At 47.2% G+C, this 60948-nt stretch overlaps 1 protein-coding gene and 1 non-coding gene across 2 annotated transcripts; both read left to right on the forward strand.

Moving 5' to 3' along the window:
- The first annotated feature begins 5421 nt into the window (after positions 1–5421).
- E2f7 (E2F transcription factor 7) lies at positions 5422–49650 on the forward strand. The gene is made up of 13 exons (XM_006974449.4): positions 5422–5708; positions 6357–6449; positions 13370–13648; positions 20541–20709; positions 25359–25649; positions 27242–27400; positions 28776–28910; positions 38088–38273; positions 38844–38913; positions 39878–40376; positions 41986–42250; positions 45201–45625; positions 46987–49650. The coding sequence occupies exons 2-13, from the start codon at positions 6357–6359 to the stop codon at positions 47155–47157; spliced, it is 2742 nt and encodes a 913-aa protein (XP_006974511.3). The 5' UTR covers positions 5422–5708; the 3' UTR covers positions 47158–49650.
- Positions 43179–43286, forward strand: LOC121823848 (U6 spliceosomal RNA). Its single transcript, XR_006065490.1, has one exon. It is a non-coding gene; the product is annotated as a U6 spliceosomal RNA (small nuclear RNA).
- Positions 49651–60948: the final 11298 nt, after the last annotated feature.

Consider the following 60948-nt stretch of genomic DNA (forward strand, 5'->3'; position numbering starts at 1 on the left):
AAAGTGCAATCTATATTACTCAGAAAACTGGTCTTGCTCCATTGTGCTAATGATCCCAGGAGTCTGCGGATGACCAGGAATGAATTCCTCTATTCCCTACAGGAGTTGTACTCACAGTTGGAACTCCTCCCTTGGAACAGCTGCATGTCTAGAAATTATTAGGATTGGAGCCATAAATGCCCTTTGCTATTATTTTCTTTGTATTGTCAGGGACTCATGCCCCTTACATTGCTCACAATCAGTCAAAAACAAATGTCTGCCTCCTCTGACCTGCTTCTAGTTAGAGAAGCTAATGCACCAGGTTCTCAGATCCATGGATGGCTGATGAGAAAGGCCTTTATTATTTTTTTTTTTTAAAGACAGGTTCTCACTGCATAGCCCCAGCTGGCCTGGAACTTGATATGTAGATCAGGCTTGTGTCTGCCTCCCAAGTGCTGGGATTAAAGACATGAGCCACTACTGCCCAGCTCAAAGTTATTTTAAACAGCCATGTTCAGTTTAAGAAGAACAATTAGCCAGGTCTGGTGATGAAGGTCTATAACTCGGCTACCACAGAGGGTAAAACAAGGAGGCCACACTTTCAAGGCTGCCAGGCCTATAGGATGAGTTCATGTCCAACTTGGGCAAGTTAGCAAGACCCTGTCTTGAAATTAAAATGTTGGGCCTGGAGAGCTCATTCAGTGATTAAGAGCACCGGCAACTTGTCCAGAGGACCTAGGTTCAATTCCCAGCACCCATATGGTGGCTCATAACTGTCTGTAACTCTAGTTCCAACAAGTCCAATGCCTCTTCGGGACCTTGCAAGGCACCAGGCACACAAGTGGTCCATAAACATACATGCAAGCAAAACACCCCCACACACAAACTTTTTAAAAAAAATGAATATTAAATGTCAAAAGTGAAGGGCTGGTGGTGTAGCTCAGTGGTGGAGGATTTGTCCAGCACATAAGGCCCTGGGTTTAGTCTCTCAATCTAGAGCAGTGTGGGAAAGTGGAGAGCTGTTATACAGATCCATTAAGTGAGGCTGGAGAATTGCCAGGATGCAAAGCCAACACCCCTCTGTTACTTGAAACCTGAAGCTGCTCTTTGGAGCACAGATGCATTAAGAGCTGTTCCTTTCCATCGCTCATGGCAGGGAGAGAAGAGGAACATCATCGGAGGAAGCTCATGCATTGACAGGACAACCTGGGCCATCTTGCTCCAGAGTAGACCCTCCTGGATTCCATTTCCACTACAGTTATTCTTTCCATGAATTAATACCGTGTCTCTGAAAAATCTTGATGTTCAGAATCCAAAAACGGTAAAAGATGATTTGCAAGTTTGGAAAAGAATGCAGTGGTTCTCAACCAGTGGGGTCGAGACCCCTTTGGGGTGGGGGGATTGAACAACCCTTTCACAGGGGTCGCCCAAGACCATCGGAAAATACAGATATTTACATTACGATTCATAATAGTAGCAAAATTACAGTTATGAAGTAGCAACAAAAATAATTTTATGGTTGGGGGTCACCACAACAAGGGGACAGTATTAAAGGGTGGGAACCACTGGAATAGAGTATGTTGTGTGACAGGGGAATGTCAGGCATCGTCTACAGAACTCTGCTGTGCGCGGCTCTTCAAGCACTCTCCTCCTCTCTCTTTGATCTTCTCACCCATCACAGTTTTTCCTCCACAACCAGGCTCTTTCAGCCATGAAAGAGAAAGACCCAGTCCTCAACACTTCTGCATCTGCTTCAGAGAGCAGCACATCAACCTATCTCTCATTGCCACTGGTGGGCTCTGTGGGTCGACTTCTGAACGGCAGAGTCCAAACAACCCACAGGAACTGAAGAAGAAGCATCTAGCTGGTGTGGTGTGGACCCAAGCACGAGCATTTTTAAATACTCCATACTCAAGTCCAGTACAGAGTCAACTGAATGGAGGATATTTGGGCGTGAGATTCAAGTGCTGAAACGATTAGGCATCTCCTGAAGCTCAGCCTAGCACGTCATGGATATCTGGAGACTGATGCCAGACATGTGACATGATCCTAGGCCATTCTAGTCAGTGACTTTTCAAATCTGATGCAGCAGTTTTTCAAATGGTCCCAGGTTCCTCAACACTTCTTCCGTTGCGAGGAAGAGTGTGTGTCCTCTCTCCTGGAATATGGATGAACTTTGGCCTACTGCATCTAAAAAAGTATTACAACATCCGTGTTCCCTTCCTTCTTGTGTGTAGCTATCCACTGCCTTGCTAGCTGAGGCTCATTTTGGATCCCTGAGGCTACCACAGAAGTCCAACTTCCTGGAGCTCCCAGGCTGTAAAGAAGTTCAGGACACATGCAGAAGCCGTATGTAAGGGCTATCACAGCCTATTTCCCGTCTGAACATCCGAGACACTGGGAGAGTGAGAATTCTAGAACTTAAAAAAGCATCCATTTTAATAAGTGTTCAGTGTCTTTGAACTATCAAGTTATGATTTTTCCAATTTTTTTCTCCAAATCTAAGATCCTTTTTAACTTAAAAATAAAAAGTGTCTAAAACTACACATCGAGTTTTTCTTAAGTCAGTAGAGGCCACTCTTGAATTGGAACTGATAGAGGACTTTCTTTAAAGGTCTATGACACAAAACTGTAATCTCAATAAAACAAGCATATATGTTTTGAAACATCAGAAAAACGAATGGATTTGTTTTAATTTTGTATGGGTTTTGGGTGTATGGGCTTTGAACAATGCCCCCTCAAAATGTATATTCATATCATAAAGTCTGGAACCCATGGGCATTACCTTATTTAGATGACTTTTTTATTTATATAATAAATAAAAAAAATTTATAATTATGTTTTATATATATATATGAACTTCTGTTCTTTTAAGTCAGTCATTTTGAGGTTAATTTATTATAGCAGCCACAGAAAACTACTACAGTCATAAATAATGTATTTCCTCATCTAAATTCTCTGCATCTACATGAGGAAAAAAAAAATGTAGTAAATTCCAGTTTGACTCCTTACATTTCCCTATGCTTCTCTATTGGTCTACAAGATAGATTTCACTTCATATTTTTATTTCTTGTGTGTGTGTGTGTGTGTGTGTGTGTGTGTGTGTGTGTTCCCGAAACACACATATGCACAGTTAGGCACTTGTGTGGGGGTCAGAGGACAACCTAAGTGCCCTTCCTTAGAAGTCATTCACCTTTTTTTAAGATTTATTTTTAATGCATATGTGGAGAGGGGTGTTATGTGCGCGCGTGAATGCAGGTGCCCAAGGAGTCTTGAAAAGAACAGCCAGTCCCCTAGAGCTGGAGTGATAGAGTGATAGAGTAAGCTGCCTAGCTTGGATGCTGGGAACCGAACTCTTCTCTTCTGCAAAAGCGGCAAATGCTCTTAACTCCTGAATCATCTCTCCAGCCACTGTGTGTGTGTGTGTGTGTGTGTGTGTGTGTGTGTGTGTGTGTGTGTGTGTGTGTGTGTGTGTGTGTTTGGGAGATGTACATGTAAATGCCAGTGTGAAGACCTGAGGTAGGCACTGGATGTCTTTTTTTTCAATAGCTCTCCTCATTTTATGTACTTTTCCATGAACTCATTCCTTTCAGACAGGGGCTGTCACTCATCAACGAGGAGAGCTTGACTGGCCAATGAGCATCTGGAATCAGCTGCTCTCCGCAGCCTAGGTTACAGAACTCCCCACCCCCAGCTTTTTAAATAGGTGATGGACTGGGGTCCTCGGGCTTGCTGAGGCAGCACTTTGCGGATTAAGCCTTTCCCCAACCCCCCACCTTGTTTTGGACACAGGGTCTTTCCTTTATCTGAAGCTCACTGATGAGACTAGACAGGCCAGCCCGCAAGCCCCGGGGATCGGTTCCTGTCTACCTGATGCTGGGATTGCAAACAGGCGCCACCACACCCAGCTTTGTGCTATGCCTACTGGGGAGCAAACTCAGACCGCTCTTTGCATGACAAGCACTTTATTGGCTGAGCCATCCCTTCTAGTCCTCAAATTGTTATTTGCCGTAGAAATACTTTTGCTGCTGTTGTTTATTTGTTTGTGCGGATTGTTTTACAAGCTTTCTGGTCTTTTCGGAAGGTATGGCCTGGTGGCCATTTTCAGGCTGTGTTTACCAGCAGCCTGGAGCAAAAAGTGAAGGACATGACGGAACATTTTGAACTCTGCTGATGGCTCACTGTACATATTTGAGAGCAAAGGCTAAGGAGGGACAATGAGAAAGATAGCTTTGCAGTCAAGTTACGGGGGAGGGGAGAAGCTGGTAGGCTTGTGTTCAAGAGGGCCACTCTAAATCTCAGTTGAGAGTGCCCTACGAAATACCAGGATTGGTGGAAAGCACCACCGGGATCATAATAAGAAACTGTCAACCAAGAGCTTAGGAGACATGAGCAAAAACGATGTCCTCGAGCAGGAAAACAAGCATTAGGAAAAATGAAAACCTGAAGAAACAAGTGACTTTAAGAAACGCTCTGTATTTACGTAAGTGGTCGAAACTGGATACTAGATGTGGGAACTCTTTAAAGGATCTTATCCATTTTTCCTGCAAACCCAAAACAGTTCTTAAAGATGAGTTTCTCAAGGGGGTGTGTGTGGTTGAAACAGCCACCTTTCCTTATGTTCGTATTTTAAATAAGAAACCAGGGAAGTGAAACATCTTCATACAGATCAGCAGTATTCCAAAGCTATCCTTGACCGTTTTCCCCTCCCCAAAAGCTAGTCTTGACAAGAAACTAATAACACTCCCTGGACCATGTGTCCGTTAAATGCTCTGAGAAAGAAACACCACGAAACCTTTTCCAAACGCCCTTTATGGGGGTTGGCTTCCAGGGTTGTTCCCAGGGCTAACGGGCGTACCATCTGCTCCCAGCCCAGGTGGTTAGCCAGGGTTCACGTGTCACCACCGGGCCCCGGGGTGCTAGGTGGGGAGCCGCCCTGGCAGGTCCGGGCAACTCCTCTGCCGCAGGTTGCCGGGGGCAGGGCGGCGGCCCCAGCATCCAAGCGGGTGCGGATCGTTTCTCCCACCCCCACGAGCTCCCCGCGCTCCCACATGCCCAGACCCCCCTCCTCCACCCCGGGGGCTCCATCTGCTAACGCGGGAGGACCGACCGGGCACCGATCGGGTCGGTCGGTGTCCCACAACAAAAGGACGCCCCGCGGAGAGCGCGCCTGGCCCGCGCCGCCCCGCCCCGGGTTCCCGCGTCCGCGCCCGCGTCCCCGCGGGAACCGCTCCCGCGCCACCGCCTCCAGGTACCCGGAAGGGGGAGGGGGCCGAGGCGACAACAATCCGGCGGCGGGCGGCGGGCGGGCGGGCCCGAAGCCGGGGCGGGGCGGGGGGGAAAGGCGCGGCGCCGAGCGCCAAGACAGCGAGGGGCGGGGCTCCGGGCCGGTGCCGCCGCGCCATTGGTCGGCGCCGCCCCTCCGGCCGCCGCTCATTGGCCAGTGCTCAAATTCAGTCTCAAGGCGCCAGAGGAGGTGTTTTAGCGGGGAGACGGCGATCCCGGGCTAGAGCTTCGCGAAGGCGGGGGAGGAGACGCTGTCGCCCTGCGGACCGACGGACGGACGGACGGCCGGGCGGGGCGGTCGCTGCTGGCTGGAGGAGCCCCGGGGATCTGCGAGCCTGCCCCATGCCGCCAGCCCGCCGCTGAGATCTACACGCCCTGCCCGCGCACCGGTGCGGCTGCGGGTGTCCCCCCGGGAGACGGAAAGCCTCCATCGCGCGGCGGCAGTAAGGAAGCGTGCAGCGCCCCCGGATAAGGGAGGCGGGAATAGGGGAGAAGGGTTACCCGCCGCGGCTCCCATCCCACCGTCCCCGGGTCCGAGTGCCCTGGCGGTTATGCGGGCTACAGCCCTGGGTGAAAGAGACCGGTCCCCTCCCCAAGATTGGAGCTGGGGAGGGGTTCCATGGGAAGATTTCAGCTCGGGGTGTGCTTTAGACGCCTGGGGAGAGGCTGCGTGTGCATCCCAGACGGGTTGGTCTTGAGATCGGGTTTCAGCCTACCCCCTAGCTCAAACCCACTCAAAGCTGAATTCCTCCCACTTTGCGCCAAAATTAACTGACCTGGGAGACCCTGTAACTTTCTGACATTTGCCTAACACCCCCCCTTGCTCGGTAACAATCCTTGCCTGTTGGTTTTTGTAAAGAGTTAGTGGTTTGTTTGGTGAGTTTTTCTTCTTCCCAGATTTTCAGTGACTCCTAAGTATATTTTAAGTGTTTGTGCATGTGAGTTTTAATGAGGATCGGAGGATGTCTGCGTTCCTGGAAGTTCCCAGGAATGCTCCAGGGAAGGGGAAGTTGATGTTCGCAAGTGGCATTTTTGTTGTTGGAGGGGGGAATCGATGTAACGTCGTTTGCTGATGTAATTGTGTGTTCCAGATGGAGGTGAATTGTTTAACACTAAAAGACTTGATCAGCCCCAGGCAGGCCAGACTAGATTTTGCCGTTGAAGATGCAGAAAATGCACAAAAGGTAAGCACATATACATACCTAAATCTCTAACGTATTTTACATGGTGATGCTTAGCTTTCATCTTATATACAGCAAAGTTTTGGTGACCATTATAGAAGGAGGTTTCAAAGAACCATTGTCTCAGTCCTACTCCTAGCCATTAGTGTTGGAACCAGCTCCCGAAGTCAAAGACACACCAGATGAAGCCATCAGTTTGTAATGCTTAGTGTTGTCAAGGGCAGTTTAGCTAATGCTTCGCAGAAATTAGAAATATTAGTTCCCTGGAACAGACTTTTGTAGTTACAAATACCAGATTTAATGTCAAAATGCTGAGAAATGCCGAGTTCGTCCTATTGAATCCAATACAGAGGTTCTCCCAAGAGTACAGTCTCTGACTAACATACAAGGCCAACGTGACTGACCCTCCCCAGCTGCTCTGAATAGTTTACAGCCCTTCTGCTTCTTGTATGCTGAGCCACGCTCTTCCTTTATGTTCTTCTGTGTGTTTTCAACACGTTCCCAACTAAAGGGGCCATAGCAATGTCGACACTGTCACCTTGGCCTGCACCAGCACAGGTGTGCAAATCAGTGGGTGTCCTGCTGAAAAGATATAGCAGTGCAATCTGAGCACTGTGTAGGCAAAAGCAAATAGCTACAACAAGCCAGTTTTAGAAACCTCAAATATAAATATATAGTAGCAACTTCCTTGGGCATTGAACCTCTCTGGACTCCAGGTGTTAGTTTCAGGCTAGTGTCAACAATGAACCTGCCTGGTGGCAAAGAACATGCCTTTATATGATATTTTTTGTTAGAGGGGAGAGATACATACCAAAACATGGTTTTAAAATTACCTAAGAATATGACCTTATGAGTATATTCAAAATTTTGGTTTGGGGAGTTTTCTGTTTTCCTTTGAAATTTGGATGGTTCTGCCTAGAAAGAGTGTGTGTGTGTGTGTGTGTGTGTGTGTGTGTGTGTGTGTGTGTGTGTGTGTGATGTATAAAGTCTGCCAAGTCAGTACTCCATTTCTCTTTCTGGTCAATGATTTACCAATTATCTTCCCCAAAGGTTGATCATTCCCTCCCTCCCTCCCTCCATCCCCGTTTGCCTTAATCAGTGTTGTTGAGGTTTCTCAGGGGGGTGCAGAGAAACCCAAATGACTCAATAGATTGGGACAGTGGTTAAGATATTTGAACTAGAATGAATAAGCAGGGGGCTGGCTCAGAGAGGGGGCAAGAGATGAGAACAGAGTGGTTTTGTGGGGACATGGGGGGAGGAGCGGCCCTTTGTCCTCTCCCCATGGTAAACCCAGGGTAAAGAGGTTTCCTAAGGATGGTGGGAACATGGGGTTTATAGTCACAGAGACCCGAGTTCGATTTCCTGCTCCGACATTAACTAGCTATATAACCCCAAATAAACATATTTTTAAGGTTTTTCAGCAAATATTTGTGTTCCAAAGGCTAGAGATGGGGAGGTTAATATCCCCTAACCTTTCTTAGTCCATTGGTTGCCTCTGTAAAGTGGAGCCGTGAATAACACCTCACCCATTGGGTTTTTGTGAAGTGCCTAGCTGTATACATTCTTCATGTTGTACTGAATCAAAATGACAGTCCAATCATAACTTGCCCTTTGGTTACCTGAGAGGCTTTCAGAGACCCAGATGGAAAAGTAGCCAACTATATTACACTCTCAGAATAGAGGAAGAAATACATGACAGACATTGGAAAGCTTCCGGGGGAGGTAGGATTTGGGTTAAGCCTTACTGGGTAAGGAAAGTCAACCTACACCAAAAGATTCAGTGAAAGGAACATTCCAGACAAAAGCAACAAGATTTGGGCCTCTGAGAACTCCAGAGTGGCCAGAAGCCAGGGAGGCAAAGCTATTCCTTCTGAAGATGCCTCTGGAGGAGAATCACTGGATCCCACGTCCTTTAGAGGACCTCTTTCTTGACGCACATCGGTCCAGAGCTGCATGTACTGTATGATGCATGCATGTACTGTATGATGCACGCATCTCCTGAGCACCCTCAGAGAAACTTATTTTGAAAAAAAAAAAAGAAGAACTTTTTAACATTACCACCCAACCTTACTGTTCTTGGTTATGGTGTAATAAACAGACTGACCAATCCTGATTGATATCAAAAGTAGGAAATGGACAGTTTGGGGCAGAGAGGTGAGTGCTTAGGATGGAGCTGTTAAGAGGACTTGATGAAATTGCTGGTGCATGCATTGGGCTTGGAGGGAATGCACGCTACTGCTCTGGAATGTGAGAGGAGGGGAAGCCAGTAGGGAAGCAGAAGCATGCTGGACCTGATGGTGCATGCCTGTAATTCAGCACTCTAGAGGCTGAGGCAGGAGAATTGTGAGGCTAGATTAACAGGCTGATACCACCCTGAGTTTCCATGTGTGTTCTTTGGGAAGTCGCCAAGGAAGCCGGTGGGTTCAGCTTGGCATATGCCTGTGCCCTTGTGATATGCAGACAGTTAGCAGCTGGCAGCGGGCAGCTGATTGGCTGGTTTTAGAATTCTTGACAGGTGATGGATGATGGCCTTGGAACCAAGCTTGGAACCGTGAGCATATAGTTCGACTTTGAAGCCGTGTATATGAGATTGGGTGAACCCGTCCAGAGAGTGAAGAGAGCTGGGGGTCTGGATATGGACTCTTGCGGTTTGTAAGAGTAGAAACAGGAACCCAATGAAGGAGACTGAGAAGGTGAAGTCAGAAGTAAAGAGAGCTAAGACATAATAGTGTCTCGGAAGCTCATGTCCAGATTTTATGGCGCCAAGAATCACTGCCAACCTTACCACCTTGATGGGGGAAGCAAGATGGGCAACCAAGAGGTGACCCGAGGGAACATCATGGATTGGGACAGACTAATGGTTGGGGAACCTCCTGGAAGGTGACCAGAGGAAGGTCTCAATGTGGCTTGCTCTTTCTAGAAAGTGTGTTCTGGCAGAAAAGAGAGTTGATGGCCAGGAGCCAGGGGACACTTCCTAACATGGAGTCTTTGCAGTGAGCCTTTAACAGTAGGCGGGTTTCCACAGACGGAGCTCTGTTTACGGTGTTAGAGAGAAGGCGATGTTCCGTGGAAGGCCTTGGGTGTAACGGAGGGCAGGTTTGAAGAAAGCCAATGGGACAATGTGTGAGCTGTGTATGAAGAGGCGGTAGAGACAAGATAAGTCAGACACCATAAGGGTCTTACAAAGCTGGTGGTCATATATGTGACATAAGGTTGCATAATCAAAGCTATATCGAGACATAAGCAAGTTGAGAACCAAGGCCTTTTAGCTTCCAAGCCTTTTCTATGGCAATATATAGATAGCATGCTCCCCCATGGCCCTAGTACTGGTCCTTATTAATTATAATGGTGAACACTTTGCAAAGCATTTCCCAGATGGCAGGGTTTTGCTTTATTGTCTGAGCTGATACTCAGCGCGGCGCGGTGGCAGATAAACCCAGGTTTGTTCCCTCCTTTATATCTGAGGGCTGTGAGACCATTTTATGACTCGCGTTTCTCTGGATTCTCTGACCGAAGTGGTGTCCAAGATGTTGCAGATCCGATTTCCTTGCAAGCGGATCTCACGTGAGTGTGGTGTGCAGGAGACTTGTGGGTGCCTAGGATTGTAGCAGAGGAAGGAAGAGAGTGGAAAGGAGCGGAATTAGACAGAGGAAGAAACGGAGCTGCCCTTGAGTCTCGATGGAATCCTGAGGTTACACAGTAAGGAATTCAAGGTGGCCCTGTTGAGTTGTCCTGAGCCGGTGAGGAGACCAGAGCTTTGCCTGCTGGTGGGACTTTCACCAGTCACTGGGTTCGGTGTTGGCCTCCCAGGAAGGGGTGTGGTTTCGGGGTTCATGGTCCCTCTGGAGCCAAAGCGATCCAGCCAAGGGCGTGTACTGTTGGCATGGCTTCCAACAGCTGGGAGATTGACTCATTCATTCCTGAAGAGACCTGGGCGCATCGAGTGTCTGCTATGCCAATGGGCACATTACTAGAAAGTCTTGGCGATTAGTCCGGACCCTGTGTTTTGTGTATGTATGGAAACATGGAACCAAGCGGAAGGAATAACCGGGTCTGTACCTATTCCAGTCCCTTTTGCTCTGCCTCTCACACAGTCTCTGGGAGGCAGTACAGACAGGTGGCACCGTGGGTGAAGAGATCATAGCTGACTTTCTTGCCTATCCTGGGACCTCACCGCGCAATTTGTGCGCCATTTTAAATTTTGACGTAAAGGTGTTGTCTGAGTTAGGGTTTCTATTGCTGCGACAAAACCATAACCAAGAAGCAAGTCAGGGGAGAAAGGGTTTGCTTGGTTTACACTTTACCATCGCTGTTCCTTATTGCAGGAAGTCAGGACAGGAACTCAAACAGAGCAGGATCCTGGAGGCAGAAGCTGATGCTGAGGCCATGGAGGAATGCCGCTTACTGGCTTGTTTCCTCATGGCTTGTTCAGCCTGCCTTGTTATAGAACCCAGGACCATCAGCCCAGGGATGAGACAACCCACAATGGGCTGGGCCCTCCCATGTCAATCATTAATTAAGAAAACGCCTTACAGCTAGATCTTGTGGGAGCATTTTCTCAGTTGAGGTTTCCGCCTTTCAATTGACTAGTTCAAGTTGACGTGAGACCATCCAGCACAGGTGTCCTATAGTCCTAACCCAACCACATTTCCTAACTTCGCTCTCACTCTCTCAAATAAACCATACATTTTTTTTTAAAACGTATCTAACTGAAGAAATGATTCATTCTGAATTGCTCCCTCACCACAGAGAAACTTAAGAGACTCATTCCTGTGTGGACATGTACCCTGGGAACAGAAGGGAGAGAGAGTCTGTCTGCTCAGAAGCCTGGGACACACCTTGTGCCTTGAGGGTACCTTTTGGCAAGACATCATGTTCATTCAACACCTGTAATGGGCAAGGCATCAAGTGAATATGACACGTGGAACTGGCCTCCACAAGGGCAGGCTCATTGTAGAGACAAGACATCCATCCAGGAAGCTGAAGACCTTGTAATCTAATACAGCGCAGCATGCTGTATTGTATTAGCGCTAAGAGCCAGGGCAAATGGGAGAGAATGGGAAAGGGGAAAAGGTAATAGCTAAGTTATATCGGGTGTTCACCATGCACTCGTGAACTAGTCTGGACCCTTGAGGTTGGCGTTTTCATGAGCTTCGTTTTTTCAGTTGAGTAAATGGGAATACAGTAAGGGGAGGAGGAACTTGCCCGCTGGCCTGAGATCCTGCATGTTCAACCACTCCCTCATACTGCCTTTTCCAGTTCTACTGGGTCCCTCCCCCGGAACTTAGGAAAAGGTAGTTTCCTTCGACTTGGCGCCCAGAACGATGCACTCAGCTGCCTTTGGCGTGCTCTGGGGCTGCTGTGTGTGACGTCAGGCCACTGACTTCACCTCTATACCCGAGGTTATATAAACTGGAACAAACAACATTAGCACTGCCCAAGAATTAGCTTAGGGATCGAGACGAGTCCAGGAAACAGGGTGTGACGTGTATCAAGCAATCCTTTCCCTGGAGGCTTCACCTGTAGTCATCGTCAGGATGGCTCCCCAGCGGGGGCTTGTTACCAGACCTGAGCAACGCTCTCCCAGGATTGTTGCTTCCTGGTGCTGAGGTGTGAGACCTCATCACCTCCACCACTCCACCACATTACAGAACAATGGAGTGTCACCGTAGCTAGCTAGCTGGCGGCTTCTGCTGACCCAGCGGACAGACGTTGGTTGGCCTGTGACCACAAACACTCATTACTCCTGGTTGTGGGCCTCCTTACAGAACGGGACTGTTTTAACCACTGATCAGCCAGGACTGGAGCTTACAGTAGCTGTAGGGGAATAAATACACGTGCAGGAAAAGTGTGAGATGTCGAACCTTCCTCCTTTGTCATCCCGTGAGTCTCTGTTGACAGGAAGAGAATCCTACCAGAGGAAGAGAAAGCTCTTTCTGGTTTTCAATGGGAGAACACTTGAACCCTTTCTAATAGTTGTCTGAGGCAGGATACGTGAAGTATATGGTGTGGGAACTGGTGCCGCTTCACAAACTATTTCAAGACTGCAAAAGTTGAAAAGCAAAACCTTGACCCTTAAAAACCTTTCTTAGCAATTGGATCCCTCCTTTGGGGTGTCTAAGCTACTGACCTGTTGGAGGTCTCACTTGTGGCAGAGGCGGTAGGCTGATTTAAGTAACGAGCTCAAATGGTAAATCATGTCTGCTGGAATTCCGGGCGTGGCGACGCACACCTTTAATCCCAGCACTCGGGAGGCAGAGCCAGGCAGATCTCTGTGAGTTTGAAGCCAGCCTGGTCTACAGAGTGAGTTCCAGGACAGGCTCCAAAGCTACACAGAGAAACCCTGTCTCAAAAACCATTTAAAAAAAAAGTCCTATGAGGTAAAGGTGGCTTAGCAATGTGCAGAACTCAGGAAACACAAAACAAGCAAATAACTAGTCCCTCGCTGTGAATGGTTAGAGAACATACAGCTCTCGGGTTAGCTGACGCTGGTATTTTGCTGGCTTCTGTCCCTTTAACCTGTCCCGTTGCTGGTGGCTTTTGAACACTGAACTACACAGGGGTAGCTAGCTGTTCTCGACTGGGCTTTGAAAAACATGGCGCTGAGGAGCAAAAAAAGTCTCAACTGGCCTTCCTCGTTCCCAACTATTATGAGCGTCTGTTGGTGACAGATAGATTTGTGACTTCTCATACCGACACTTCATGAAAAATTTGTGTAAAAGGAGCAGCAGATATAATGGAATGTCTCCATGGAGGCACTGTTCCATGCTCATGGAGCTCTCCAGTTTTCGTTTATCCAGTCCGGATTCTTTCCACCCTTGAACGTATGTTTTGGATTTCCAAGTCCGGGTGGAACGAACTCTACCCTTAGCTGGCGCCTGCCCTTTCCTAACCTCGCTCACAGTTCTCTTTTCTTTAAATAGGAAAATATATTTGTTGATCGATCCAGGATGACCCCAAAGACTCCGATGAAAAACGAACCGATTGATCTGTCCAAGCAGAGAATCTTTACCCCAGAAAGAAGTCCCATTACTCCAGTGAAGCCGGTCGACCGGCAACAGCAGGTGGAACCATGGACGCCCACGGCCAACCTCAAGATGCTCATCAGCGCCGCCAGCCCAGACATAAGAGACCGGGAGAAGAAAAAGGAGCTGTTCAGACCCATTGAGAATAAAGAGGATGCGTTTGTGAGCTCCCTGCAGGTAACTAGCCATGCTCGTAGGACTTTCTGAGACTTCAAAGATTTACCAGATTATTAAAAAGAAATAGGATGCCTGTCCAGTCAAACCCAGTGCTAATTAAACATGGCATCATTTTGTTAACAGCTGAATTTTCACTTAGATTCTTATTTTTCATAATTAATTTCTTTCCTCCCTTAACCAGACCTCATTTTAAAAATAATGTATTAGTAATTTGATTCAATAAAGAAACTTGGTTTTTTTGTTTTTTGTTTTAAGCACTGCTGTGAATTTTTAATTTCAATAATTTTGACTGGGGAAGTTTTATTATTCTGTTTGATAGTTTGTGACTTTATCAAGTTAGGCCAATTTAATGTAAAATTCTTTAATTTTATCTGCTTGGGTTTTTTGTTGGGAGAATTCTTTTTTATTTTATTGTTGGTTGATTGGTTGGGTGTGGGGTTTTTGTTGGGGGAGAGTGTGTGTGTGTGTGTGTGTGTGTGTGTGTGTGTGTGTGTGTGTGTGTGTGTGTACAAGTGTATGTGTGCGTGTGCATATGTATTTCTGCTGTTGTAGCCACTTTTCTGTGGCTGTGAAGAGACATCATGACCAAGGTAACTTTTATAGAAGAAAGCATGTGATTGGAGGCTCGCTCACAGTTTCAGAGATTCAGTCCATTATCATCATGGTGGGGGACATGGCAGTGTACTCGACTCGGGAGAAGTAACTGAGAGCTACTGGCCTGCTGATTTGCTGGCCTAGAGGGAGACACTGGACCTGGCGTGGGCTTCTGAAGCCTCAGAACCTACCCGCAGAGACACACAACAAGGCCACACCTCCTAATCCTTTTCAAACAGTGCCACTCCCTGATGACTAAGCATTCAGGTATATGAGGCTGTGTCCGTTCTTACTTCAAACCACCGCAGCTGCTAGTGATTCAACCCGGGGCTTTATACACAGTAGGCAAGCCCTCTGCCACCAAGCCACATGCCTAGTTCCCAATCAACGTGGAAGGCTCTTAGGCCGCCCTTAAATTGCATGCCGCACAAAGATGTGGAGCTGCTCAATAAACAGCGTATTCATACTGTTTTTAAAAGACTTAACCGTCAGTTGTTTTCCCTCCCACCAACCTTTTTCTGGGACCTCCCAAGAAAAATCACTTCCAGATTAGAGTCTTCTTAACTATTTTTTCCCCTTTTTGGAGTATTTTTTTTAAGCTGTAAAATTTGCCAAAATATAGAAATTGGGAAAAAAGAGAGAGAGAGAGAGAGAGAGAGAGAGAGAGAGAGAGAGAGAGAGAGAGAGAGAGAGAGGTCACAACTTACAACTTGAAGCTAACAGAGCAAAATGAATTTAATCTATCACATGTGCCACCACCCACCACACATGCCACTGTCTACCACACATGCCACTACCATGGTAGAGATCCCTCTGTGTAGCTAAATGCAAATCCTGCAGTTAGAGAGCCGTTCCTTTGCGCTTAATGCCAGAAAGTCTCCATCACTCCTCTTATATGTCTGGTCTTTTCCTTGGCCTCCTTTCCATATTTTATTTGGTTTGGAAACCACAGGAGGCCCGGCTTCAGCGACCATGAACTCAGATCGCAAGTGAGTGTGGCTAAGTGCATTAGCTTCCGGGTCCAGAAAGTGGGGGTCATGATGCTCCCTGCTCTGGTTTCCCTGGGGTCTGCTCTTGGTCTGTTTCAGGCATACCCAAATATTTGTTGTTCCTTTTTTTTTTTTCTATTGATTAAAATACAGAAAGTGAAAGTCACCCAATGAGAGATGTTAATAATCTGTAACAAAGTATTGATACCTTCCTCTGGTAGGACTACTTATTTTAGATGTCCCTAAAACAGTTTTATTTCTGGTTTCCTAACCAGACTTCATAAGATTTTAACTGATCCATTACTATAAAGGTTCATGACTTTAAGTGCCTAAAATGTGAATGGCCATAAATGCAGGCTTTTTAGTATCATTGATAAGACTGTCTTATCACATAACATACCTTTAGTATATGATACCTTTAAGACTCAGGAGGCTTCCTCCCTTCCCTAAGCACAGGGCAGTATGAATTTATATCAAATAATGATGCTGAATTTACCATCCTCTTGCCATTTTTAAGTCACTCTATTATATATGTATAAGTATGTGCTCTTATAGATTGTTGTTTGGGCTGTTCCTGTTCTGTTGGGGTTTCAAGCTTTGTAAAGTTGAAGCTATTATAGTTATTCGCTCATCTTGGGTTTGTTTTTTGTTTTTGTTTGTTTATTTTTAAAGACGGGGTCTCACTATATAGCTCTGGTTGTCCTGGAACTCACTCTGTAGACCAGGCTAGCTTCCAGCTCATAGAGATCCGTCTGCCTCTGCCTCCCAAGTGCTGAGATTAAAGTCATGTGTTACTACTCCTGGCTGGGTTTGCTGTCTCCGCCAGCACAGTCTCAAGAATCAGTCATGGTTTTTCACAGTTACAGCTCTGCTTTCATTACAATGCAGTGAACACCGTGACTAACTCATCTCTCCTGGCTGTAGCCACTGAGGTGGTTTGCAGCTTGGGCACGATACAAATATACAGCTTTGTTCGTATCTCCTAGTGTGCATGACTAGCATTTCCTACAGCCGTGGTTCTCAAACTACTATCTGGCAACCTCTTTGTTCCTAACGGATCTTTTCAGAGGGCTTTTTTTTTTTTTAATGTGTATCTGCTTGTCTCTATGTGTATCACATTCATGCAGTACCCACGGGGGCCAGAAGAGGCATCAGATCCCCTGGATAATACTAAGATGTCTGCCTATTAAACTCCCATTCTCTTCTACACTGAAACTTGAGTGATTAAAAGTTGTGGACATTGAGCCGGGCGGTGGTGGCGCATGCCTTTAATCCCAGCACTCGGGAGGCAGAGCCAGGCGGATCGCTGTGAGTTCAAGGCCAGCCTGGGCTACCAAGTGAGCTCCAGGAAAGGCGCAAAACTACGCAGAGAAACCCTGTCTCGAAAAACCAAAAAAAAAAAAAAAAGTTGTGGACATTGTAACACATTAATACAAAAACGAGCATAGACTCCAGTTTTCTGTGACTCCAGTGCTAAAGAGATTTGAAACAATATGTAAGCCCTGACCTTCTCTCAACAGTGTAGCTATCTCGGTTTATTTTCTACTGTGTTAAATATAGACAATAGATAGCTAGATAAAACTCACACCAGCCACTGCCTTGAATCCCAGCACTTGGGAGGCAGAGGCAGGCAGATCTCTGTGAGTTCAAGGCCAGCCTGTCTACAGAGCAAGTTCCAGGAAAGCCAGGATTACAGAGGAAAAAAAAAAAAAATGTGTCTCAAACAGAAAAAAAAAAAAAAAAAGACTCAGAAAGCTCTCTGGGGTCCTCAGTAATTTTAGGAACATAAAGTGATCTTGTGGGTGCAAAGTTTGAGGATGACTGTGTTCACCATTAGCAGAGGTGCTGTCCTTGGCTGTGCACACAGTCACAGGCTGGTGGGTGCCATCTTGCTTCCCAAGCACCTGCCTGTCTCCACTAGGCATGTGAAACCCTGATGACCCATGTCTCTGAAACTTGTCCCTTGTCCCTCTGTCAAGTTACTGGGTGCCTTGTGTCTTTCTGTGGCTCCTAAGAGTAAGCTTCTTTGCATGTGACTGCTGGCCGCCCTGGTTTTTCCTCTTCTCTTCCATGCCTGTCTGTGTGTGTCGGTTTGTAGTGGGTTGTCTTTTTCTCTCTCATAGTGATTTCTAGGAGATGGTTGTATATTCCTGACACTAAACTGTCATCAATGACTTGTGCTACTTATATTACATATATCTTGGTTCAGCTGGTATTTGTTTTTTTTTCCCCCTTTCTGTTGGTTCTCAGCTCACAAAGCTCGTAAGTTTAAGACGGTTCTGTGGATAAACCTTTTCTTCTTTTTTTAAGATTTTTTTTTTTTTTTTTTGGTTTTTTCGAGACACGGTTTCTCTGTGTAGCTTTGCGCCTTTCCTGGAACTCACTTGGTAGCCCAGGCTGGCCTCGAACTCACAGAGATCCACCTGGCCGGCTTTTTTTAAGATTTTTTTCATTCTAATTTTTTTTTTTTTCACTTATATGTGTGCCTGCTTCTCTGTTCATGCACCACGTGCGAGCAGATGCCCATGGAGACCAGAAGGGGGCCTCGCATCCCCTGGAAGTGAAGTTAAAATGGTTCTGAGCTGCCCCGTGGATGCTAGGAACCAAATCTGGGTCCTCTGCAAAATTAGCCAATGCTCTTAACCACTGATTCCCATCTCTCTGATCCCTAAAATCTCCCTTTTGCGGGCGGTCTTTTGGGGACTGGAGAGATGATTCAGTGCTTAAGGACACTTGCTCTTGCCAATGATATGAGTTCCCAGCATCCACATGGTGGCTCACAACCCTCTGGAACTCTTAGTTCCAGAAGGTTCCAGGGCCCTCTCCTGGCCTCTGTGGGCAATGCACATGTACACATAAGAAAATAAATAACTATGGATGATCTTTTTGTATCTCTTTAATCTTTCTCTAGTGTAAGGTTAGAATCTTATTCTCCTACATTTTCTTTACTATAATTTGCTTTCTATAAGTCTTGAGTCCAGCCGGGCAGTGGTGGCGCACGCCTTTAATCCCAGCACTCTGGGAGGCAGAGGCAGGTAGATCTCTGTGAGTTCGAGGCCAGCCTGGTCTACAAAGCGAGTTCCAGGAAAGGCGCAAAGCTACACAGAGAAACCCTGTCTCGAAAAAAAAAAAAAAAAAAAAGTCTTCAGTCCTTTTGGGATTGTTTTTCAAATGTAATGTAAGTTAAGAACACAGCTTTTGGTGTCTATATGTTTTGTTGTGTGTACATTTTTCAGGAGCTCTCTCTCTTCCAGTTGGCAATGTGGTATCTGTCTTGTCAAAGTTCCATGTATGTGCGAGCCTTTGCCCATTTGCCTGCTTGAGACCAGCAGGCAAAGTCCAGCTTCACCATATTCTTAAGATGTGTAAACTGTTCCTGACCTTTTCTTCCGTGTATGCTTCCGATTGGCTGTTTGCTTTTGCTTTTCAGACAAAGTGTCACTAGGTAAACCCGGCTGGCCTGGACCTCTCTGTAGACCAGGCTGGCCTCAAACTCAAGGTGATCTGCCTGACTGCCTCCTGAGTGCTAGGGTTAAAGACCTGCGCCACCACCGCCTGGCTCTAGATTTGGGTTTTAATAGGAATCATTTGACTGTTTTGATTGGAAAAGTATTAACCTCTCTATGGTGCCGAGCCTCCTATCCATGAAAATGGCACGCGTCACCAATTGTAAGTGCTCTCTAAGACAGTCCTTTTCAACTTTCCTAAAGGCTGTGGCCCTCATGTTATGGTGACCCCCAACCATAAAATGATTTTTGTTATGTGGGGTGTTTACCCACCAGCCCCACAGCTCCCCAGAGTTTTCTTGAGTTCGAGCAGCAGGAAATATTAGATAGAAGGATTTAGATTGTGGAGATAAACAGATAGAAAATACAGGATAGTCTCGAAAGGGCCTGGAACCTATTCCAACAGGCCCTGACTGTCTCTGCCCCAAGAGTATTTATAGAGACGCCAGGGGGTGGAGCAAAAGACTTCCTCCCCCAGCACAGTCAAGTGCAGACCATCTCAGACACCTGCACTCAGGCCCGTGGTCCTGATCATCCTCTATGGGGACCTGCTGGGTAAAGCCACGAGGGACCTGAAAACAAGCTCCCACACTCCTAAAAACCATATCATTCTCATTGCTTCTATAAATATTGTCTTTTCCACTTATTTCTCTTGCTGTATAGGCATACAGCTTGGGTTTAAAATATCACTTCTTGTATTCAACTGTCTTGCTAATTCCTCTTATTTTTGTAAAATTTTTTTTGAGTGAACCCTCATATCCTTTTCAGAACGAAAAGGTTTTGTTTGTGCTTTTCAGTCCTTGCTTCAATTTCTTCTTTCTTTTTTTTTTTTTTTTTTTTTTTTTTTGAGACAGGGTTTCTCTGTGTAGCTTTGCGCCTTTCCTGGAGCTCACTTGGTAGCCCAGGCTGGCCTCGAACTCACAGAGATCCGCCTGGCTCTGCCTCCCGAGTGCTGGGATTAAAGGCGTGCGCCACCAACGCCCGGCCTCAATTTCTTCTTTCTTGTCCCAACATATGACTAGGATTTCCTGCATAACACAGAAGAGGGCCAGTGACAAGGGCATCCTGGTCTTAAGGGAATACTTCCAAGGTTTCTCAGCTAGCCAGACATTAGCTTTTGTATTTTCATGAATGTGCAACATGCGATTTACCAACAGCTTTTTCTCGATCTATTGAGATAATCTTACCACCCTTCTCCTTTGGGTCTGTCTATTGAAAAGCCTTTGCTTTCCCCTGGAGACCTGTTTAAATGTGGGTAGAGACAAGAACGCTACCTGAAATATACTCAGAACAAAAAGTTCTGAACAAAAAAAGAATTTGACTCATTGGCCTTGGTGGGGTTTCACCAAGATTTGGTCCATCTTGGAATATGTGACAGTTTAACAGGTCACTGTAGCTCATGTTCACAGTCACCCAGAATCTGGAAAAGCAGATTTTGATGCAGCGGGTCCAGGATGAGACCTGAGATGTGACTACATTTCCAGCAATTGCCTGCCGCTGCCGCCGCTACTGCCTGGTCCACTCACCTATGAGGGGCAAGGGTGGAACGACCTGCCCAGGACGGACGTTAACTGTTTTACGTAACCATGAGTTGTAACCATGAGCCTGGTGTTGTGAGCAAAAAACCAGCTTAGTCCAGAGAAGATAATAGGGAAAGCGTTAAGAAAATAAGACTAGAAGTTGTTTGCTCTGGCATCTTGAATGGTGTGGATTGGGACCACTTTGCCAACAGCTTCCTAACATCCGAAACTAAGGTGGTAACCATGGCATCTTCCCCCCTCCCTTCTGTCGGCCCCTCTGTAGCTCGATGTCGTTGGTGATGGTACTGTGGACGACTACGAAAAGCAAAGGCCAAGCAGAAAACAGAAGAGTTTAGGACTGCTGTGCCAGAAGTTTCTAGCTCGCTATCCAAGTTACCCGCTGTCGACTGAGAAAACCACCATCTCCCTAGATGAAGTCGCCGTCAGCCTCGGTATGTGTCGTCCGATTAACCGGAGACCTGCCGTCTGTGACGGTGGGACGCGGGGCCACCTTGGGTGGGCCAGAGGCATCCGGTAAACGTCCTTTATTAACAGAGGGCGGGGGCAGGGGAGCGGGCAGAGCTGCCTCCATCACCACCAAATCTCCCTTCCTTGTGCACAGAGTTCAAGGAAGCCTAGACCCACAGGGCCAGACGGGAACTCCAGGGGTTTCAATCCTAATATTGCTGGGTGGGCCTGTAGCTCAGGGTAGAGAATTTGTTGCGCATGTACAAAGTGGGTTTAACCACGAATACCATGCATAACACCATACCCAAAGAAAATGTGTTTAATTGCAAAAGGTAATAAGTTTATACGTACATTACAGATTAATCTCATTTTAAATTCGTATGTGGAATCTAAAAATCTAAGCTGGGTCTGATGGCGCATACCTATAATCCCATTACTTGTGACATGTGAGTGGGAGGACTGTAAATTTGGGGCCAGCCTAGGGTACACAGTGAGACCCTGTCTCATAAAGAAAATTGCAGCTATCTTGCTCCTTATTTTTAATAATGCTTCGAAGAGTTTGGAGCTAGTGTTCTTTCCTGTGTAAAGCAAAAAAAAAAAAATGGAGAGCAAGAGCATGATGCCTGAAGTCCTGTGCCATCTTCGCAGCGAGCCCTGTCAGAACAGAAAACGCACATCTGGACAGAACTCACACAGCTAAGCTCCCTAACAAAGAAGAATGCATATGTTCACGTGGCAGGAGCGTGTATAATGTATGATACCCGCACAGCTGCAAATTCGCCTACAGTTGCTTTGGATGAGAGACCCCTAGTGGTCAGGGGCTGTATTTCAGGATAATTCAATTGTTGACAGTCCTTTTAAATAGAAATCCACGCTAATCTGGAGGTATACAGGGGTACATGTATCCACTTATATAAAGGGACACGTTCCATGTGGGGGAGTATTTGAAGGGATAAGCTAAATGAATGTTAATAGTTTGTGTTTCATAGCTGTCTGTCTTCCATAACCCAGAGAAACATGCCAGAATAGTGGGCCATCAGTCTGAGTTACTTGAGCTGATAGCTGAAAATGTTCTGGCTGTTGGAAACTGAGGCAGTGGGTTCTGATGGACAGAATATGGGCGAGGCTTTGGGTCAGACAGGGCCCAGCTCTGAACTTCCCCAGCTTGTAAGGACTTTGAGAAGTTACGAACCTTTCTTGTCTGTAACATAAACGGCAGAGACAACACAGAGTTGAGCTGATGCCACTAATGTGCTTAACTTGGTCCTGGCAGGGATCATGAAAACAGTCCTGCAGAAAATGAGGGTTAACTACCAGATCATCCGGTGTCCTCATTAGGGTCCATGAAGTCTCCCCCCGGCCCCCACGCCCCTGCCATGTATTCAGCTTCCATATGGAGGTTCAGAACTGGTGTTAGAGCAGAATACAAAGATGCAATGTTTGGGGGGAACTTACAGTCCCAGGGAGGACGAAAGAGGGGATGACCCGCAAATCACGCCACGTTATAGCTTCTTGGAGCCGAACTCCAGAGATTTTCACTCACAGCAGCCTCCCAATGCCCCATGACGACACAGACCTGCTAAGTAAAATGTGTTACCATCTCTTCTCATGTGAGGTTGACAGTGTCTCTCCCTAGAAGCTGTTTTCCTCGGTGATCATCTCCTGGCCTTGAATCCGAAACCCTTGCTCCCTAATTAAAAGACCGCCATTTATGCAAAGATGTGCAGAGTTTCAAAGTGTTTTTTCCAGAGTCTGCGTGATGCAGATTTGACTCTGGTGTTAATGAGTAAGCATTAAAGACTTGGGAGTAACTTCAGTAAATAGAAAACAGAACCGCTTTTGATTCTTTTTTTCCCCCTTTGGTTTTTTTCAAGACAGGGTTTTTTGTTTTTCTGTGTAGCGTTGGTGCCTTTTCTGGATCTCGCTCTGTAGACCAGGATGACCTTGAATTCACAGAGTTCTGACTGGCTCTGCCTCCCAAGTGCTGGGATTAAAGGCGTGCGCCACCGCCGCGCGGCGCAGCATTTGATTCTTATTCTGAGCTGTGTGTGGTTCTCACTCCTAGGGAAGGAGACTTAAGAAAAAAATAGTAATCATTAAGTCCTTGTGTGGACAACTAGGACCATGAGGAGAATTAATAAGACCACTACTTCCATACAAAAACAAAAGAAGGCAGGATGCCCTGGAAAACCTTCCCCCTCAGCAAGCCCCAGAGGAGCCTAGAGGTCTTGAGACCTGTGAATGGGACTTTAGGAGCCCCGCCCCCTAAACAGCAAAACTTGGGCATGATTGAAATGATGAGTGGTTAAGCCGGCCAGGGGCCGCCACATTTTGGTGTTTACCAGAACAGCCTATCAAGTGCTCATTGGCACATCCTGTCTTCCCCTTCAGCGCAGTCCGGATCTCCGATCCTTTTCCCTCGCGACGCCTGGCCACTAGGTGGAGACTCGACAACTTACAATAACACAGCGGGCAGGCATATGGCCGGCCCCCGGGGTGCCTCAGTTGAGTTCCCATGACATTTCTAACGGGAAGGTTTATGAGATGGTGCGGGGCGTGTTAATATGTGGAAACAGGCTGGAGTAAAGAACCAGACGGCTCGAGATGAGAGGCCCCTGCCAGGGCCTTCTAGCAGGCAGCTGACGCCAAACCTGGGGTGGGGGACAAGCCAGACAGGGTCGTTCGTGAGTGGAAATGTTCTGATGGACCGTGAAATGCCTCTTCGTGTGTGTGTGTGTGTGTGTGTGTGTGTGTGTGTGTGTGTGTGTGTGTGTGGTGAAGCTCCTCCTCGGTCCAGAGTTGCCTCTGTTAGTTGACTTCTTTCTTCTATCACTGAAGAGCCCAACGCTACCTTCTCCACTGAGTCTCTTTCTGGAACAGTGAGACAAATGGAGCGTCTCTAGCCGGTTGGGGGTTTCTGCAAAGTGCCTGGAGGCTTTAGTATGGATACATAAACGAGAGCAGAGGACACGGCCTGGGGCCTGCTACACAACGGAATGAGTCATGGGCCGGAGATGTTTGAAATCTGCCTCCACTGTGACTTGTTAGTGTGTGTGTGTGTGTGTGGGGTTTAGGTAGCTCCAAATCATGCACATATTTAGACAAAATGAACAGCTGCTGAGGGCCCTGTTAATGCTCAAACTTAATTATTTTATAAGGTAAGTACTGTACTGTGAAGAGGTTAAGTAACTTCCTAGCGTGAACCACTTGTAAGGGAGAGATTGAGGATTCGTGTCCCAGGCAGTCTGATTCTAGAGCCTTCCACGCTCAACCAGCAAAAGCCTGCTTGGGGGAGTGCATTGAAGGGTGTGAGTTTCATGGTGGGCCTCTGCGCTCTGTGCTTGCTGCTGGCCAGCTTGTTCCAAGGAGAGTTCCTACAAGCCATGGCAAAGAGAGGCCTTGTGTTCCTCCAGCGGACACGAGAAGGGAACCCAAGCCCTTGGAATCTGCAGTTGCCAGTTCAAAACGGGAGACAAGATTATTGGTGAAATTATTAAGGCCACTCCACGTAGTTAAAAGGGAGATTTATTTATTGGCGTAACTTACAAATGAAGGGATAGGTAGGTCGCAGGGTCTGGGGAAGACGTAGTGCAGTCCCGCTGTGTTCTCTGGAGAACTCTGCTCGGTCTACCTCTAGCGTCCAGGGTCCAGGAACCAAGACAGCTGGCCTATTCGGATCTCAGGTCTCCAGGGTCCTCCCTTGGCCCCGCCTTGTAGGTGTGACAGTTACCGAAGCCTCAGTGGGGGTTGGAACTTCCAGAACAAAGCTGGAATGGCTACCCACTACACAAGAAACACCATCCATTTTCCTTACCATACTGTTCAGAGTTAGTCTGTTAACTACTGTTACATCATTCAAACTCCCGCCAAAGGACAGTACTGTCCAGTAATGAGGTGACAGTCTGTTCTATAGTCCTGTGATGGCTAATCTTGACTGTCAAATGTGGTGACAGGATTTAGGTTCTTCACAGGGACACACCTCTGGGTCAGCCTACCAGGGTGTCTCTCCAGAAAGATCTGACTGAGCAGGGAAGACCCACCCAGAATGTGGCGGCACAGTCCCATGTGGCGACGGTCCCCAGCTGACTAAAATGAGAAGGACAGGCCGAACGCCAGCTCCGTCTCTTTCCGCTTCCTGACCGTAGGTGCGGTCGCTGCCTACCGTCCACCGCTGTGACTTCTTCGCCATGATGGACTGTCCCCGTTTTCTTACGTAGCCCTTGTCAAATATTTGTCACAGCAATGAGACAAGGAACTAATGCAGGGCCACCAATTAGGAACAGGTCACTAGCACTAGCCACTCTGTATGATAGGGCATGCTGTTGGCATACCACCATAATGTGCATGTGGTTTGCTTAACAGTCTGAAAAACGTGAGTGCTGCTGTCCTTGCCACAAAGGTCTGGCCATCTCAAGGGGACGTCACCCTAGATGTATCTGAAGGTGGATCCCAGGAAGAAATCAGGGGGTCTGTTCGTGTCTTCCTCGGATGGCCTTAGTGATGATCCACAGTTGCTGGGCATTCACTTGGACCTCAGTCAAATAATTCGCAGAAGCAGCCCGGGCCCGTCAGGCGTGGGTGAGTCAGAAATGTCCGTTTGCGTGACGTCTTTTGCCTTCTCCTTGGCACACAGGTGTGGAAAGGAGACGCATCTACGACATCGTGAACGTGCTGGAGTCGCTGCATCTGGTCAGCCGGGTGGCTAAGAATCAGTACGGTTGGCATGGTCGGCACAGCCTGCCTAAGACCCTGAGGGCGCTCCAGAGGCTGGGAGAGGAGCAGAAGTACGAAGAGCAGATGGCCTGCCTCCAGCAGAAGGAGCTGGACCTGGTGGACTATCGCTTTGGAGAACGCAGGAAAGACGGCTCCCCGGACCCCCAAGATCAACACCTGCTCGACTTCTCTGAATCCGACTACCCTTCCTGTGAGTCCGTTATAAACTTGCCAAGAGTGACGAAGGGAGTGACGGTCTCTTAAAAAACTGGTCACTAAGATGGGAAGTGCCAATATGAGAGCCCTGGGGGGAGATGCTACTCACTCTGTCTACGGAAGGAGGAGGGCGGGCGGAGGGCTCCCAGCTCAGCTGCCCACTCCCACCTTACTTGTGGCAGTAATCCTTCCGGTCAGAACGTGTGAGCCCTAGAGACTGACAGCCACGTCCCGTTTGCCTTTGAGACTTCACTTGATCTACAGCCCCAGTAGCTGAGTCTGTTAAGAAAGCTAGACAGCCCCGACTTCCCCTTGGTGCCGTTTGTTTATTTTTAATTTTATGTCTTCCTTGTTCTTCCTGTACCCCAACTTCTATGTCTCTCCTCTCTGTAAACATCGATACCCATCAGTCCCACCCATGTGTGTCGTCCCGTCCCGTGTCCGTCGTCCCCCCCTCCCCCATTGTGAGGATGTCACACACAGGCATCACTGATGTGCTGCCTTGCTCTATTGGACGCGGAAGGAAGGGTAGGTGGTGTCCCTTAGATCCACAGCTTCAAGCCTTTTAGCTCTGCCCCCTGAGGAAGTACTTGTAGAACCAGAGGAGATGATCATCTATCAGGATTCTCTACCTGCCATCCACAGGACCCCAGGGATAATCAGTGTCCTGTTTGTGTAAAGGCAGGCACCAGCTCTGTTAGGGTACCCTCTAGACATTGTGAGAACAGAGAAAAATGGGCTTCTTGGGCTGGGAAGATAGATGGCTGAGGACCTGAATTCAGATCCCCAGTACCCAAGTCAAGTCAGGCACCGTGGCATGTGCCTATGACTTCAGCACTGGGGAGACAGAGGTAACAGGATCCCTGGGGCTCACTGGCCAGTCAGACTAGCTGAATCGCTGAGCTCCACGTTCTGTGGGAGACCCTGGAAAAGCACTTGAAAAAGCATAACACGTCCACCTCTGGGCTCCACACACATCTGCAGATACCTGCCCCACAAGAGCACGTACGCCCATACACATGGACGTGGACAACTCCTAAATGGAGTTCTTGCTTTTAAGAGAACCAAAAACAAGCCGGGCGGTGGTGGCGCACGCCTTTAATCCCAGCACTCGGGAGGCAGAGGCAGGTGGATCTCTGTGAGTTCGAGGCCAGCCTGGGCTACCAAGTGAGCTCCAGGAAAGGCGCAAAGCTACGCAGAGAAACCCTGTCTCGAAAAACCAAAAAAAAAAAAAAAAAAAAAAAAGAGAACCAAAAACAACTCCTGATACCTACCCCGCTCCTTTTATCTGTCTGCATTAATCTTTGCAAAGAGTCGCTTAAGGAAAACTGCCATATGGCTTCTATTATGGGATGTAAGTATGAAGTGTTAAGAGCAGTTGAAAAATCACAGTCATTTTACGAGACGCAGGAAAATCCTTCCGATTCCTTTACGGGCTTGCTTTTGTGATGTGTTTCCAGTAGGCTTCTGCCTATGACCGGATGATCTTTCCATACGCTGGTAGTGTGAGGTCACTCTGGAAAACGGGTAGCAAAATCTTGCAGTAAATCCACATTTTGATGATTTTTATTTTCTTTCCCTTTTTAGCATCTGCAAACAGTCGGAAAGATAAGTCTCTAAGAATTATGAGCCAGAAGTTTGTCATGCTCTTCCTCGTCTCCAAAACCAAGATTGTTACCCTGGACGTGGCCGCCAAAATCCTCATAGAAGAAAGCCAAGACACCCCAGACCACAGTAAATTCAAAAGTAAGAGTTTTCACCTAACCCATGTGTCAGCACAGAAGGGAAAGCTTGCTGACGCCGCTTCCTGCCTCGGAAATAAATATATCCAAGAGAGGGTTTTTACTGATGGTGGTAGTTTTGGAGAAATGTATTCCTTGTGCTCATAAAAGTCCTCCGTGCTATAAGCGGTCAGTCAGCTACTAGAACCCCCACCAAATCCACGTCAGAAGCCTTTTCCTCCCCTGTCACAGTGGACAGGGCGAGGCAGAATGCTCCCCGAGAGCCCAGGCCCGGGAGGGTGCGATCGGTTTGCATTTCTCTTTGGTGATGCTACATCCGAGACAGAATGCCTGAGTCTTCTCTCCCCTTCTCTCCCCATCCCCTGCCCCTGCCTACTTCCCTGAAGGGTGGAGATGAAAGTTTTCTACAGGTAAGAACCCGAGGAATGGCCAGGGTTGGGGTCGGGGTGGGGGGGCAGGGCTGCTCGGAAGGGAGAGAGTCTCTGGGTGCCACACCCTGGCACCTTCCTATTCCTCTGAGCTTAGCTGCAGGGTCTGTGCCCTTGTAAGGAGCCACGAGCTCATCATTCTCGAGTTGCATTTTGTTTTTTTGGGGGGTTTTTTGCTGGAGTAACAGCCGCACTCTGGGTGAAATGGTTAAGATAAGTCCCATCCCTGGCAGTGGCCCTGACATCAAGTGGACGTCTGACCCCTTTCTTCAGTCCTTGTATTAAAAAAAAGCAGGCAGGCCATCTTGTCCTGCTTTTTAACACGCCATCTGAGTTCCCCTCCCTTTCATACATGCATTTTTCCAAAGTTTCTCCAAAGTGCGTTCCGATGCACGCCACACCCGTCACAAGGCGTCTCTGCCTTGTCCAGGGTTTCGGGTGAGCGGCTGCTCTTTTTCAAAACTGTGCCTCGTGACCTCGAATCTTCAGCGTCCTGTGGACCAGGAGTGTGGCATCACGGGGACCCTAGGGGGTCCCTGTCATTTTCACAGGCCAGCTGCCTGTGAGGCAGGCGCCACCACCCCTTGCCGGGAGACACGCAGGGCCAGCTTTCGTTGGCCACATACCAGGGTTATATTCATTAAGCCTTTCATCACAGCCTGTCTTCCCCCCCCCCCCCCCCCCCCCGGTATTTTTGCCATCATGGAGCTCGCTGCCCATCAGCAGAGAAAGTTGTGGGAGGGGAAGGACACATTGCCTTCCCCTAACACTCGTGCGTCCGCAGATGCTTCGGGTACACAGATCTCCGGCGATACCGCGACAGGGCCATCAGCCTCACACCACCTGTCCTCTGGAGGTCTCTGGGGTAGCCAAGGGATGTACCCTGTCCTATAAACTAAAATGCAATGGCATGACACACGGCATGACCACGGCTGTGTTTTATATCCTCAGCGAAGGTACGGCGGCTCTACGACATAGCCAACGTTCTGACCAGCTTGGCTCTGATAAAGAAAGTGCACGTCACGGAAGAGCGAGGCAGGAAACCAGCCTTCAAGTGGATTGGGCCCGTGGACTTCAGCGCCATCGGTAAGGAGAGACGGTTTTGCCGGGGGCCCTGCTGTAGAATGCTCTAATTATGCATCCAGCCAGCAAAATTGACCTTTTCCCATTCTCTTGGAACAATGATGACTAGCCAGAAAACGGAGGTGCTGGTCGCCTCACGCGCACATCAGGAAGGAAAATTCTAGAAGACCGTGGGTTTACATAACTGTTGGAGTAGACTTATTTGTGAATTTATATTTTATTCTGGGACTTTTTTCTGAAAAGTTTAGGACTAAAAATTTAAAGTGGCGCTTCTGAACTTGCGTTGTTTCTACATCAGCAAAATAAACCATTGTTTTTCAGGGAAATCCCACATAACATTTAAAAACTACAATAAGGTACTCACAAAGCTGGTGTGACATGAGGCGGCTTCTAAATCTCGTGGGGACGTATCAAATACCTTGTATGTCATTTAGATAAAAGGTTAAACATACCTTGCTTTTGCTGAACCATAATCAAAGGTGTCACCTTGCGCTTATTTCACAGTTAACACACAGAAGACCGAGTCTTCTGGGCAAGGGACTTAACATGCAGCCAAGCTGCCTGAGCACCAGCCATTAAAATAATTTTTAAATTACTCTTCGGTGTTGGTGTAGTGGTACAAATTATAAAAGATACGGCTCTCTGCCTCCCTGGTAACATACTAGGATCTAGATAAAAAAAACCCTTAAAATCAAATGTAACTACTTCAACCCAGCAAGTGTTTACTGAGTGTAGACTGCAGGCCATTTACTGTACTTTATGCCATGAGAGATTTAAGCTGTGGGGGGGGGCATTCCCTGCCTACGTGAAATAAAAGACTTCGTGGGTTTTGGGTTTTTTTTTTTTTTTTTTTTTTTTTACTTCTATACCTTTGGTTTCTCTTCACCTGTGAAGCCTTCTCCTTGTCAGCGTTAAAAATAAAATAGTCAGTCATGCCTTGCTTAGTGATAGGCATGCATTCTGAGATACAGGCCATTAAGATTTAGTTCATCGTTATGTGACTGTGACAGAGTCTTCCTACACAAAGACAATCAGAAGGTCACTCGCTAACAGAATTGTATGGCAGCAGTGTTACATAATTGCTGTACCTGACCCAAGCATCCTTCTGTGACATATGAATATGTTGTCTCGGGCTTCCATACCTGGTTCAAGTACCAATCCCACGATGCTTTTCCCTGGTCCTTTAAAGAGTGTCTCCGCTGGACAGCTGCAATTTGGAAAATGGCGTCATGGGATGATAACCCTTGCCCTACACATCCAAGGGGTGTCTCCGCTGGGCAGCTGCAATTTGGAAAATGGTATCATGGGATAGCCCTGGCCCTACACATCCAAGGGCAGATCTGTCTTTTGTGTCGCTCACTGTCATTGGCTAATGACCTGTCAGTGGTGTAAAATTAGCACTGGTTTGGAAGTTAGAAAGTAATCAGGTTCTACTCTACTGAGTTAAAAAGAAAGAAAGAAAGAAAGAAAGAAAGAAAGAAAGAAAGAAAGAAAGAAAGAAAGAAAGAAAGAAAGAAAGAAGGGAGGGAGGGAGGGAGGGAGGGAGGGAGGGAGGGAGGGAGGGAGGGAGGGAGGGAGGGAGGGAAGGAAGGAAGGAAAGAAGGAAAGAAGGAAAGAAAGAAAGAAAGAAAGAAATCAAGTTCTAGACGGGAGTGGTACTGGCTCTGTAGGAATTCAGATGATACAAGTTAAGACCTGGTGGATTCAGCGGTCGGAATATTTGAAGAATAGCGCATTTAGGAATAAATCTAGTCCATGTCGGGGAGATTAGCCATCCTGGTTGAAGTGGAGAGCGTAGGGTAGAAAATGAGGTTAAAAAATAATAAGCTGGGAACACACTTTTGGACGGCCTCTAAAGTTGAGCCAAGACATTCAGACTGGCTGTAACAGGTAAGCAGGAGCCTCTAAACAGAGATTACAGGAGAAGAGTGACTCCGGGGTGGCCAGGCCATTGAACGTATCCATCAGCAGAGACGCGGGCTTCTGTGGAGAAGCCACGGAGTTCAGCTGTGAGACCACAGCTGCTAGAACTCTGTTCCGGTGCAGGAAGGATGACTTGGAGTCAAGGCAGGAATTGCAAATTCAATGTTCAGCAACCTATATTATTTCTTCCGTATTCTCCGGGTCCGTTACTGATATTGTCACCAATCCCGGGTCCGTATTTAGAGCATCTTTGATTTGCTCTTGGCCCCTTAAGGGTCTCACATTTCAGCTTCTTAACTGTCTCCCTCTTCTTTCTCACCGGCACAGCAGTTGATTATGTGCGAGCGTTTTCTTTTTAATTTTATTGGCGTATCACTGGGATGCAATAAATAGCACAGTTGCAACTTGATGGGTTTTGTATACGTAACCTGGGTTGAATAATCACTGTAGTGAGGATAACTTCTTCCTAAGTGTCCCGTCCTTCCTTTCCTCCCTGCTGGCTCATCCATCCCTAGATGAAAGTCGCTCAGCATCTGCCAGTCTAGATCTGTGTGTGTAATTCCAGAACTAGAAGTGAATTATATAAGGTTGACCTTCATTATTCACAGATCCCACATTTGTGAATCTGAGCGCCCATTAGAAATTATTTATTTATGACTCTAAAATGATTACTCGCAGTATTTTTAGTCATTTGCATATATACAAGACAGCGACAACAGAAAGAAAAATTGAGTCTCCCCAGCGGACGCGTTCCTGGATGTGGCTTCTGGTCTCAGTTCCACCATCTGGGGTGTCGTGTGTTTAGACGTCTCTGCTTTTTGTTAGTGATTCTGCGACTTAAAATGGCTCCCTAGAGCGATGTCCGCATGATGGCTGGCTGTAGATGCCTACTGTGCTTCTTCCCTCAACAAAGAATCAAAAGGAGGAAAAGCGGAGACAGCCACCTCCCTGGAGTGCGGTGGGGTCAGCAGTGTAGCAGGGTACAGGATTGAAATGCACAGCATGTGCGTCCGGTCTCCAAATCAACCCTAAATCAAGGGAGCATGACCAGGAGGACCCAGCCGTGCCCACTCATGCCACAGGCACCTGAAACGTGTCGGGTAGAAAAGGCAGCAGCCCTCCCAGATCCTCGGAAAGAGCCCATCCGTCTCGGAATTCGGTTCACCCAGCCAGGAAACTTCCCAGGTGGTTCGGGCAGCCCAGCCTTGTGAACCAGCCTGGTAGCCCTGATCACAGGAAGTTCCCGGGCAACCCACCCTGAGTAGCTCAGTTTAGAGGGCCCTGCGAAACAGGTGTCTCTTTCTACCTTCTTGGTGAACCCAGAATCACCGCACATCTGGGTCAGCCCACTGCTAGCTACAGGGAGAAACCCAGGAACCAGCTAGTGGCCCTCAGCGTCACAGTCCCATTTTAAGCCTCTGGGAAACTTGACCTACCTACAGAGCCCCCGTTCCCCAGAAAGAGTGGCCATTTCCTCCATGACTTTAAAAGCAGCCACCCAACCTTCCCTAAGTTGGCCCAATCCATTGAGACTTCCGGAAAACAGTTCTGTGGCCCTCCTCTGGTCCCAAGAACAGGCTACGAAACGAGACAGCTGGCCCTGAGCCGATTGGTTTCCAGAAGGCCGGTGAATTCACCCATACAGCCCTCATACGTTCACACGAGCACTGGTGCACTCCACCGTGTGCAGTGCTCAGATACCAGCAGGCATATTTCTCCTGAGCATGACGCTCTCCTACATTCATCTGGACTCATGGGGACAGCGTTACCTCGACAACAGAACAGACGAGCACCCTACATCCAGACATACACTGCAGAGTGGCCAACACACAAGCTTCCCGGCTGGTGGTATGTTCTCACGTGCTCTGCGTCATGAGCCTCTGAGACACCCATCTATATGTCACAGATGTTGGTTACAAGTGAAGTTGCATGACCACCTAAAACATCGATGTTGAACCTAAGCCGAGCAGCCTGTCCGTACCCCCGCCACTGGACGTGTTGCCAGGACATCCAAGTCAACACACAAGAAGCATGTTTAAACATGTAATGGAGCCGGTGGTGGCCCACGCCTTTAATCCCAGCACTGGGGAGCCAGAGCCAGGCGGATCTCTGCGAGTTTGAGGCCAGCCTGGGCTACAGAGTGAGATCCAGGAAAGGCACAAAGCTACACAGAGAAACCTTGTCTCAAAACAAAAAAAAAAAAAAAAAGTAATGGAACCAAAAATACTAATTCCAACAATAGACTCCAAAGAAAAGGAGCTGACAGAATTCAAAAGTATAACTCCAAGAAATTTAATCATCTATGAAAGTTTATAGATGATTCAGTGGAATTAGGAAGCTAGATGATGTGTGAATAAGGAACTTAGCAAGACTTTGGAGATCAAGTGAAAACCAACCGAGTAACTATTAAAAAAAAGTCAAGAGGCTCAGAAGCAGAATAGATTACACAGAAAGAATTCTGATGTTCTTTGAACAGAACAGGTTAAAAACAAAGGAAAAAGAAGGAAAAAAACAACGCCTTTGAGACTTACTCAGCCATAAGTAAGCAATTGTTATGATGGTATTCTGGAAAGGGAGGGACAAGAAACAGCCTGAGAAACAAAGATTGGTCCCCATGTCTTGGAATGATACAGAAATCTAGTCTCAAGAAGTACTCGGGTGCACACACACACACACACACACACACACACACACACACACACACACACACACGGTCTAAGAGACCAGACAAGAGGAACACCTCGCTGAGGCGTGTCCTTATCAAACTCAAAAGCACAAGACCCAAGTGGCCAGTGGCGTTCCCTTTCCTCCAGCAGACCCCTCAGCCAGAGCCTAACACCAGGAGAGGATGAGATGGGATACTCAGAATACCAAAAGAGAGAGTGGACGGATGGCTCAGTGAGTGGCGAAGAGTACTGGCCGCACCGCTGTGAGAACCATTTAGGGTCCCAACACCTCCATAACTAGCCCCTCAAACACCTTTAACTCCAGCTCCAAGGGGTTCGGATGTTTCTGGCGTCTGCTCACAGGTGCACTCACCTACACAAATGTGGACGACCAACCACTTATATAATTTGTTAATCCTAAAAGGAAAAAAAATGTTAATTCTACATTTAAAAAAAAAAAAATGAGAAGTCTATTTCCAGGAAAGTAATCCTTGAGAAATAAGGCAGAAATTTTTTTCTAAGACAAGCAAAAACTGATTCAATTCGTCCCCAGCAGACCAACTTTATAGACTTGTAAGAAATTCCTCAGGCGAGTGAGAAGGCTCAGCAGGTAAAGGCACTTGCTGCCAAGCCTGATGATTTGTGTCCAATTTCCAGAACCCAGAGAACCCAAACAGAAAGACTAACCAACATCCCCAAGCTGTTCTCTGACCTCCACACGCATTCTGTGCAGGAGTGTAAAACATACCAGCAGGGCAGTTTTACAAAAGAGAAAGAATCCAACTTTATTGATGTAGAAAACCAAACCTCAGAGACAGAGAGGAAGATGCTCAGAAAACAATGACCAAAATGATTAGTATGAATTATTTATGATGATAGGGAATGAACACAGATCCCCATCCCCTCCCTCCCCCGCCTCAGTTAAAAGATAAAGCCTGCTGAATGGATACGCAGACACAGTAGTAAGCTGTCTACGTAACAAAGGAACAGCAAAAATATACCACGCAGATGGAAATTTTTTTTTTTTTTTGGTTTTTCGAGACAGGGTTTCTCTATGTAGCTTTGCGCCTTTCCTGGAACTCACTTGGTAGCCCAGGCTGGCCTCGAACTCACAGAGATCCGCCTGCCTCTGCCTCCCAAGTGCTGGGATTAAAGGCGTGCGCCACCACCGCCCGGCTCGCAGATGGAAATTTAAACACTACTCTCTTGAGCAACCATTGAATCAATGAAAAGGTCAAAGGGGACATTTAAATTAAAAGTAAATAAATAAACGGAATTTAAATACAACCTGGAAACCCGTGGGATAGAGCAGGAGTACTAAGGAAGTTTGTAGCAATTAAGCACCTAGTACGCATTTAATAAAAACAGGTTTCAAACAAAGAACTTAATGATTCAAGTGAACTCTAGAAAAGAGCTGAACAGTAGTAGAAATTTTAACTACCGTCTTAAATCTTTTACCATCCTTGCTTGGCATAGTATTGGAAGTCTTAAGACCATCAGGACAAAGACATAAGTAGGAAAGGAATGAATAGTCAAATTATCGGTTTCCAAACAGCATGACTTTATGTAGAGAAAAATGTCGACACCACGCAAAACCTGTTAGAAGCAACAAGTGGCTTCGGAGAGATTGCAGGATACAGGCCAACATACAAAAATTAGTTACGTTTGCTTACAATAACAAGAAAGAAGTCAAGAAATTAATTTTCTTTGCAACAAAATACAATGCCTACAAGCAAATTTAACAAAAGGGTGGAAGTATCCACAACAAAAACTTCAAACCTGGTGAGAAGCGTTGAATACATCTCAAACTTTTGTGGAACTGGGTGTGCCTTTAATCCCAGCACTTGGGAGGCAGAGACAGGTGGATCTCTGAATTCTAGGCCAGCCTGGTCTACAGAGTGAGATCCAGAACAGCAGTCAAGACTACATAAAGACCAAAAACAAAATGGGGGGAAAAAAGCACAAAGAGCTAGAGCAATTTTGAGCCAGAAACAGTAAACCAGAAGCATTACAATACTTGATTCCAGAACATTCTACAGAGTAGAGCATCCAAACAAAATGATAGATGCAAACCAAGAAATAAGTCCTCTTTACAGCCAACTAATTTTTGATGAAAGTGACAAGAGCATCCATTGAAGAAAGTCTCTTTCATAAATGATGCTAAGAAAATAACATTTTCATAAGAAACTGGAGCCCCATCTTACTAAAAAGATAAAATAAAAAAAACAAGTATACAGTCACATGAGGACATGAATCGGGACAAGATTTTTTTTTAATCCAATCTCAAAAACATACTCAACAGATCCCACTGGAAAATAAGATGCTATCAAACTAAAAAACCAAGGAAGCAACAGTGAAGAAACCACTCCACAGAATGGGAGGAGATCGTTATAAACTATCTGACGAGGAAGTGATTTTCAAAGTAGAAAACGAATTCAAACAACTCCACAGAAAGGTGGGGGCGGGTAAAAATGGTTACACCAACTGAGTGGCCATTTCTCAAGTGAATAAACTCCAAATGCCCACCAAGCAGGAGAAAAATGCTCGATGTCCCTGGTCACATGGGAACTGGAAATCAAAACGAATCCACGGGGAAATGTCTCGCTCCAGCCAAGTGACTGTTTATCAAACAGACCAAACACGCACACTTTGGATACGGAGGAAGGGGAAGCCATATTGTTGCTAGGATTGCAAAGCGGTAGAGTGACTCTGTAGGGTTAGCAACAGTGGGGGAACGGTGTGGAGGTCCCTCAGAAATGAGAGCTGAAGCTACGACAGTGTGATCTGGCCGTCACACCGGTAGCCAGGGGAGCTGGGATCGGTGTGTGCTGAGGGGGTGTCTGCACTCTCGACGGTTTTTGCAACACCAATCACAATACCAAGATGTGGGATCAGCCTAAGTCTCTATCCATGAGCAGATGAGTAGAGAAAATGTAGCCTATGTGAACAGAAGGCTAGACCATTTTCCCACTGCCGAGGCCAAGATAGCATCGTTTTTTTAGTGCTCTCAGCGATGCCCCTGCAATGACGTTTTTTCCTCCTCTTGTGCTGGCCAGTGTGAGCTGCAGAAGCCCCACCCCCTTCACGCCCCCACCCCCATCCCCGCATTGCTTTCCCTGACCTGCAATGTTCTGACTCCTAGTACTGCAGTGTGCTCTGGGGAGCCCTTTGCAGGCCCCCAGCTTTCTGTCTGTCAGTTGTCCCCTCCGGTATCCTGCCTTGGGAACTCTAGCTGCCACAGTGCTTTAGTCTTGGGGAGCTGTCAGGTTTCTGCACCCCAACCTAAAAACCTCTCCTGGCAGTGATTTAGAACGGCCGAAGCTTGCTTAATTTCATTTCTACTCTAAGGAGTGGGGTTACTGCCTTCCCAGATCTGATGCCTGGTGTCCTAAGAGCCACCGGCGTATACATTTCTGCTCAGTGTTTTATTTGATTCAGGAGAGCGGGCAAATATGGTCCCTGGGACTGGCTTGACCTATTTTTCCTTCCTTTTGTTTTATACTTCTGGTTTTATTTTTAAAAAGGACCATATATTGGGCTTTTGTTACGGGAAAGTGAAAACCATTATTTTTCGTTCAGTTTCAAAGTGGCCTTTAGGTCAAAAGTGCATTTTCTCAAAGTCTAGGTGGGCTTTTCGGCATGTCAAACCAGATTTATAATTAAAATCCGTATGCTTGGAGCTTTTAAGACATAAGCACAAATAAACAAGGCAGGAACAATGGTCTGGACACTGGGGATGGCTGCCTGAGCTACAGAGATTTCCATCTCAACTTTACACTGACACCTGGAAGCATAAATGGTCTTCAGGGCCCACCCTTCCATTCCTGATTCTCACCGGTCATCAGCACGTCAGCCCTGACGGATGCTGACCTTGTTCTTTTGGTCACGTGGTAACCACGCCTCTGCCTGTGCAAGAAAGAAATAATAGAGCAGAGTAGGAAATTGAGATTCTCCTCTGCATCGCCCTGGAGCTTTGGAGTAAGAGGCTCATCTCGATTCATCTTGAAAGTGAACCTCAAAATACGCATGCAGAGCTGAACTTGGGCAGGTTTCCTTTGCTGTCCCGCCCTAACCCAGCATTAAAATGTCGGGCCTGTTCTAATTCGGGTTGAAGAACATCTTGCTCCACTTTGGTTGCAGTTGGGATAATTTTAGGCTACATATGGGTTCATTCTCACTTTATAGTTAGCCATTTTTCTTTTTCCAGCACGTGGAAAGAAATTGGGGTTTAAGATAGCTCATAAAATTCTTTTGATTGTGTTAGGTTTATATATATTAATAGGGTAACTCCATTTCAATTATAAGTTCAAAGCCGTCTCTTTTATTTATTTATTTTATTTCGTGTGCATTGGTATTTTGCCTGCATGTATATCTGTGTGGGGGTGTCGGATTCCCCTGGAACTGGAGTTACAGACAGTTGTGAGCTGCCATGGAGGGGTGCGGGGGAATAGAACCTGAGTTCTCCTGAAGAACAGCCAGTGCTCTTAACCACTGAGCCACCTCTCCAGCCCCTCAAAACCAGCTCTTAAAATGATGAAAATCACCCAAGAGTTGTGGCTGGGTCACAGCACTGCCGTCCTGTTCTCTCTAGATGAAGAACTGTTGGATGTCTCGGCATCCGTCTTACCGGAATGGAAGAAAGAAACATACGGCCAGATCCGAGTGTGCGCCAAGCAGCGGCTGGCTCGGCACGGTTCCTTCAACGCGGTTCAGACATCTGAGAAGATCGAGAGGAAAGTGAGCTCAGAACCCAGCAGCCCACGGGGAGGAAAACAAGGTACCCGCCCGTGCTCAGCCTTCGGAGTCCGTCAGTTGCCATGGCGTAGTAGTAGCCTTGGTGATAGGCAGGCGTTTTCAAATGATCTCTCTAGACCGGGCCAATTTTTTTTTTTCCCCAACAGCCAACTATTCACTTGCCTGAAGTCAGGCAATTATTGGCTGCCAAAGAGATGCTGACTTCACAGAGTATGAGCATAGTCCCACGCCTGAAATTGATCCAGTCGGCCCTGATCAATTTGGCTTGCTACGCTTGGCCGTGTTGATATATCACAGAAATTTACGACTTGGGAAACAACACTTGTTTCGTTCTCTCGATTATTCTTAATGAGACCTGAAATCACCATTAGTAGCCAGCTTCTGGAAATGGCCCTTTCTGAAACAAAAACCAGAACAGATCGGAAGTAGTCTTCACGACCCCCTAAGCTTTGAGGAGCAGTCTCTGGGGGGTGTGTGTGTGTGTGTGTGTGTGTGTGTGTGTGTGTGTGTGTGTGTGTGTCTGTCTGTCTGTCTGTCTGTCTGTCAATGGAAGGCCCCGACTGCATTTGTTAACCTTCACGTTCCCTTTTAGGATCAGCCTATTCCCTAGAAATTGGAAGTCTGGCAGCCATCTACAGACAGAAAGTGGAAGATAATTCACAGTAAGTGGTCTTTTAAGAACCCAGGGTGAGGTCGCGATGCTGTTCCTGGCGGAGATGGAGAGGTTGACGGCAATGGCTAGCGGACGCATTAATGGTTGATAGATTCACTGTGGCCTGTTGACTCTGAGAGCCCAGTTTCTTGCTTAGGGAGGCCGTGGTTGGGAAGAAGTACTCATCTGCTGCCAGCAGAAATCCACATCCTCGACTTCCCAGGGGATAATCTAGTCCCAAACATAAACTGAACACATTCACTATTGAATATTTGGATTTTTTTTTATACATATAGACAGCCCAAACTTAAAATCTCATCATGGGGCTTAATTTTACATGAAGACTGCCTAAGCATTCTTCATTATGTTAATACTGAGCAAATTGAGAGGAGAATTAACCAAGTACCAACCCAGTAGGTAAGGTTACCTCCTCACCACCCACTGTCTTTCACACTGAATTCTAGGTAAACTGGACTAGAGCTTTCCTTTACATTAGCCTGGCTCAGACTCCCCTCTAGCCATACTCCCTCCCAGTAACCTGGAACCTGGCCTTGGTCAGCCAACCGACCTGTGATGAGGCCCAACTTCACATCTTTAGAACTCTAGCAGGTGGATTAACTCTGAGCTTGGCTTGGGTTCTCCTCATCAGTAAATAAAAATAAAAGTGGCTATGACTATAATATTTTACCAAAGTGTCCGTTAAGGGCCAATATTCAGTAACCATTAGCCGTGGGAGAACCAGAGTCAGCCAGCGATCACCAAAGACCCCCCAACAGCTTTTCCCACACTGGCACCTCCAGTCATCCCCAGCCACCCAGCAAGAGTTACTCGGTCTGTCCCTGTGTGACCAGGGAGGACATCTGAACGTCCGTCTGAGCCGGCTTGCCACGCTTCTGACTTGGAAAGCGGAGAATCGGGGGCTGTGGTAGAGAGCTCGGTGACTTGATGGTACTCATCGCTTCTTTTGGTTTCAGGGGGGAAGCCCTTGCCAGTAGCAGAGTGGTGCCTCCAGCGAGCGGCTTGGACCCTGCCCGCCCCGCTGACGCAGAATACCGGGTCAAGCCTCTAGCCCACCCGGTCTTTTCCGTTGCTCAGACGGATCTGCAGGCTTTCTCCACGCAGCAGAACGGTCTACGCGGCGGACAAGTGGGCGGCCTGCTTCCCTCCGCAGCATCAGCAGCCCCTGACGCGGAGAGCCTGAAGCCGGCTCTGCTGGCGGGCCAGCCCCTGGTGTACCTGCCCTCCTCGCTGATCATGCTGTGTGGGAGCCTGCCGGAGGGACTGTCCCCAGAGTCACGACCCGAGGAGGACGGTGGCGTCGGCGCAGAAGTCCCGGCTGACCTGTCGCTGGCACCCTCGGCTCAGAAGCGCCTGTGTGAGGAGAGGAACCCCCGAGAAGAGGACGATGAGCCCGCCATGAAAAGACAGAGTCAGGAATTTGAAGACAGCCCCTTGTCCCTAGTCATGCCCAAGGTAAGGGAGCGTGGGTAAATGTGTCTGGTGCCGTCTCATCGGCCCCGAGCTTAATGAAGACAGATGCTCTCAGGCAGTAGACTCTGGACTAGAAGTATATGTCATGCGGTCCTCATATTTAATGAAGCGCTAGACTGGCTTTGCCAGAAAGTCTCAGCATAAAATAATACTTTTAAAAAGGTGACTTTTATTTTAACAAAAAAGTCACACTTCTTTTTTTTTTTTTTTTTCCGAGACAGGGTTTCTCTTGTGTAGCTTTGCGCCTTTCCTGGAACTCACTTGGTAGCCCAGGCTGGCCTCGAACTCACAGAGATCCACCTGCCTCTGCCTCCCGAGTGCTGGGATTAAAGGCGTGCGCCACCACCGCCCGGCAAAGTCACACTTCTTATAAAATGCCAAAAAAAAAAGTATACAGAAGGAAAAAAGCTTGCCTGTTAGTAGAGAGCAATAATCATAGTCATTATTAGCATGTTTGTATATTTCTTCCCAGTGGTTTTTTTTGTTTTGTTTTGTTTTGTTTTTAATGAACTTAAAAAAGAAAACAAGTTTGGGATCAGGACAGTCATCATTTGGGCTCTGGAAACAGTGGAGTACCTGAGTCAGGGATGTGAATGCCTCTGGAAGGCCGGGACTGGGCTGGGTCAGTGCTGTGCACTGCCCCAGTGATCCTGGTCCCTTAGCTACAGAGTGAGAAAGACGGACATGAGCTGTCTGTCTGCAATTCCCCACGTAATAGCCAAGGCGAAGTTAGTGAGGTACAACCAGTAAGACAGAGAGGACCAGAGCGCGTTTGCGGTGGGTCGGCCGGGCACGCTGCATGGAAATTCCTCCATCAAGAAGAGCCTTTCCCTTCTTCTCTCCTTCTCCTGCCAAAACGGGCTCTTCTAGTTTTATGTAGAGCTCAGCGCGGCAGATTAGAAGTGTGAGGACGGGGTGGAGTTGATAAGGGTGGAAGGGAGATACTGACAGGTAGAGGAGAGGGTAACTGTGTGCAATTGTCCAAGAACTAACTTAGTAAAAAGTAAATCAAATTTTTATTTAAAAACTAAAGGAGGAAAAAAAACGTGTAAGAATGACATGTCTTGGACAACCAAGGCAGCTCGGGCCAGCCCACGTGTCTTAACAGCCCCCGAAACAGTGGTTCTCGATCTTCCTGATGCCGTGAACCTTTAATAACCCAACCATAAAATTATTTTCGCTGCTGCTTCATAACTGTAATTTTGCTACGGTTACAGGTTGTAAATATCGGACATGCAGGATGCATTGTCATTGTTACAGATTGACCCCGGGGGGGTGGGGGGTCGCGACCCACAGGTTGAGAACCACTGGCCTGCAAGCGCCACCCTAACACTATTTATAGGTTACCAGCACAGAAGCATTTCCTTCACAGGCTGAATGCCATGGCATTGCTGTAATCTCTACCATATGTATACACAGGAGTCATAAGCCTACGCACACACATCCATTTCCATACTCTACCTCTAAATAAAAGAAAAACAACTGAGCCATTAACCCAACTGTGCTAGATATTTTAAGAGAGCTCTTTCAAAACTTGACTGCTGGAATTCTGACTTGGCTCCCCTTGGCTTTCTGGTTTGGCTGTGCTTAGAGACCCTCGACGTCCACAGCCCTCGCCTCTCCTGTGACCGCGGGTGATGGGAGAGCCACCCCCCTGGAAGACGCCCGTGTAACGGGTCAGCTCCCCGCGGCCGCCGCGGAAGATGTTCCCGGCAGGGCTGCGGCCAACGGCTGCTTCCTGGCCTCTGAATGCGGAAACCCGCTGAGAAATCCAGACGCCGAAAAGCCTTCAAATGAAAAGGGGATCACCAAAGACTCCTCGCTGCCGCAGTTCCTGTATGTGCAGTCTCCAGCAGGTAAGGGCTTCCTCGTGGCGTTCCCACCGGGCACGGACATCTTTGCCTGTGACACTTGGCCAGAGGGAGCAGTGAATTGTCGTGGTGCTGCACCTGTCTCGCTCCCGGCCTTCGTAGATAAAGGGGAGACTCCTGTCCTCTATAGGAGTAATCAGATACATTTGAAGTGTGTCACACCTTATTTGACGAAGAAACGCCCATCTACAAGACAAGTTTGTTCGTTTTTAAGATGTATTTGTGTATCCTCCAGAAGAAGAAGGGATCTGATTCCATCACATGGTTGTGAGCCACCATGTGGTTGCTGGGAATTGAACTCAGCACCTCTGGAAGAGCAGTCAAGTGCTCTTAACCTCTGAGCCATCATCTCTCCGGCCCCCGAGTTTATTTTTTGACTCAAGCAAATCTGGTGTTGGTTCAGAATCATAGTGTGAGTCTTTCAGTGACTGGGCACAGCTAGCGTTCTGATTTCCAGTGTCGAGAAGTACCGAGTACATCATCGTGATCGCCGGTGCGAGGACCTGACATCTAACGCCAGTTATTACCTGTGTCAACTTAAAACAAGTACTCAGATATTCTCATTGGTAGAAGACTAGTAAGAGCACCTACTTCTGGAGTGCTGAGAAATCTGAACTGGATTTAAGAAGTCTAAGGTACCTAGAGTGAGTGCCAGCACTTACTAAGACGCAGTAGATCCCGTTGCTCTTTCGAAAAAACTGAATTAGAGTGAAAAGCTATTAAGGTGTGCCCTATGTACAGAGAGTTGTTCTTGGTACAAAGACATTGTATCAGTTACTTTTCTGTGTTAGAAGACAAGACTTGAGAACAAGTTTAAGACGGGGAGTTTATTTGGGCTTCTGGTTTGGGAAGGCATGGCCAAAGAAACGCAGGATGGTCGGTTATATGGTGTCTGCGGTCAAGACCCAGAGAGGCACTCACTTCGGCAGCATATATACTAAAATTTGTAACGATGCAGAAGTGATTGGCATGGCCTCTGTGCAAGGATGACATGCAAATTTGTGAAGAATTCCATATTTAAAAAAAAAAGAAGACCCAGAGAAGGTTGAATGCTGTCACTCACCAGCTTTCCACTTTTCATTCAGTCCAGGGCCCCGGCCAATGGGCTGGTGCTGGTGCTGCCCACGCTTAGGGAACATGTTCCCCCCCTCAGATAAACCTCCCTGGCAACAGCCTCACAGACACACTCGGGCATGTCTCCTAGACGATTTCCGATTCCGTTGAGTTGATCATGAAGATTAACCACCAGATTTCTGAAGTGGCTTCCGTCCAGTTCCTTGGCCAGCTTACGTCTGGTCTGCCGGGCCAAGAAGATGGGTGCCTCTCACCCACCATCTGTCATGGCCTCAGTTTGGATTGTGACTCTGGGACAGCCCAGTGTTGAGGACCCTTGAATGAGTTAGCAGACTCAGCCGCTGCAGAATTGAAATTGTAGTGCAATATGGGATTTTGTTTTTTATTGTTGTTTCTTTGGCTTTTTTACTATTATTGCTCAACCATAACCATTATTAGACAATTGAGGGGAACATGTGGACTCCTCAAAATGTTTACAAAGCAGGCAACTGAGTAAACAGACTTATAAAGAAACAATTCCAGTAAGATTAAAGTAGAAGGTAAATTTTTTAGTTATTTACACTAATAAGAAGACCCAGTAGCAGCTGGGCAGTGGTGGCACATGCCTTTAACCCCAGCACTCGGGAGGCAGAGGCAGGAAGATCTCCGAGTTGGAGGCTAGCCTGGTCTACAGAGTGAGTTCCAGGACAGCCAGGGGTACACAGAGAAACAAGAGACCCAGTAGCAAGTCCAGACGCCCCATACTTTCAAAGCTGTGATGAGTTAAGCATGATGGTAAGACCTTCAATCTACAGTCACAGAACCTAGCTGTGTGTGTGGGTTACGGGCAGAGGACAACCTCACCCTTCAGGCACCACCCACATTTTTTGTTTTGTTTTGTCTTAGCCAATCTCTTTTTGGACTAGAACTCACCAAATAGGCTATGCTGGTTATCCACTGGGCCCCCCACCCCCCATCCCCGTCCCGACCCCCCACCACCACTGCCACCTCCCTGGCACTGAGATTGCAGGTAGTCATGCCTGGCTTGGGAGGAGGGGTCTTGGTGTTTATTTGTTTACAGAGCTCAGATTCAGGACTTCTTGCTTGAATTCAGCACTTTCTCAAGTGAACCATCTCTCCGGGCCCCATATCTGTACTTTTCAGTATTGCCAAAGTATTTTTCATACTCTTAGGATTTGTTGCTTGCGATCACTGAGGAAACTATGAATTTTTGGCTAGGAGTTCATAATAATAAAAACTAGGATTTTTCCCACCAAGATTCCATTTTCCGCTTCGTTTTGGATTTGGTGCAGACCCCCTCAACAGGAGGATGGGGACATGGTTCAGTGAGTACAGCGCTTGCCGAGCCAGCAGGAAGACTGAGTTCAAATCCCCAGAACCACAGAAAGCTAGGCACGGTGGTGCATATCTCCATATTCCCTGCACTCCTGTGGAGAAATGGGAAACTGAGGTAGGAGAATCCCCAGAAGCCCTCAGGACAGCTCACCTGGTCTGCGCGATAGGAAACAAGAGACCCTGCTTCAGAGTAGAAGGTGAGGGCCCAGCACCCAGTTTTCCTCTTGTGACCACGCCTGCCTACATTCACACGTGATTCCATGCATCCACGGAGAAAGACACAAAAAGAATTCTCCGCAGGCATTGACCACAAGACCCCGTAGATAAAGGCTGACATGCGGTTTTGCAGCCTCTGTGAGGTAGCCATGTCAGCCGGATGAGCACAGCAAGGATGTCCCCCCTCGCCAGAGAGACGGTTCCGTCACTCATGGATGTGTTATGGACTCCTGGAGGAGCCACGAGGGCTGTGAACAGGAAGGGGATCTTGTGTTGTGATTTCCACTTTGCTCTCCTTCTGTTGTTTCAGGTTTGAATGGTTTCAACATGCTCCTGTCAGGCGGTCAAACCCCCCACGCTGGGGGGCCGTCCTCGGGTCCGCTGCCATCCTTCGGCGTGCCTTGCATGTTCCTGCCATCTCCAGGCTTGGCCCCCTTCCCGGTTCTCTACTCGCCCGCCATACCCGGGCCCATCCCTTCGGCCCCCGGCGCTCTCCCCAGCACGGGACCCATGAATTTCGGCTTGTCCCCGCTGGGGTCTACCGCTCACCTTCTCCTCAGCCCTGCGGCCGTGGTCCACCCGAAGCCATCCAGCAGCATCCCTCCCGCGGACCCTCAGCTCCAGTGCCAGCCCTCCCTAAACCTGAGCCCAGGGATGCCGGGCCCCCACGGTGTCATCCACCCCGAGTCCCCCGGTTACGTGAGACATCCGGTATCGATGGTAAATGTAGAACAGGTGAGACCCGAGACTCGGTCACTCCATGGTGGGGTGTGTCTGCATATAATTATCTTTCTTCTCAGCCACTTGACTGATACAGAGCTATTATATAAGGGCCTACCTGGTTTTCGGTGGTGTGAACCATGTGTCATCTGCTTATTCCACAAAGCACTGGACTCCAGGGCAAGGGACATCATGCTTTAAGACCGATCTTTTCAATCGTCACCCGACTTCCCAAGGGTAGACGGGACCTTCTTAGGCGTAGTTATAGGTCCTAAATTTAAACATCCAGATATAGGACAGCTCAGTTCTCACTGGAATACTTCTCAGTGCCAATCATTTCTTTTGTTTGTTTGTTTGTTTGTTTGTTTGTTTTATTTTTTATTTATTTTTTATTTTATTTATTTATTTATTTATTTTGGTTTCTTGAGACAGGGTTTCTCTGTGTAGCTTTGCGCCTTTTCCTGGAACTCACTTGGTAGCCCAGGCTGGCCTCAAACTCACAGAGATCCACCTACCTCTGCCTCCCGAGTGCTGGGATTAAAGGCGTGCGCCACCACCGCCCGGCCGCCAATCATTCCTTAAAACATGCTGCCTGGACGCCTAGGTCACCCACACACGCATAAAAACACACATACAATCGGTGCCCGAATAGTCAGCACTGTGTTCGTCCCTCAGATTCTTTTTGTGGTGAGTCAGTAAAAACCTGTTCCATTCTTAGAAGACAGTGTTCAGAGTCACTAATCACGCTCAAGACACGTTATTCTGTGTGGCCAAAACTGGTCCGGCTTGAGTTTGCACAGGTCTCGTGCATGCTGTCACGGTATGTGCATAGGTCAGCATACTGCTTTTTGATCGCTGGTTATGAACCAGGCACTGATCTGGGCAGCGTAGATAGAGAATTAGCGGAATCATGCTCCGCCTTCCATTTTAGGGCACACAGAGAGGATGACTGTTAGCAGAAGGGACCACAGACACACAGTGTGTTTGCTTTGCGTCTTCTAAAGTACTCGACCAAGACGTGTCTCACTTCATTCTTCCAGTCCCGTGAAGTTGACATTCATCCCTGATGGGGATGCAGAAGCTGAGGGACACAGAGGTGAAATCATTTGTCCAGTATCACACAGCTTAAGTGATGGCAGAGCCCCGGCCCTGGCTCGAGTCCTTGGCCACGTCTGAAACAGTTTTTGGTAGACTCTGCTTCTCCGTATCTGAGATACTCACGCATTGCGCTAAGGGTTGGATGGGTGGGAAGCATAGAATGGGAACGCAGAGCAGAGAAAGAGGACAGGCAAGCTGGTGACCCCCAGCAGGAAGAGATTCCCGTCTTGGAGCTTGAAGCATCATTTCATCTCTGCTTTTGCTCTCTCTCTCTTCAGTCACCCGCACCAGCGACCCCCAAGAGCATCCACCGGAGACACCGGGAGACATTTTTCAAGACCCCTGGCAGCCTCGGAGACCCTGTCTTTAAGAAAAGAGAGAGGAGCCAATCACGAAACACCAGCTCAGCCCAGCGACGGCTAGAAATCTCGAACAGTGGGCCTGACTAACTGGATGCTCCAGTGGGTGGGGTAGCCTCCGCACCCACAGTTCCCTGTGTCCCAGACATTGTCCCGAGGGGAACACAGGCCATCCCCGTCCTTAGCTTGTGTCTTTGCTCTCTGGTTCCGCTAACTTCCCAACATCATGAGTCACCCTATTTTCCTGAAAGTGATTATTGCTAATTATGCATTCGATGCCAGCTAGAGTCGGGGGGGGGGGGGGGGGGGGGGGCCTGCGTGTCCCAGCGGCAGTCCTGACTGACTGGTGACTGGTGTGGTCTGGTTCGAGAATCATCGGAGTGCTGGAAGTCAGTCCTAACAGGCTGCTGGAGCCTTGGGGTTCTTCTGAAGTAGGGGGTGGGGGCTGTCTAGCACTTAACCAGGGCAAGTGGTGGCGACGTGCATACCCGCCTGCCCTGAGTGAGTCTGTGGTGAGAACTTTCTCTGCAGCCTAAAGACGCTACGGCTTCCTCCTCGGGCTCCAGGAAGGAAGCCAGCCGCCTTCAGTTACAAATCCTACAGTATTATTTATTTTGTTCCTGAAGTGGGGGGGTGGGGGGGACGACTTACTGCACAAAGTTTACGACATCGGTCTAACACGTATTTTTCAGGGTATCGCGACTTGAATGTTTAAGACTTTTTTTTTTTTTTTATAAATTGCCCTGCACTTATTCTACAACTTATTAATAATGTGGATAAATGTATATGTACACAACAAATGTCAAGACCAAAGTAACTGTGAATGCCCCGCCTAGGTATCGTTGAACTGTGCTTGTCCCGTCCGTCCGTCTGGGGGCGTTGGGACCACAACCGGAAGTCGAGGTGCCTCGAGTCTGCTTCTCCCGTGAACAGTGAGGTTTTACTGTTTGTTGAGAACAAAACGAAACCTACTGTGCTCCGCTTCCTTTGCGTACAGATCAATGGCTGATTCTTTTTCTTTCTTTTCCTTGCCTTCCTCGTACTTGGAGGGAGAAAGTGGGGGAAATGGGCACATTCTGTCCATTCCTGAGAGCGCTCCGAAGTTCTGTGGTCCAGAAAAGGGACGGCGGGCACAGGGGTTGGTTGGTCTCTAACAGATGCAGTTCTGGAAACTGCCGGACGTCTCCCGCTGTGCGCCACGTCGCTCTGGGGTTCTCCGTGTTCTGCATGGATGCGTGTTTTTACCTCGATCTTGTCTCTGCAGAGTAAACCTCTTTCTTCCCCTGTCTTCCTCCTGCGGCCTTTTTCTCATGAAACTTCCTAGATTTAGAGTCTTAATATAAGGCTACCTTTTCTTTGTATTTTTGTGCCCCATAAAATACCATATAAAAGAATAAGAAATATTAATTTAAGAGACTCTGGGAGTCTGATCAAAGTAGCTTTATATTAAGTACAGGACATCTTTAGTCTTACTATCCCAACAATCGCTTTTGAAAACTTGAAATGGGTGGCCAGATTTAACGCATTCGCTACTGATCAATTTTTTTTTTTTTAATCAACACTAAGCTTCTAAAGTTGCAATAAGGCATTGTTCCCCTTTTTAAAAGTTTTTGTTTGGTTGGTTTTGTTTTCGTCTTTTCTTGAGTTAGGTAAAAATTGCATGGTGGTGGTGGTGACTCTGAATCCACACTGCTGGTTCCTTCCTGGAACACGGAAAAATCGCCCGTTTTCAGGTTATCGGACATGCAGCAAGTGAGCCTTGTTGAAGGCGCTGGCATTTAAAATCCGCCACGCTTATGAACTTCCTTTATCAAGAAGTCCGCATATCAATAGAAACACAACCCTCTTTCCTTGCTCCTGGATAACGTTCATTTATTTTAACTGTTTGCCGCCCTGTACTATCATTGATTTTTTACTCTCGTTTGTGAATTGACCACATTAACCTCAGAGAATTTGTGGTTCTTGAGAGGGTGCGAAGAAGCAATTCCATCAGTGGGAAAACCGAGTCACTTCTGTCCGAGGGTCCCACGTGGTGCGGCTTGGGACTCTTCCAGAAGACTGATGCCCTTTCGAAGCTGCACAGCTAAGACCCAGGGCGGAAAAGCAATGGCAATCCAGTCTGTCGTAATCTAATTGAGTGCAAGAAGAAGTAACTGTTAGCGACCCTGCGGAGGACATGCGCTCCGAGTCGGCACCGAGGGGGTGTGCCGCCTCAAACCGTGCTGTCCGGGGTTTGCGAGACCCTTGCATTCTGGTACAAGAGTTGGGGGTATAACTTTTATACTTGAACCTACCTACCAAGTTTACATTGATCGATGTAAGGTGCTATTTCTGTATTTAAATAACTTCAGTGTAAAAGCTGCTTCCTGCTTACCTTATTGCACCGCTAGGTTTCTCTGTAGATGTTAATTTTATTGCTGCTTACCGCTCTGTGTTTTCCAAGGCCTTTTGGCTCCGCTCTCTCCTAGTGGCTATATTATCCTTAGCCATCTAACTTGTAACTTTACTACGTGTAAACCAATCTTTCCTTTTAGAAAAAATACTAAGCTTTATATAGTAGCGATGAAAATAAAGGCCATTTAGTAAGAAATGGTAGTGATATGACTTTTAAGAACATGTTCATTTCGTGTGTGTGTGTGTGTGTGTGTGTGTGTGTGTGTGTGTGTGTGTGTGTTGGGGGTAGTATGCCATGGCACACAGGTGGAGGCCAGGGGACAACTTGTAGGAGTCAGTTCTCCCCCTAAATTGTGGGTCCTGGGGATCAAATCAAGTGGTTGGACTTCGTGGCAAGCACCTTTGCCTGCTAAGTGGTCTCACGGGCCCTGTGGGTTTTCTCTACTACTGTGTATTGTAAAAAACATTAACAGTGGCTACAACAGCTACGTCGATGCTTCCTGTGACTCTCGCACACCAGAAATAACTGCATCGGGCTGACCTGGGAGCTTGGGAGGGTTAGGACCATGCTATTGGCCTTGGGTCTGCTGTGGCCAGCTGGACGTTTAGAACTTCCAGACTAGACTGACGTTCAATTCGGCAGTCACAACCGAGACCACCTTCCCGGCTCCTGGTGTTCGTGAGGTTAACGGCTTGTGGGTCTAACACATGCTCACTTTCATTCACACCAAAGTCTGTTGTTAGCATGGATTCCACCTAGCTCTCTAGACTCAGAGGGTGTGGTCCATGGTACCTAGGTGTCAGCTCTGCTGCCTCGTTGTTAGATGGGACAGGCAGATATTTCAGCTGGTGTGGTCTGAAAGAAAACGGCTCCCAAAGGGAGTGGCACTCTTAGGAGGTGTGGCCTTGTGGGAGGAAGTACGTCACTGTGGAGGTGGGCCTTTGAGGTCTCATCTATGCTCAAAATACTACTCCGTGCCTCGGTCCACTTCTTATTGCCTGCAAGCCAAGATGTAGGACACTCAGCTACCTCTCCAGCACCACGTCTGCCTGCACGCCGCCATATCCCGCCATGATAATGGACTGAACCTCTGAACTATAAGCAAGCCACCACAATGAAATGACTATAAGAGTGGCCATGGTGTCTTGGTGGTTCACAGAGAGGGGGCTTATGCCTGAACATCTAGGGCACAGGCAATGTATTTTCCTCCAGCCACTGCTCCTCCCACAGCCCCTGGTTTCCACAGAAACCAACCCCACGCTGACCATATCCTCTTAATTCACATCCAGTGGCCTGTCTCCTCACGAAGAGGGCCCAACCAAACTCTACCCCGGTCCACCCATCTCCCCAGGAGAGTCGGTCACCAGAATCAGCTTCCTGCTTCAGGAAGGGCTGGAGGCAAGCAATAAGACACACTCCCCCTCATTCCTTGTAGGCAAGTCGAGCTGGGCCATTCTGATACCCTCACTAAATCTAGTTCCAAGTCCATTTCCTCAAACTTTTCACAATCTTGATGGTGAGGGGACTCGATAGATGTGTTGCTCGTTTTTTCCAAAACCTCCGTTAATTCTGCAGAGTCCAGCAGTGCGGAAATGCAGCATCTGTAATTGGTGCCCCAGCCACACTTGAATAGCCTGTTATGGTACCCTTCCGTTGTTCAGGATGTCCACGTCGGGAGGTGACCACTGAAGCCGTTAACATTTCCTACTTAACAGAGTCGTCCTGGTGGTTCATTTGGTGTTGAGGTGGGGTTGATTCTGTGTCTTTTCTGGCCTGGATGCTTCCAAGTCTAGGAAGTCAGACCAAAAACTAAACTGGTTTCTATTGTCCCACATCTACATCCCTGGCTCTGTGGAGCCCCACTGGTAACCTTTTCATCTCAGTGGCTCTGGTCAACGAGTGCTCTGAAGAGCTCGGGTGTTGATAGGCATTAAGAATGAAGAGTGGGCCGGGCGGTGGTGGCGCACACCTTTAATTCCAGTACTCGGGAGGCAGAGGCAGGCAGATCTCTGTGAGTTCGAGGCCAGCCTGGTCTACCGAGGGAGTTCCAGGAAAGGCACAAAGCTACAGAGAAACCCTGTCTTGCAAAGAAAAATAAAGAATGAAAAGTGGAGATCAATGATAACATTAAACAGTGTTTGGGGGAGGAGGTATACCCCTGTGTGCCTATATAAATGGCTGAGGGTGGGGGTGGGCAGGGGTCAACAGCTGGTGTCCTTCATTTATCACTTTACACCTTTTCTGAGGCGGTGTTTCTCAGTGAGCCTCTGCAGTCCACCGGCCTCTGCCATCCCTCCTGTAGCTGGAATTGCAGGTGTGCACTATGTGGGTGCCGGGGATTTGAACTCCGGTCTTCATGCTTGCACCCCGACCTCTTCATCCACTGAGCCTTCTCCCTCGCCTCACAGTTCATTCTTCATCATTACGAGATGGCAGACTTACGTTAGTGAGTGTGCTTGACTTAAAAAAACTGGCTTGAGTCTGAAAACATTTTCATGGCATTTTATAAGAAGCTCATCTGAAAAGCAACCAATCAATGCCCCAGCCCTGTAAAGCGAATTTAATACTTAGCTTCCTAAGGGTAGAGGTCATATGTGACTTTTATCTGTATCCACTACGACTGCCTCAAAGGCATATCTCCAAAACACCGGAGTACTAGAGAGTTGCCCTAAAAGTTATATATATATATATTTAAATTAAAGCTTTAGAGGGCTATTTCATTACCCAGCTTCAGGAACAACAATTACCTAACACTACATCACACAGCGTTTTCATTTTAATTTAGAAGAATGGGCTCGGCGGTATAACCAACGCTTATAAAATGAATTTGGTCATGATAGTCTTCCCTTTCAGTCACATCCCGGGCAGCATGCTGTGACTCACTGGCGCATCCTTTCCAGTCACACTGCTTCCAACTTTGCCTTCCCAGCCGTGAGAGTCACCCTCTCCTGACGGCCGGCGTTCACGTCTGTTCCCCCTCTCTATTTCTTATCCCGGGGAATGAAAACCTGGCAATACAATCCCGAGACTCCATTGCTGCCAGGTCTCTGACATGATTTTGACAGATCCGCCCGTCATGCAAGACTGGCAGACAGAAGGGATCCTGGGCCTGTACCTCCTGCAGCAGAAGCTGCCCAAAGCTGCAGGGATGCGTTTGTACAGAAGACTTTTGAAAGAAGCGGAGTGATTGGTCGATGATCGCAACGGACCTCTGCTTTTATGTAGCGATCTGAGGGCAAAATTGGGTTTAATCGGAGTTAATATAGCTTATCACGGTAACTGAAGTTTGAGCCATGTTCCTGAAAAACTGAGGTATCTACCTATGCCGTGATGCTGGTGTGCCTGTGTATCACAAATTCTGTGACTGGAATTCATTTCATATTTTAAACCCACAGTTTACTTGAAGACTCGTTAGTTGAGGATCTTGGTCAATGCCATCCTTACTTTATACACACTGTGACTGCAGAAGCAACTGGGAGATCTTCAGTGAGAAGTATTTTTAAACTCAACGTAGACTTAAACAAGAACAGTCCTAGTGAAGGCCAGAGGTAAGAGGAGCCAGGTCATTTCCAAGGATTCCTTCTGTCTTGCCTTGTTCCCTGCATCCAGTTTTTCTCACAGTCTGCGCCAGGGACAGCCCCACACGAGCCAAGTTCAAACTGAAGAGAAAATGTGACTGTTTGTCTTCCACTCTGGATTCTTCAGAAAGTCTCTCCTCAGTTCTTATAAATTCAGACTGGCCTATGCATCTTCTATAGCTTAAATATAGCTTCCCCTTCCACAGGGCCCCACTCTGAGATGAAGAGTTACAGGCAATTAACAACTGCAGGGAGGGAAGGAGGGAGGGAGAGAGGGAGAGAGAGAGAGAGAGAGAGAGAGAGAGAGAGAGGAGAGCTCTCCCAGGGATGAGTCTCCTAGTTATATACCTAATACCAAGCAGTCAGCCCTAAAATATACATATAAGCAACACTAAATGGTTGCATTTATATATTATATTGTTATATAACAATAATAATGTCAGAAAAAGACCATGAATTGGAGAGGGAGAGTGCTAAGAGGGGTCTGGGGGGAGTTGGAGCAAGAAGGGGGTAATGGTACAATTATATTCTAATTCAAAATAAAATGAAATTTAAAATACATACAGTTTTCTCCAAGGTCCATGTGTTAACCCCTTGATGCCAAGGGCAACACCAGTGGCACATAGTGGCATCTTTGGAAAGTCTGGCCTAGTGGGAAATCCTTGTGTCATTGGAGGATATATCCTTATAGGCAGAGTTTCTCTGTGTTTTGGCAGTCACTCCTAAATAACCACTCAGAAACGTAATATTAATTATAAATGATTGGCTGATAGCTCAGGCTTGTTACTAACCAGCTCTTACAACTTAAATGAACCCATATTTCTTATCTAAGTTCTACCATGTGGCTCGTGGCTTTTTACCTCATTTTCTACAAGTCCTGCTTCTTCTGTGTCCAGCTCGTGATTCCTTGACTCTCCCCTTCTTCCCAGTGTCCTTAGCCTGGTTCTTCTGCCTCACCTTATCCTGTCCAGCTATTGGACAGTCAGCTTCTTTATTAAATCAATTTCAGCAACATACAGTCACGTGGTATAAAGGAATATTCCACATGTCCTTGATGGGATAATAAGCCCCTGGCCACCTCCTCTCTCCCTCTGCTTCATAGTTTGCCTTGTGACCTTTTCCTTTTACACTTGATCCTACCATCACCAACTATTGCTCTCACCAAAAAGGAGCCAAGGTAGGTACCACACCTTTGGATCTATAAAACTACGAGCTCAATAAACATTTTGCACTTATAAGTGAGCTATCTCCACTGTTTTATCACAGTAATGAACAGCTGACTAAAAAACACTCACTTTGGACCAGCTAGGTCTAGACAAGATTATCTTTTCTATTAAATGATAAAAATAATATCATGGGACAGAAGCATGTGGGCTCTATGAAGAGAGATTGACCCCTGAACAAAATTCAGCCTCAGTTAAAATGGAAAATGCAGAAACTCAATGCTGGCCAGCAACAGGGATTTCACTCTCTCCCTACTCGCTTCCCTGAAGTGACAGGACATCAAACCACAAGAAGTGATGATCAGGCTGTCGGTCCCTACCCTTATAATCTGTTGTCATCCAAGGTATGCATTCCCTTCTGCTCCTGGGTCCCTGCTATCCCTGTTGGCATCACTGTGAGTTCCTCGGATACCATGACTGTGGGAGCCCACAAAGGACTCCAGTTTGTGGCTTGATTCCATCTTGACTCAAGGTCAGAGAGTTCAAGCTTGTCTTTGCTCTTTAAGGTTGGATAACAGGATGCTTGGCCAAAGGCATGGTTACCAGGTGTCTTGAGAATTAAGAAGTTGTTTGCACTTGTTTGTACCTTGAATCATGCTGTCCTTGAGATGGGGGAGGTCTTTTACCTCCCCTGCTTTGGGTATAAAAGGGTCCTGAGAAACAAACTCAGGGTGACTATGGTATTGACCCAGAGCCCTCCCGATGCTATGTTGTGTGTCTGTCTTTTTATTTTACATCATCTATGTCTCTATTTTTCATATCTATTATTTCTCAGTCCTCACTCCTCCATTCCAGACTGCTTGATAGTCAAGAGGGACCCAGCATATGACCAACTTTATGAAATACCCTAGGCCTTCTTCATCCAGACCCAGAGCTTCCCCAGGCTTTCTGCCTCTGAGTCACCTTTACCAACCCTGGCATCCCCTAGGAAAACTGCAGCTTTACATAGAGCCCAGAGATCCAAGGCTTGTGAATCTGCCTCTGGGCTTTTCAGCCACAACAATTATTTTAGGTGGGACGAGCCATGATCCCATGTCCTGCAGTCTGCCCTTTGGAGCAGCTATCAATAAAACATCAACTTGGTATGCAAAAGCAGTCAGCTTTTTCAACCTACAAGGCCGTTTTGGTCAAATGATTCAGTTGTTTCAAGGGCATACATCTCAGAGAAGCATACACAAACTAATATATAAGGATGCTTGTTGTAAACCCATGAAAACAAAATTGAAAGTCTCAATGACAAAGACAAATTGCATCTATTCACATAATGCACTACTGTTGACTAAATGGAATATCTAGATCTGTACGGGGCAATATGGACACATCTGAAAAATATCTAATGTTGAGTGGGGATGGAAATGATACAAAGATTGGATTTTACAGCACTTCAAATTTAAAACACTTTTGCAGAAAATATATAAAAGGATAACGTGCATGTGTGTATACACACACACACACACACACACACACACACACACACACACACACACACACACACCACCCTGACAACAATAAGTTATTCCAGACAGGAAGAGCATGGAGAGGGAGGGGCTACTGAGAGGTCTTCAGTGGCATCTGAAACATCCCGTTTCTGTTAAGGCAAAGGAAACAGAAGTCACTTGGGCAAAGAGCAGCAGTCATCCTGGGATAAGCAAATACCTGTGTCTGTGCTTCTCTGTGTGATGAAATATTTTTACAAGACTTATACCCATCTCTTGGCTCCTGCATTCGGGCTTCGCATGGAGCCGCGGGTTATCGGGTTGGTCCAAATATCTCCTGCAGCTTCCTGCGGGAAGTTTGCACATCCTCTCACACAGAGCTCTGAGAGGCCACGACTCACTTGTTCCCCAGAAACGCGGGAGGAAGTGACGCGTGTGCCGTTGGAGCAGAAGGTCTGAGATAGCATTCGTGGGCCTTTCCATGTCGGTTTTTCACCCTTAGCCAGGAAACCAGTTGTCCCAGACCAGGGTCATTTGGCCACGCAGGGTCTGCAATAAGAAACAGACGCATGGCCAGGCTGGCCTATAGGGAGCGTGCAGGTGAGCAGACGGAAAACACATTTCTCAAGCTTCGGAGGTTTGGGGTTGCCTGCCTCCTCTGTCTAATTTATGGCTCTGCTGGCTGACACAATTTCAAAGTGTAATAGGAAGCACAGGATCCCACCTGGCACCACGGCCGTCCTTTTTAGAAAATCCAAGTTTTCAGAATGACTATGACTCTCCCAACATCTTTTTTTTTTTTTTAATTCATCAGACATTAAAGAAGAGTAAAGAACTCAGTAAATCCAGCACTGAAAGCGTGTGCGCATGCGTGTACACACGTGTCCTCGCGGTGTCTTTAGACAGATGTAGCTGCACAGGCTTGTGCATGCATGAGGCGAGAGGAGGATGTCTGGTGTGCTGCTGTATCACTCCCCACCTCGTTCCCTTGAGGCAGGGTTTCTCACCGAAACCTGGAGCTAAGCTGGTAGCCAGCAGGCTCCAGCGAACCTTTGGCCGCCATCCCCCAAAGCACTGAAGTTACAGGACGCATGGCCACACCATGAGTGCTGGGGATTTGAACTCAAGTCCTCACACTTGGACAACAGCACCACATCTTCTCAGCCCCAGCCCTGGAAATGTCATCCTGCCCCTACCACCTCGTGGAGAGCTTTACCACAAGCCTGGCTTCGCAGGTAAAACCGTGACTTAGCCGGGCAGGAGCGCACTTAGGAGAGGATTGGTAACACACGATTCGTTTTCTTCCTGCCCTCAAATTCCATTTCTATTCCTCTCTAAAATCTGTCTGCCTAGGTAGTCTCTGGAGGGTTACTATCTCTCCTTCCCTTATCTTTAAGTCCCTTCTCCCACCACAAAAGTACAGACTATCTCCAGTGCCCTGGGTGGTGATGCGTGGGCTGCCTGGGTGTGGGGACACAGGGTCCCCCGTCATGGGTGACGACGGTGCCACTATGCTGAGAGCCATAATCGACAAGCGGAAATCAAATACTATTCCAGGCCCCAGGGTCTCCGATTATTTTGCTATCAATGCCTTAAGTGGGACCCAACCTATTGTCCACCGATGGAAAAGAAAATTATTGAAAAATGCAAAGCCCTTGGAGGTAAGGAACTAAAAATCATCTTTCCAAACTGGATTAATGTTGCCTCATAAAATTTCTTTCATTCCCATCCTGGGGTTGATATTTCTTGAGGCTTATATGTAGAAAATGTAATAAATATGAACGGCATCGATGCTGGTCCCTGTCACGTGTTAATAACAAGTGTACATCCCGGGAGTGTAGAGTGATTACTTAAAATCTCGACTGTCTAAGAGACAAATCTCAAAATACAACATGTGTTTTGAATGTTTAATTATTGATCAACGTTCTAAATACATTTGTGTTTTTATGAGTGATGAAAATGTACTGAACTAAAGCCTCATATTCAAGCAAACAAGTAAAACTTAAATTTAGCCCCTTTATTTTGATAGAGAACTGTATGCATAGATTTTTTTACAAACACACATGAGGCGTTTGGAACATCGCTGTATAAAACACGAGAATGTAGGTTTGTTGAGGAACTGAGATTCGCACATCAGCTCAAGGAAGAAGAAATACGTGAAAATCACTCATCTAAAAACGCTTCCGGCCATGCGGTGGTGGCACACGCCTTTAATCCCAGTACTCGGGAGGCAGAGGCAGGCGGATCTCTGTGAGTTCGAGGCCAGCCTGGGCTACCAAGTGAGTTCCAGGAAAGGCGCAAAGCTACACAAGAGAAACCCTGTCTTGAAAAACCAAAAAAAAAAAAACCTGTCAAAAACGCTTCCCGGGTGCTTTTAAAATAGCTGGTGTACATCAAGGCGCTATTCTATTTGTGTATACGAAAAGAGTGATGAGTTTTGTCTTAATATTTGTGATTATTAATATTCACAAACCACAGGAAACTATCTTCCTTATGCGGACTTTTCAAACCACGCAGCCCCGCCACCTCCTCCGGCTCCCCACCCATTCCCAGCACTGTCCACAAGGTGGCGGTAGCATCCGCAGAGCGTGACGGATCTCCACAGCCAGATGTTTCCAAACCATTTCCCTTGCAACCAATACATTAAACAAACTTTACATCGCCCTTGAATTATGACATATCTGGAGTGAATCATGGCTGGATCTCAAAGGATTTCATTAAATTTTCCTGTCATGTGACAAACTAATTCTCTAAATACCAGGGCTTTTCTCCTCCACCCGGGACGGATCTGGACGTTAAATTTCATTTTTTTATATATATATATATACCTCTCTGCCTTTGTCTTCCCCGGTGCTTACACATTCGGCTGGCTCCCTAGCTCCAGTTGCTAAGCAACTAAAAGAGCTTTGTTTTTCTTAAACACTAGCCATTAGCTGTCCTCATTTTCTCTAACTAGAACATGGCTGCAGACCAGGTTCCCACCTCTTTCTAAAATCCCAGAGCAGTACGCTTTTCGACTCATGTTAATAGCATGGTAAATCACATCACAATGGGTAGATGCAGGCGAAGGAAACTCAGAACATATGCTCCACTCTGCACACAGTGCTCACGCCCTGCACGAAGGACCCATTTTGCCCGAGCAAGATCACAATTTTATTGAGCACTTATTACGTGCAAGGTACTCTGCTAAATGTATATTTCTTTTAATATTTAAAACACACACACACACACACACACACACACACACACACACACACACACACTCTACTTCACTTTCTGGGGGCTTTTATACCCCAACAGAGAACATCACTATACAAAAGTATGGGGCGTTTACCCACCACCCCCACAGTTTCCCCAGAGTTTTCTTGAGTGTGAGCAGCAGGAAATATTAGATAGAAGGATTTATTGCAGAAAATATTGCGGAGATAAACAGACAGAAAATAAAGGATAGCCTCAAGAGGGCCTGGAACCTATTCCAATGGGCCCCGACTGTCTCTGCCCCAGGTTTTTTAGAGACGCCAAGGGGTGAAGCAAAAGACCTCCTCCCCCAGCACAGCCAAGTGCAGACCATCTCAGACACCTGCACTCAGGCCCGTGGTCCTGATCATCCTCTATTCAGACCTGCTGGGTAAAGCCACGAGGAACCCGAGAACGGGCTCCCATACAAAAGGTATTGCATTTTGAGGATGGGAAATAGAGACGCTATCCAAATAAACCATTCACACAGCCATCTTAGGCATAAATAGGAACATATGCTTATTTAAAGCAAGGGTCTCACTATGCAGCCCTTGCTGGCATTCAGTTCCTGGTCCTCCTGCCTCTACTTCCCAAATGTTGAAGTCACAAGCACATGTAGCAAGGGAGGTAAACTTATTTTTAAAGTTTCTTTCGTTTTTACTCATGTCTATGGGTGTTTTGCTTGCGTGGACATTTGTGTACCGTGTGTCCGATGCCCAAGCAAGCCAGAGAAGGCAAAGGTTCCCCTGAGACTGGAGTGACAGATGGTTGTGAGCCACCATGTGGGTGCTAGAATCAAACTCTGGCCCTCTGAAAGAGCAGCCAGTGCTCTTAACAAGCCAGGTCTCCAGCGTGCAAATTTATAATTATTTTTTAATGTTATTTTTTAATTTGGGGTTTTTCAAGACCGAGTTTCTCTGTATAGCCCTGGCTGTCTTGGAACTCACTCTCTAGACCAGATTAGCCTCAAACTCAGAGATCTGCCTGACTCTGTCTCCCAAGTGCTGGAATTAAAGGCGTGCACCACCATGCCTGTCCTATTTTTTATTGGTTTTTTTTGTTTGTTTGTTTAATATCCAAGACTAGAAATGTGATATCCACAGAAGTTAAAATATTTGTCCTTCAGAAAGTGCAAAAGTACATTCTGTCACAGTTACAATAATCCAGCACATGGCTTCTTGCTCATATTGGAGTCAGAATGTTACAGAAACTGCTATTGCTCTATACCATTGTTCAACATATAAAAATGGGATGAGAATGTCTACACTAAAACTGGCACTTCAAAGCATGACATGGATGTTTGCAGCCCCCACAGGAACGGACTGAGTGACTGGGGTTTGGGGTAGTACAATCTGGGAAGGTAGACACCCTATTTAGACATTTGGTTTTCCCTCTGTAAGAGTAAAAGTAAGCCAGGCGGTGGTGGCGCACATCTTTAATCGCAGCACTCAGGAGGCAGAGCCAGGCAGATCTCTGTAAGTTCGAGGCCAGCCTGGTCTACAGAGTGAGATCCAGGACAGGCACCAAAACTACACAGAGAAACCCTGTCTCAAAATAACCAAAAAAAAAAAAAAAGAGTAAAAATAAATGTTATCTTTGTCACAGGCATGATCTAAAGATTAGCATTGTATATTAATTGGAATTTCCTATCTTCCTATACTGAATGAACCCCAAATGTACAATGGCTCAAAACTTAAGTTTTCCCCTCACTGTGGCACACCCCTCTTTCCGAATGACAGGTTGGTGGTTATCATCTTCAGCACACGGCCTTCGGGGTTACCCAAGGCCTCGTTCTCACCCACGTAAGCTACAAGCAGGAAAGGATGGGAGGAGAAGGTGAAGAAGGCCGAGGCCTACTTTGCTTTCATTCACACCTCATCAGCCAGAAGCCCAGGCTGATAAACATAGCCACCTGCAAACGCCTTCAAGACGCAAGTCTTGGCGGTTTCACTGGGCGCAGGTTAAACACGGCACACCCTGCTTTTTGCGATAAGCCTTGCGTCTGCTCTAAG

The sequence above is a fragment of the Peromyscus maniculatus genome, chromosome 18 (genome assembly GCF_049852395.1).
Source record: "Peromyscus maniculatus bairdii isolate BWxNUB_F1_BW_parent chromosome 18, HU_Pman_BW_mat_3.1, whole genome shotgun sequence".
In the NCBI taxonomy this organism is placed as follows: domain Eukaryota; kingdom Metazoa; phylum Chordata; class Mammalia; order Rodentia; family Cricetidae; genus Peromyscus; species Peromyscus maniculatus.

What these genes read in the sequence shown, in the direction of transcription:
- E2f7 (XM_006974449.4), top strand. Translation starts at nt 6,357, where the DNA reads ATGGAGGTGAATTGTTTAACACTAAAAGACTTGATCAGCCCCAGGCAG. An exon ending in TGAATCCGACTACCCTTCCT is followed by an intron (nt 25,650 to 27,241) that starts GTGAGTCCGTTA and finishes TTCCCTTTTTAG; the next exon opens with CATCTGCAAACAGTCGGAAA. An exon ending in AAAGTGGAAGATAATTCACA is followed by an intron (nt 38,914 to 39,877) that starts GTAAGTGGTCTT and finishes TTTTGGTTTCAG; the next exon opens with GGGGGAAGCCCTTGCCAGTA.